Source organism: Lycium ferocissimum, chromosome 2, assembly GCF_029784015.1.
Source record: "Lycium ferocissimum isolate CSIRO_LF1 chromosome 2, AGI_CSIRO_Lferr_CH_V1, whole genome shotgun sequence".
Lineage (NCBI taxonomy): Eukaryota > Viridiplantae > Streptophyta > Magnoliopsida > Solanales > Solanaceae > Lycium > Lycium ferocissimum.
Genome location: NC_081343.1, coordinates 65,087,510 through 65,150,515, shown reverse-complemented (window position 1 = coordinate 65,150,515; position 63,006 = coordinate 65,087,510). Strand labels below are relative to the sequence as shown.

Sequence of the window (63,006 nt, the reverse complement as noted above, 5' to 3'; positions counted from 1 at the left end):
ATATGTATTTTACAACTTTATACCTATAGTTACATTTCCTTATACATATACTTATATACCTGCTAAATGAAATACTTTCTTTCAATTGTTTCCCATTCTTGTTCATCTACCGAGGTTTGAACGAGATTACAAGATCCAAACAAGCGAGACGAATGGAGGGCCAACAACGTCAAGCTTCGAGTCAACACGAATCAACTTCCCCTCCCGAACTAAGAATTTTTCTTTGAGTGCGGGTGAACCTAAAACCGCGAGATCAACAAATCGGAGTCCATCAATCACGGCCCCAAAAGCATCGACTCGACATTTATTCTCTTAAAAGCCAAACGGCTTTATTTCCAACTCTATCTTTAATTTTGTTTTACTTTTATCACAATAACTTTATGACTTTATATACCTGTTTTTGTAGGTTGACGAAATGGAAGGCGAATTAAATCAGGGTCACATGTCATTAGTTCGGCCTGTCACGATATCATCAACATCATAAGACAAACGGCTATTCTATCACTCTACTCCATACTTTATCATATACTTTACCAACTTTAACCACTTTACTCTGAACTTTACAGGAATCAACATTAAGTCTCCGAAGACAACCGGAGGCATCATTCGGCTATTCAGCCTCTTCCGCATTAGCCAAACGGCTACACCATCACTTTACTTTACCAATTACTTTATCATTTACTTTACCAACTTTAACGATTTTATCCTGAACTTTGCAGGGATCATCATTAAGGCTCCGAAGACAACCGGGGGCATAATTCGGCTACACAGCCTCACATGCATAAGCCAGACGGCTACACTATGACTTTACTCTCTACTTTATCATTCACTTTACCAACTTTAACGACTTTATCCTGAACTTGCAGGATCGTCATTAAGGCTCGAAGACAATCGGCATAATTGCCACACGACCTCACATGCATAAGCCGACGGCCACACTATGACTTTACTCTCTACTTTATCATTCACTTTACCAACTTTAACGACTTTACCCCGAACTTTGCGGGAATCGGCAGTATTAAGTCTCCGAAGACAACCGGAGGGATCATCATTAAGTCTCCGAAGACAACCGGCATCATTCGGCTGTACCTCACATGCATACGCCGCACACACACTATGACTTTACTCTACTTTATCATTCACTTTACCAACTTTAACAACTTTACCTTGAACTTTACAGAACTATCATCAAGTGTCTTCGAAGACAACGGAGACGTCATCCACTTTACAACTTTACCCCGGACTTTACGGAAATCTTCATCAAGTCCCCGAAGACAACCGGAGACATCACATGGCTACACGGCCTATCCGCATAAGCCGACCCTGGCCACACTTTTACTTTACTCTCTTTACTACTTTACTTTACCATTCACTTTACCTACTTTAACGACTTTACTTTAAATTCCGCAGATATCATTTATCATCGAGTCCCGGAAGACAGCCGGAGGCCTTATTAACATTAAAGTCTTCAAATACAACTGGAGATATTCAAAAGATAAACATCGTGCATTCATTCAAGTCCCTGAAGACAACCAGAGACAACATTTGGCCACACCGCTTCATTATAAGCCACACTCTCTTCATCCTCATTCTCACACTCATATTTACTATCATGTTACACTCTTTATAATTTTATACTTTCCACTTTATTACTAATTTTGACATGAATTTCAGTCTTTGACAGAAAGTACAACCTACAGAGACATAGCACAACGTGGAACTTTATCTTACGCAGTGAAGTTATACCCTATTTTAACCGGGGTCAAAATAGTTTACAACATCCGCGTAATTCCGGGGTTATTTAAAGTTGGGAGTCGCCACCTAATTATTTATGGTGAATTAGGGCACCTAAGGTAATTAAAGTTATTATCTAAAGTTGATTTGTTTTTAAAGTCTGCGAAACTTAAGATTCTAGGTAAGGGTTCAATTAGTCTAAAGGGAAGGTATTAGGCATCCTTTAAGACCCATTAACAATGGTTAACCGACCGGACTTATGATTAGTTAGGCTTAAGTGCAAATATAGTATTTTAAATACTTAAGAAAATATCTTGAAAGTATTGCTAAAGTTATAAATAGAAGTAGAATGTTGTTTAAAGTAAAACTTGTAGAAAAGTAGTGATTGCATGAAAAGAATTTAGTTAAAAGAAACGGGATTGTTTAATGTTTATATGTATTTGAAATATGAATTACGCCAACTAGCAAATTAAACGTATTTGTAAAGTTATTGTGAGTTAATGTTTTAACAAAAGATGTATTTCAAGTGTTTTAAGATAGTAAGAAATCTTGATTCTTTTATCTTAAAACATATAGTCATGCTAATTAAAAAAGTCATGGTAGAGTAAATGTTATAAGCGTTATAAATCATTTTTGATGTAAAAAGGAAAATAAAGCTTGTAGAGTTAATTGATGGTTCGACTACCCATTACTAAACTAAACCCCTTAATTTTCTAAGGTTTCTAAATTAACAAATAAAGTGTCAATCATACAATAAGAGTTAATTGCATAAAAGAAGATAAATAAAATAAAAATGGAGGCGTAAAGTGATTTCAATGGGCTCAGCCCCATTTAAAAATGCCGCTGTCCGCCTATCGTTGCCGTTGGCCGACTCAAGAGAAGTTATGTTGGGCTTTTAGCCCAACGCCAAATGCGGGAGGAGACGACGAGTCGCTTGAACTCGTATGCGATGTTCATGCATAAGAACAAAAGAAAAGAAAGGATTAGTATATAATCGATGAATAAAATTAAACACGTAAAATATACACTCAAAACAGTGCAGTAGATTGTGTATATACTATACATATTTTGGTATATCTCAGGTGTACACATTCATAAGGATGTATAGGCTTAAAGTATACCTGTCGTATACATTCATATACATAACTAGGCATGTTTGCTCGTACAATAACATATAGGATTTAAAACAAAACTCAGTATAAATGTACCAGGGACACGTTGAGAGAAACCATAAACAGGACATGTTTTTTACAAGCCTAATGGTACATAAATTCGAAACAACTACGTGGCCGAATTAATTCGTGCTGATAAACTTTAACAGATTTCAGACCAAACGAGAATTTGAAGACACTACGAAAAACAACATCTTATAAATAGGCTGAAGCTTCCAACTCAAAGCCAATTCATACCAAACAAGAGGAAACAGATGTCTGAGACTTAGTTCAAACCTTATGCCGGTCCTTAGAAATTAGCTCTCATCTATATCCCGTTTAAACTTACCAAACTCAAAGACTATCATGAGACACCTAATGTAACTAAATCAAATAGGCATCTTGACATAGGTGTATTAATAATCACACTGGTTTTAAGTATTAGGAACAAAAGAATACATAGCAGACCAAGTCACTTAACGGACTCGAAAACCACTCGTCAACCTTAATCCCACATTAGTAGAAACAAACAGAATGTACTTATTAGGAAATAATGAGCTTATACTAAGAACACATAAGACAACTAAGTCAACACAGTGACTAACTAAAATACTACCATTTACTAAACATGATCAGCATAAAAACTATCACATAATGGCATTAGGTTCAGAAGGTAAACAAACAGACATGATAGAATGCTATAATAAGGATAGATTAACCAACACATAGCATTCGAGAAGATAAAAGAGGAAACAAAGGAAAGAAACTGAAATGTCGCAACCAGACGTAAAGAGACCAAACAGAGACATTAACATGTGCCACATGGTGGCCATTTTAAACACGGTAGTGGTGATCATGTTCATCTTGTCACTTTTCAAAGTGTAATTTAGTTGAATCGTGCAAATTCTTTTCGTGCATCAAAACAGATGTCATCTTTGTTCCCCTTTTAAGCATATATTCAAGACATGCTAACATGCTTCAGAATCTTATGTATTGATCACACATTTATCATGTCATACTTGAAAGAGGGTATAGCGCAGATCCCAGTTACTTCCGACAGGGAACATTTTGGGAATTCAAAGCACATGATTACGACCAATTTATATTAGCCAACTAACATAAATTATAGCGGAACCCTGCTAGCAATTATACCAAAACAGTCTACCACCTTAAACACATACATCAATCCCATCGCAATTGATCATGAACCAATCCAACAACTCTTACCACAAAACAAGATATGACACAATGGTTGAAACTAAATCAGGTTCATCGTTGCTTCGAATAAGCGAACAGGCATGTGATAATGTATAGTATATTTATTACTTCCAAACAGTCGCAGGAAATGCGAGATGTGTTAGTAGGTACTGTTAGCCACAGATAGGGGATTAGGCAGACAGGACTGAACATGGACAAACTGAGGAACAAAGTATTTTGGTTGTCGAATTCCTATGTGCAACATCTAAACATCAAAACGAACCCTGAATGCAGTCATATTATACTACTAACACATAACTGAAGCCCAAATCAAAACAGAAAGACAAAATCGACATGTCACATAACCATTTCCATCGTGTCTAACCCAAGCGGATTACATACGTATCGGGTAGATTATTTGAACGAGTAGAGTAAAAAAAAGACAACGCCGATCTGTTTGAATCCTATGCACGATATACCCAAGATATACACACCAAGGTGTGTATATCAGATGTATATCGAATGTATAATCATTGTATATCCCACGTATGCTAGACTTTAAACAGATTCTCGGCTCTGGAAATTCAACCTAAGCATCCAAACTACAGTATACATCCTTTGGATTCATTTCACAATTGATATCCTATCCTAACAGCTCCCAAACATCAAACAAATAACGCGACGACAAAGAAAACTACATAATCATTAAGACATATAGCAGAATAAACTAAAATCTTAACCAAAACAGAAACTAAAGACTATGAGTAATAAATGTATCGAAGTTTACCTGTTTTGTGCGCAATGAACTGAGATGCCGAGATCGAATCTATTCTCGAACTCGAACGAAAACTGAACCCGATTAAAGTAATTAAAGTTTTAAAACAGAAAAAGAAATTAAAATAGAGTAATTGTTGACTGTTTGTTGGTGATTAAGACTTGTATTTTTGCAGGGGATTCGTGGTTCTGGATGCCTCAAACCTTGAAAGATCCTCCAACCTTCTAAAAAAAAATCCCCCCCCTAAAACGATTCAAGACCAGCCTTTTTTATAGGGTTTTCGATTCGGGTTTAAGAAAGGAGCGTGAGGGGACAAAGATGAGTGGAGAGGACAGAGGCGTGGGGAACAGGGGTAAGTGGAGAGGAGCGTGAGGAGCGGGGTAAGTGGATGAGGGAGGTGATGACGATGAAGAAAGAGGAGAGAGAGAGAGAAAGAAAAGGGGGCGGCTGAGTGAAAGAAAAGGAGAAAGAGAGGTAGGGTTTAGGGAATAAAGAGGATGGGCTGGACCGGGTCGGGTAAAAATGGGATTGGGCTGGTCTGATTTAAAGAAATGTGGGCTGGTCCAATTAATTAAAGTGTGGGCTGATAGAGTTGAAAAATATTGTGTTTGTATTTTGGGCCATTAATTTGGCTAAAAATTGTGGATTCTTCCTCCGCTATTTAATTATTCTTGGGCTTCTAATTTGATAAATAGTACAATATATGATATGTGAAGACAATTAACAATTAATATGTAAAAGATAAGGATTTAGCAAAGTGTTGTCTTGTGATTAATTTGACGGTCCGAATCCAAAAATGAAACGATGACAAACATTTAAAATTTGTGATAAAGTAATGCTCATAATGTTGAAAATAACAGTAGGGATATTAATAGTTGTAGCAATAAAAAATAAAATAGTGAAAATAAAGTATTTAGCTCGTTAGTAAATTTAGACGCCCGAGTGAATAAAATTAAATAAAGGAGGGACAAAATTGGGTGTCAACAATGGGGCTGGATCATTACTTGGTTGACAGATGTTTGGTGATGGCGGCTCAGTCAGGGATGGATATTGCACGGGTACAGGCACATGCCCAGGGTATGGAGGATAGACACAGAGGGCGTCAGCCCGACAGAGATTACGACAGGGGCCAGCCCAAGAGGGCTAGATCGGCTGGTTATTCGGGGAGTCCGGGAGGGCGGCCTCGGCGGCATGGTAGATGTGCTCGGCCGGCCCTAGAGTACACCTCCACGGTTCACGGATAGAGACCGGATAGTACGAGTGTATTCAGAGGCGGTCGAGCTCCGGGGTTTCGAGGTTCACAGTGCGTGGGAGTTCGAGTCGGCCGAGGCCATCTATGCCTCGGTGCCCTCGGTGCGGCGAGCGCCATCCGGGGGGGCCGTTATGTTACGGTGTTTGTTTGCTTGCGCTCGTCAAGGTCATATCACGAGGGGTGTCTGTGGGGTAGCCCGGTGGTGCCACCCTACCGGGTCGATTCTTGCCGGTTCGTCTTCTTCTGTAGCCATGCGCCCTACGGGGCAAGGTATGCCGACACCAGCTGGCCGCGATAGGGGTCGTAGCGGAGTCCCCGGTTCTAGCGGTCCTTCGAACCGCATCTATGCTTTGGCGAGTAGACGAGGATCGGGAGGCGTCGCCGGATGCGGTTACATGTGTATATGAATCCTCATTGGAATTTATATTTTATATATATGTGTATTTGGCCGTATAAGTGTTATTTAATAGAGGTAAACAGAAATTCAAGGCGACAGCCAACTATTTATAAGTCACGGTGAATACGGTGTGTTCCTCATCATTGCGGACCTAGAAGTCTGGGATGGAAAGCAGTCGGACCCATAGGTGAAAAGTGAATATTTAGGATTGAAAAAGGGCTAAAATAGTAATTGTGCTATGGGAGCACTCGGAAATCATAAGACTTCAATTTACTCCGGATTATGTGATGGAGGTCGTGCGGTGAGAGTAGACGCGATCATACTAGTATTAAGGTATCGTATATCTCACGAGTTCCAAGGTTAAGCGTGCTTTGGGGTGAGAGAGAAATTTCGAGATGGGTGACCCGCTCGGAAGTTTACTAAAATCCTATAAAGTCACCTGCCAGAGAGCCAAATGGGAAGCTAGAGTAGTCTAAGGGAAACTAGAATATATAGAGTGGGCGGAAGCCTTAAGAGGTCGCGTAGGTCAAGGCGGACTAACGGTGAAGAGAAAAGAAGGTACGCTGCATACCTTGTAGAATTAGGGTGAGTTTGAATAGCGTCAGGGAATATTTTGTAAGCAAGCTAGTAGTAATTATGTTTATATAGGTATGCATATGATATCCGTATACGGCTATGTCGAGCAGATATGTAGTCGGCAAGTAGCCAACGTAGCAGATATGGATAGGCATAAATCGAACAGTGGTACTTAGTTCAAGTGAAGTGAAAAGAAAAATGAACGGGCACAATGTTACAGTAAGTTGTTTTCGCTACAGGTTAAGCTTGGGAAGTACTAACACAACGATATTTGGAAAAGAAAGAAAGTGTCGCCTAATTGAGATTGGAAAATGCGGACACATGGCAAAATATAATCAGGCAATAATATAAGTACACCCCTAAAGGGGGGAAGCGGGCACGAGAAATGCAAGCGCTTTACGCAGACATTGTGAAAGGACACTGTCTGGTGGAATTAGAGGCTAAGATGTGGGCAATGGGGTTGTTCGCTAATGATACTACGATCTAAGTTGAGTAGAGGGAGACTATAAGATGGTTTAAGCAAGCCGGTCAGAGCTAGCTAGTTACGAAAGGAGGGTGGATTATATATATCGAACTCTTCGTAATTATATCGCTAATGATAGTTAAAGCGAGGGGACGCTATTAGCAGCTCAAAGAAGACAGACACCGTATGACGACAATCGGCGTCGACACACTTAGAATTCAGTTGGCGAGTGGGTGTGCTTGAAGATATCACCCATGAAAGGTGTGATGAGATTTGACAAGAAGGAGAAGTTTAACCCGAAGATGTATTGGACCTTATTACATCGTTCGTAAGGCAAGAAGGTTGCGTACTAAAGACGTGGCTAAGTTGAAGAACCAAGTGAAGAAGGTAAGGTTTAATCTTCATTTTTATATGTTATGCATGGTTTGTGTATGTTGTGAAGTGTGGAAATGAATGAAATTCATGAAAGTGTGGAGTTGATGTTGTGGCCGTATGTATTGTGTTGGAGCCGTGTATATGTATGTGTGTGGGAGTGATGAATTGATTCTATTTAGCATGTTGGTTGTTGTAGTGTGTTGAAAGGGATGGAAATCATGAAACTTGTGTGGGGTGTGGTGGCCGAATATGGGTCATCTTGTATGCCAAGAATGAATTAATTTTATTTAGCGTTTTGATTGTTGTTGTCGTGTGGATTCTATGCTGATAACGGAAGTTTAATGATTCAAATTGAAGTTGAAAGTGTCGTGGGCTATTTTAGTGGCCAATGTGATCCTTATGTAGTTTTTGTACTTATGAAAATAATATTGTTAACGTGTGGATTGTTGGTGTAATTCATGAATTTAGAAGAAGGAAAGGTGTTGTTGTTGTTGCTTTCGGGTTTGGTTTGGTTTCGGGTGAAATGGTATTTTGTTTAGGTTATTTGAAATATTGTGCGGGTTGTTTAAAGTGTTCTTGAAACTTGTTTGAAACGGGTTCGGATTAGTAATTGAACGTATGAGCATTGATGTTGATTTAAATGTGAGTAGTTGGATTGAATATAATGAAATGTCAAGTACGTAGAAAGAGTTACAAATGTTAGAATGCATTTTGAATGGATTATTGATGTTGTTAATATGGTTGTTGGTGTTGTTTTTGATGATTTTGGCCGAGTTGAATTCTCGGGGTTGTTGAGTTTATAGGGAAAATGCTGCCCGAATTTCCGTAGACAAAGTGCTAGTTTGGGATTGGAATCCCTAAGTATCTAGAGCTAATGTTTGGTATATAATGTTGTCGTTATAGATCGTGGGCAGCCCGAGACTTAAGTTTGGACTAGTTTAGGAAGCGGACGAGGTATGTAAAGCTTACCCTTCCTTTCTTTGGCATGTCCCAGTGTAAGTAAGCTATGACACGATCCTCAGGTAACTCTATTCTTACGATCCAAGCATGTTTACGATTCGTATTCATCTCTTAATATTGGTATCCTTAATGTGGTAGTAATATGGTCTTTATGTCCTTGATATGATTGGATTTGAAATCTTGTATAAACGGTTTTGTTCCTAAAGGGGCTTGTGTTTAAAAATGTCCGTAACTTTCATAGACAGAACCGGATTGCTTTGATTTGCTCGTAAATGATCCTATAACGTATAATGACTTTATCTTTCATGGGTGGGCCCGGATTGGTTGATGTACATCCGTGGTCCCCGAGATTTTCCTTTGTATAGTCCTAATGACTTGGTTTTGAAAGAACTTAACATGAATTCCGTTTATTCTCCCGAGCGTCGACTACTTACTTATTCATCGAGTCTTAAGGATGATTTATGTGCATGTGGTTTCTCACTGCTCCGCTCGTGCAAAGCTCAATATGTCTTTCATCGAGCTCCCGGCCAGACACGCATTCGTGCACACTCTCTCGCATTGTTCACCGAGTCCGTAGAGGGCGGGACACGCTATATATATATATATATATATATATATGTTATGATGATGTGATGATATGGGGATGGTGGCCGTGGATGGCATATGATGATTTCATTCACCGAGTCCCTCACCGTAGAGGGCCGGACACGCTATATGTACATGTATATGATGACTTTTACCACCGAGTCCCCCCACTAGAGGGCCGTGGACACGTTATGTATATGCATATGTATATGATGATTATTTACTCATGTTTATGACATGACATGCATGATTTGTGTTTCAAAGGTAAGCCTTGTGGTTTCCAAGTCTTGTACTCATGTTCCATACTCCTCACTTCAGTACGATTCTGGTTACTGTATTCCATGCTTTACATGCTCAGTACATATTCCGTACTGACCCCCTTTCTTCGGGGACTGCGTTTTATGCCCGCAGGTACAAATACACGTTTTGGTGATCCGCCGGCTTAGGATTCTCATCCAGCTATCTTGGAGTGATCCCTTGTTCCGGAGCCCATATTTTGGTACAGACTCTTTTCTTGTATATGTGTATGTTTATTCGGGGGGGGGGTACGAGCGGGGGCTCGTAAAATCATATGATTCCATGTTACTCTTGAGTGTCCGTAGACATATGTGTGTGGGTTGTGGGTAGTCACCGTACAACAGTTGTGTTTGTAGTTTGAATGTTCCCGAGTATATATGTACGATATGTATATATGTATACGACGCCGTGCTTTTCTGTATGTTTAATATCCTGTTATGTTTGCTATGGTATGATTATAGTGGACAGATGTGTACGAGTGCCCAGCTCGGGCGCTAGTCGCGGCTTGCGGGGTTGGGTCGTGACACATGTATAAGGTCATACTATCTTTGATGAACATATTTTAAGCTAACATCATTAATGACCCATGAACAAAGGAACAATCAATGCAGGGTATAGGAACATCAAAACTGAAGTATTTCTAGTACTTCTAAGAGTAGAGTAATATGGAAGCTCGTTTACTCGCTGATTGGTTCATATCATAAGATCATGCCAAAATGAAAGAAGGGACAGCCTTAACACATCTTAATGTCTCCTTAATCACTTGACGTTCTCCTTCCACGTTCGTAAAGTTTACATTCAAGAGGATCATACTAAGCTTAGGTCTAGAAGACACTACTTAAGTTCCATCCAGCGTAATTAACGGATTAATGATATTTGGGCAGCATTTCCTCTGTTTTATCGACTTTCGCCATATCATAAAATAGCTCCCAATCAATAATAACATTATCATCAATTTCGTAATTAAGAGACTTCATTACATGCCCAAAACTCCTTTGCATAATCAACACAACACAACAAATTCAGTATAACTCTATATACACTTGTGTACCACACTTTCTCATTATCATTACTACTATTCATAGAAAGATTATACCCAAAGTACTCCAACAATTACAACTCAAGTTAACCTACTACTCCTAATATCATCAAATCCACATTTGAACTTCCTTTCCTAAAACAAGTTGATTACAACCAAACATTCTCAATAATACAAAGATAGACATGAAAACTAACCTTTTATTACTTGAAAACAAGCCTTGGATCAAGTTACCAACTTGAATGAAACCCTAACTTCAACACCCAAGGAATTCTTGGATCTTACAACCCTAGTGAGTCACCCGCCACTTGAATATCTTGATTCTTGCTATTTGATCTTTGATTTCTATTGGGTTTGAGTGGAATATGCTTGGAAGAAGGTTCTAGAGCTTTTAAGAGTTTGGGGAAAGTCGGAAATGAAAAAACAAAAAGAACAAGGGTCGTCCATAAAAAAAAAAAACTGACCCGACCCGATTATACGGCCATTTATACGGTCCGTACAATTTATACGGTCCGTATAAATGGACCGTATAATCCCACCAGGGGTTTACCCTTCTCTGGAATGGTTCTATGGACCATTATACGGGCCGTATAAATTATACAGTCCATATAAATGGTCGTACAATCCATATTTTCCCGCAATTTATTTTCGCCGATTCATTCAATCTCCAACCCTTACAGAACCTTATTGGAACTTGCATAATACTTCATTAACCATCTAAGGGGCCCTATAGCTTCCCCTCAAGACACCACTAAACAAATTATAGCTCACTTGTTGTGAAACCTTCCCAAACATGATTTACATTCCACTTCCTTCGACGAACTTAGTTTCACTGATTCATATGACTTCAAAATCTTATGGTACGCGCTTAAAGTCATCAAATACTCTCTTAATCTCATAAGGGCTTCATGTTCACCTAAAGCTCACATTGGTCTACTCAAAATACAACAGTCCGAACCTCCGAGATGTAACAACGGTCAGATATACAGACCGTATAATTTTTATGGATCGTATATCTAGCTGACTTCCACCGTAAATTGATTCCAGAAGGGGTGAGGTACTGGTTGGATTTTTCGGTCCAATTATACGGACCGTATAATTTTTACGGTCCGTAAAAGTGGATCATAAATCCGGGTCGGCACCAGATTTTTTTTAAGTTATATACCCGACCCTTATTCATTTTTGCTCATTTCCAACATTTTCCAAGTCCATGAAAGTTCTAGAACCTTCTCCTAAACATATTCAACCAAACCCAAGTAAAATCAATGATTAAAAGGTGAAAATCAAGAGGTCTAAGTGTTGGGAGGCTCACAAGTGTTTGTATAGTCCAAGAATTCCTTTGGTGTTGAAGTGGAGGTTTCTCTCAAGTGAAATAAATTGATCCTAAGCTTCTCCTTATGTGATAAAAGGTTAGTTTTCGTATCTATTTTATGTTATTGAGAATGCTTGGTTGTTGAACAACTTGATTGAGGAAAGAAAGTGAAAGAGGAACTTCAAATATCGATTTGATGATATTTTGAGTATTAAATTAACTTGAGTTATCATTGTTAGAACGTTTTGAGTGTAATCTTGCTATGAAGGGTAATAATAATATTTGAGGGAGTGTTGTGTACAAGTGCATAAGGGTTGTAATTAAGTTGTTGTTTTAAATTGATTATGAGAATGAGTTTTGGAGTTATATTGAATATAATTTGAATAAAATCTCTTAAGCATGATATTGTCGAAGTTGTCATTGTTGTTTGGGAGTTGATTTGGAATGTGGTGGAAGTAGATGGAATATGGGAAGTGCCGCCCAATTTCCGCTAGCTTACTAATTATTCTAGTTTGAACTTATGAGTATTTCTAAGACTTGACGTTAGTGTGAATCCTCTTGAATGTAGATTGTGAGCTTGGAAGGAAAAGCGTTAAGTAGTTAAGGAAACGTAAAGGTATGTTAAGGCTAACCCTTCTTTATAAAGGCATGATTTCCTCATCGTGAATCAATCTATGCTATTCATAATGTTCTAATTCCTAGAAACGCTAGAAGCTCACGATTCTCAAAGTTCTCATGATCTTGTTCATCGTCGTTGACCCTCTAAGGAAAGATATAGTGATGATGATGACTACATAGCTTTTACCTATGCATTCATAAATATGTGTGTGTGTGTGTGTGTGTGTGTGTATGTATATATATATATATATATGGCTATGTTGTAACACCGAACTTATATGGCCGGGTATGATATCTATTGCGCGCACACCACTGCAGATAGGTATGGACAACACCGAGCCTTGTTATGGCCGGGTATGGATGACACCGAACCTATATGGTCAGGTATGGTATCATTATATGTATATGTATGAAATGTCTTCTTTAGAAAGCAGTTAAGTATGCATGGCAATCGTCTTAAGAGATATTATGAGCTATAAATTGTACTCTTTATCTTATATTATCTTCATGCTTTCATCATGTTACTATTCATGCCTTACGTACTCAGTACATTATCCATACTGACGTCCTTTTATTTGTGGACGCTGCGTTCATGCCTGCAGATAGACAGGGAGACAGACCCGATCCTTAGGCTGATTCATCAGAGATTGCCTAGAAGAGCTCCATTTGATCCGGAGTCAGTAGTTGGTACTATTCTTTTGTGTACATATAAGGGCATGACGAGGTCCTGTCCCGTCTTTATGATATTACATACTCTTCGTAGAGGCTCGTAGACAGATGTGTATAGCTAGATATCCCTCAGCTTTGTCGGCTCATATTTTGTATATCATTTTGATAGCCTTGCCGGCCTGTGTATACATGGGCTTAGTTAATGATGTTTATATAAAGGCGCCTACGTCCGATGAAATTTGTGTTATTTGGTGCATGGTAATTATGAGTTAGCCATGTGGCTCACTTAGATGTGGTTATGAGAATATGTTAAGAGGTGCTCGGTAAGGTAGCTCCGGGTGCCCATCATGACCCTCCGATTGGGTCGTGACAATTTTCCGTGAGAGATTTATATATATATATATATATATATATATATATATATATATATATATATATATATATATATAACTCTTATTATTACCCATTCACCTATTACGTTGAAGATAATGTACTCCTTTTAGATATAATTTTAGAACACGTAAAACACCCATAAATAAATTAATACTTTATAACAACAATTCCATCATCTTACCAGCCAAAAAAATTCCTTCATCTAAATATATTTCATAAGAATTTCTAAAATTTCACGTAAGATTGACTAATTCTGCATATTTTCTTGAATTTCTTATATAATAATTTTTCTCTATTAGCAATAATCTCAAGAAAATAAAAAACTCTTAAATTTTTGGAGAAAGTAAGAAAGACGAAACCAAATTATTATTTTGGATAACATATTATACTTCCCCTTTTAATAAAATGTCATGTTAAGTTTTAGGAACATAAGAAACAAAGACAGATCCATAATTTTAAATAAAGGGGTTCTAAATCAATACATTGGTCATTGATATGGTGTTTTTGAAGAATACGCCCTTCACCTATTGAATGTGTATGATAAATACCTTTGACTCAAAAGTCTGAGTAACTATCGCTAGAAAGAAGTAAAAAATAAGAATAATTTTTTTGAAGGAAATACTTTTGGCGCTATTTAATTTCGCTGTATTTAATCAAAAAATACATATCACTAACCACTGTATTAATTTAGATCTAACTTTTTTTTTTTTTTTAACAACAGTTTAATATACCTTTATGAACCATTTGTCAAAATGATTTACCGCTCACTCCTTTAAAGATATGAACCCCTTATTTAAAATTCTGTATCCGCTACTATTTCTTGTATCCCTCGGACTTAAGATGACATTTTATCAATAGGGGATATGCAAAACAATACTTTGGTTTCATTTTTCTTATCTTCGGTAAAAATTTAATAAAGTAGTTCTTTTTATTATTTTGAGATCATTTCTAAAATTTCTGCAATAGAGAAAAAATTATTATATGCAAAATTCAAGAAAGTATGCAAAATTAGTAAATCTTATGTGAAATTTTAGTAATTCTTATGAAATATATTTAAATGAAGGATTTTTTTGGTAGTAAGATGAAGGAATTGTTGTTATGTAACGTATTAATTTATTTACGTGTGTTCTTTGTGTTCTAAAATTATATCCTAAAAGAAGTGCATGATCTTCAATGGAATAGGTTAATGGTGTAATAATAAGATTATATATTTTTCTATTTTAATTCTGAAAAATAAAAAAATAAAAAAATAATTCAAAAATAGAAAATTCTCACTGGAAAATATTGCATGGGGGGGGGGGGGGGGGGGTTATCATTCCCATTAAATGTGAGAGGATTGTTTCCCAACCCTTAAACGTTATGTTAGGCTTTTAATGGATTAATTAGTTATTAATTATTTTTTTTTTTTTTTTTTTTTTTCTTGGTATAGTATTCTCCCAAAATGATTTGGGTACCACAAGGAAATTATTATTACTACTAGTACACTACTATCTAGCAGAAGTATATTCCCTATGGTTTGGTTCGCTTTGCTTAGTTTTCACTAGTATGACAGCAAATTCAACATTTGTACCTATGGTCATTAAATTTCATAGATAAATTTAACAAAAAATGGTTAAATGTCGTTGTGCAACACTCCTTTATTATAATCTACGGATTCTAATTTAATATTTTGAAAGCACGTCGAGATAATAGTTTCTCGACTTAGTATATTTAGTATTCGAAAAATATTCTTAAAAAATAAATAATTTTCTTGCTGTCATGTGTATATCCTGCAAAGAAACTTTTTAATTGTTTTTTTTCCTTATTCCTTGAAGAAAATGAATGTTTGCCGAAATTATGATTCTCTAATTAAGTTTTCCCTTTTAGATATAAAGTTTCTTTATTTGGTAAAGAGATAAATTTGAGGGAAACCGCGAGAGGTGATCTATGTAGAGAAAAGGAAAGTGGTCCATCAGCAATGAAGTTTGCTGGCACGTGTTCCTCTTCATACTAGAATTTTGATTATTCCACTAAAAATGGATATGAGAGAAAGTGATTTGGGTAGAGGAAACGAAGGAAGAAGGAAAGCGAGGGGTGGTGATTTTTTGACAAAGATTAATATGAGAAATATTTGCACTTCGAACAAGACAAAAGAGTAAATAAGTGCTAGTAAAGTTTAAATATGTAATTACAAATATAGGACAAATTTAAATAATGTATATATTTTTTCTTTTGACATATCATCATATTTAATTGGCGCTTTTTTAATCAGTACAGATAAATCTGAATTTTTCTATATTAGAAAAAAAAAAAGTAAGTCTTTACATTACCTTTTTTGGTTTGTAGGACTTAAATAAGAGTAAACTTTTTGTGTTATGTGCAAGCAAATTGGGCGGGGGGCGGGGGTAGAAGGGGGAATTATGTGTCAAATATTTCTAGTATTTTGAATATACTTAGATTTAAAAGCGATTAATTTCTTTAACTGTGTCAACTTTACTCTCTGATACGATTCTATTTATCCAACTAAATTTTTAATTATTATTTTATCCTACTATTTACAATATCAATTAGCTATCATCATATATAAAATAAAATAAGAAGGAAATAACCTTAAATCCAATTAAGTGTGAAATAATTCCCTCAAATAGGTTGTCGACGTGGGAATGGACATGATAGAGAGGAAATTGTGGACCCAATTAGATTGCCGAATTGGGCTTTGCATTAACTGCTGTAGAGAAAAGGCCACGTATAGCACACATGACGAAACTGGGTCGTTTGCACGATTAGCCTTCAAAGGCACTGGTCTTTAATTTTGTCCCTCAAATTAGTGGTCTTTAATTTTTCCCCTTCGCCTAATACTATGAGGTTTGAGGTTTGAACCCCGGCTCAGTCAAAACAAAAAAATCGCAAGGCATAGCTTCGTAGCCAAGCTAGGCCTATTCGGGCAAAGTTAGGCCTCAGACAAAACTCGCCTACGAATCAAACTTTCGCGAATTCCTTCTTTGTTTTCCGAAAGTCGGGGTTCGAAGCCTTAACCCGGCGATAGGTGAAAAGACAAAAATTAAAGATCACTAATTTAAGGGACAAAAATTAAAGACCAATGCCTTTGAAGGACAATCCGCACAAAAAAAAAAAAGACAAAATTTCCAACAAAACCAAACTTAGAATGGGCCCGTAAAACAAATTAATCTTGGAGTTATGTTTTGTATGAGGTTTAGGTTTCCAGAGACAAAGCCTTCCAATAATGGAATGTGACGAGGCTCTTCTATTTCCTAGACTGGAAATACTTGCTTTTTGCGGGCCTTTCTACCTTCTTTCCTCATGAAAATAGGTGATATAAACAAATAGGATCTTCAGTGCTACCGTTTAAATTTTTATCTCGTTAAAAAAAGATACAAAAACAATCTTTTTGCAGAATAAATTCTAGGGGTTCGTCATAATTTCTTATAAAAATAATGGAAAAGACTTGGTTAACAACAAATTATGGTGATAGCTAGAATTTTTGCCTAAAATCCTAACGATCATCATAACTTAACAACAACAACAACTTGTTGTGTAGAAATTTACCTGACATGTTTTTACTTAAAAATTTCTCCAAACCAACTCTAAATGATATCAAATTTGATGTACTCATTTTTTCAAGCTCAATCCAACAATTTTCAATTCGTCATATTCAACCCGAATTCTCGAATATCAATATACTCACTTTGTCAAACTCACCCTAACAATAATTTTCAACAATTTTCTTCAATTAAATCAATCCAACCGCAAATAAACAACAAGTTAGATTTATTGGAAGAAAAAAAGAACAAGGAGAAGGAGTAACAACTAAGAAAAAAGGAAAAGAATAAAATATTACGGAAGTCTAAAAGGCAAAAAACATATATGTACATGGTAAGAGGGTATATTTACAGAACATGACGATATTTTTCAGTTTACAAAATATATCAATAGACTTGTTATAAAATCTATACGAATTAGGTAAATTAAAAAGAAGCAAATAAAACACATTAAATAAGGTAAGGAAATCGTTTTACTTATTTTATCTACTTTTCTCTCTCCATTCAAAATCAGAGATATATTTCCCTCATTTTCTCCAACTTTTGCTTCCTTATTTCATCCACTTTTCTCTCTCCATTCAAAATTAAGAGATATTGTTACCTAATTTTCTCCAACTTTTACTCAAAAAGTTTATTATAATCGGTAATTTTTATGTACAAAGTTCATACACCAAAAAACATATATGTATAATTTTTCGTATGCAATATGTATAAGCGTATAGATTCTTATAATTTATATATATATATATATATGTATAAAAATTGTATCTATATTTTGATTATTATAAAATACATATAAATTGTATAAAATTTAATCAAAGTATATATAAATTTTGAGAAAAATATGTATAATAAACTTGTAATTGAAAAATATGTATAATAAACTTGTAATTGATACAAACCGATTCCATACAAAGTTCATACACCTTAAAATAAACATATATTAATTTTTGTATGCAATATGTATAAATGTATAAATTCGTTATAATTTCTACGTATAAAATATGTATAAAAGTTGTATGTATATTGTGATTATGATAAAGTACATATAAATTGTATAAAATCTGATCAAAGTATGTATAGATTGTGAGAAAGTATCTATGTATAATAAGTTTTCTGATTGATACAAACCAAATTCCATCCACATTTCATACACATATCACTTTTCAACATTTTTAAGATTAATTGATATTGAATTTGTTCGCATTTCATACACATTGTGCCGCATATATCTAAAAAATGACATATAGCAGACTCCATACACATTTCATACATATATTAGTTTTCAACATTTTTTAAAGCTACAGTTTATATAATTTATACAGATTTTCAAAACACACAATGATCATATATATATATATATATATATATATATATATATATATATATATATATCTCAAAACGATACAAATCAATTTTTATATACAATTAATACACAAGTTAGGAATCAAAAATACTTTGTAATATTGGTTTGAAAATTTATACTAGGAGAGAAGATGAATTTTAGGTATGAAAATGATGTCTATCATAGATGGAGAGAGAGAGAGAAATATTTTTAAAAAGAAGAAGAAGTTGAATGGTAACTACCCTAGAATTAAGTCCACATTTAAAATAAGATTTTCTTCCTTAAAAAAAAGCCTAAAATCTTTGGTATTCCATTAAGCCCAAATCTGATATACTTTGTAATTTTGTTGCTATATTTTGTAAATAAGAAAAAGTATCCTTATATTTTGTAATATAGAGTCTTAAATAGGTATTATTAGGTCATTTTCCCAAGTCTAAATTTGTTATAATTTTTTAGCGGGGCCAATAATTGAATGGACAGTCCTCCAGATGACACCCATCATAAATCATTGCATGAAAATAGTGGTCAGTAATTACTTCTCGTCCTGTGAAATGCTAAGATAATGTTTTTTTCAATTATAATTATTGAAAAATAGCTATTCTCTCCGTGCCAATTTATGTGACACTTTTCTCTTTTCGAGAGTTAATTTAACTAAACGTTGAAGGTAAATTGGATTAGATTAACTTAATATTTAAAGATTCAAATTTATGTATTTGAAAACTATATGAAAAGTACTATAAGTTGCGATTTTTCTCGTATCAATTTGGTGAAAAAATATATCTGAAAATGTTGGTCAAATTCATTCATTTTAAATCACGGGAAGCGGAAAGTACCACATAAATTGGGACAGAGGGAGGGAGTATTAGTGAATTTTACCGGGCAATTCGCAGGAATGCCCCTCATTCGGGTTGGTCTTTCATTTTTGCCGCTCAAATTGCTGGACTTTAATTCTTGCCCTTCACGTAGAAACCCTGAGGTTTTGGGTTCGAACCCCGGCTCAGGCATAAGAATAAAAAATAATTTCGCAAGGCCCTTGGGGAAAGTTATGTCGGATTCGGCATAAGAGCCTTAAGGCATAACTAAAGTTATGCCGGATCCAACATAAGTTGCCTTATGAGGCAAACTTTTAATTATGCCTTATAAGGCAAATTTTTAGTTATGCCTTAAGGCAACCTATGCCTTATCCGGCATAACTTTAGTTATGCCTTAAGACAACCTATGCCGTATAAGGCAGATTTTTCTCAAAGCCTTGCCTTGTGAAATTATTTTTATTTTTATCTTTGAGCGAGGGTTCGAACCTTAACCCTTAAGTATTTTTCAGGCCACCTTTTCAAGTGAAGGACAAAACTTAAAGACCACCGATTTGAGGGTCAAAATTTAAAGACCACACCAATAGAAGGACAATCCGCGCACCTTGTTAAGTAGCTGCTAATATTCTTTAAATTTTGCTGCTGTTAGGCCCACTTAATTCTTTAATATGGCATGCCTCTAATGTCAAGTATTGACCTAGCAAACCATTAAAACCCTACATGAAAAAATCCTCCTCGTCGAATAGCTCTGCATCATATTTCTTAAAAGAAACCTCATTCTGCTAAATTCACTTAAAACTTTTCTTTCCCTCATAATATTATAAATGTTTTGTTTTCATATTAAAATAGGCTAAAGTTTGAATAGTTTTGAAACAATGATTGAGTTTAAATTAACGATTTGAAAAGTGATTATTTGTTAATTTATTTCGAGATAACCAAAGGCAAACATAAATGGAACAAAAATTACTGTACTAAAAATGCTGGTAACATAAATGAGAAAAGGTCACAGAGGGCGTAGATATATAGAGTTTGCAATTGGCACTCTCCACCTTACTATATATATGTTCATCCTATATATGCGTAATCGCCAAAATCTATTTTTTATGCTCCGTACCATTTAGTAGATTTCTTGACACATATTTTTACTCGTGCCGTACACCCCAAAAAAAAAAATAGAGCAGGAAAAAATAGAATCATTATTAATTCTGGTAGCTATACTATAATTAAGGTGTTGAATTATACAAATCACAAAGATGACGTATAAATTTGTAAAGTGGGCAAACGTACGTGAAATGCGCCTAGTGGGAAGAGTCATCTTAGGTTAAAATGTCGACTAATGTCATTGCGGTTCTTATACTAATGAGTTCACATTATATCAAAGTTATTCCAGTTGTTTGCAATTGGCACTCTCCACCTTACTATGTATATGTTCATCCTATATATGCGTAATCGCCAAAATCTATTTTTTATGCTCCGTCCTATATAGTAGATTTCTTGATACATATTTTTACTCGTGCCGTACACCCCCAAAAAAAAAAAAAATAGAGCAGGAAAAAATAGAATCATTATTAATTCTGGTAGCTATACTATAATTAAGGTGTTGAATTATACAAATCACAAAGATGACGTATAAATTTGTAAAGTGGGCAAACGCACGTGAAATGCGCCTAGTGGGAAGAGTCATCTTAGGTTAAAATGTCGACTAATGTCATTGCGGTTCTTATACTAATGAGTTCACATTATATCAAAGTTATTCCAGTTGTTTGCAATTGGCACTCTCCACCTTACTATGTATATGTTCATCCTATATATGCGTAATCGCCAAAATCTATTTTTTATGCTCCGTCCTATTTAGTAAATTTCTTGACACATATTTTTACTCGTGCCGTACACCCCAAAAAAAAAAAAATAGAGCAGGAAAAAATAGAATCATTATTAATTGTGGTAGCTATACTATAATTAAGGTGTTGAATTATACAAATCACAAAGATGACCTATAAATTTGTAAAGTGGGCAAACGTACGTGAAATGCGCCTAGTGGGAAGAGTCATCTTAGGTTAAAATGTCGACTAATGTCATTGCGGTTCTTATACTCATGAGTTCACATTATATCAAAGTTATTCCAGTTGTTTGCAATTGGCACTCTCCACCTTACTATGTATATGTTCATCCTATATATGCGTAATCGCCAAAATCTATTTTTTATGCTCCGTCCTATTTAGTAAATTTCTTGACACATATTTTTACTCGTGCCGTACACCCCAACAAAAAAAAAAAAACAGAGCAGGAAAAAATAGAATAATTATTAATTCTGGTAGCTATACTATAATTAAGGTGTTGAATTATACAAATCACAAAGATGACGTATAAATTTGTAAAGTGGGCAAACGTACGTGAAATGCGCCTAGTGCTAAGAGTCCTCTTAGGTTAAAATGTCGACTAATGTCTTTGCGGTTCTTATACTAATGAGTTCACATTATATCAAAGTTATTCCAGTTAAAGTTCAGAAGGTAACTTGCAAAGTGACTGTATACTTTGGCGAATAGAAAAAGCTCTTAGTATGATAAACTACTAATATCGAGAAACAAAATATATATGATAGGGTATTTAAGAGTAAATCAAAAGTTAGGACTAATAAATTGAAGACAACTCAAAGATTAGTAGGACCAGTGCAGCTGTGATATGTGGACTAAAGGCTTTTGCCAGTGGCAAACCTATGTATACCTAGCAATTGATTGGACAATGGTTTTTTCTTAGGTTGGGGAAGACTCCAAACTAGCACATTTAATGGATGAGATTCAGACGGAATCCCATGACATATAAGGCCAGATCCGAGCAGTACATAAGAACTCACGATGATAGTTGTTTCTTTTTTCTTTTCCCCCCTTCTTTAATATTCATTATCATTTAATAAGCTAACCTAGCTACTTCTACCTAGGTGTTTATAATTTGGTTTGAGTCGGTTATCCTCTAAAAGATGATCAAATCAGCTTAGTCGGTTTTTCAAATGTTAGAATCAAATCACATCAATTAAGTCAGTTTTTCATTGCTTCGGTTTTTGTTTGTTTTGTCGGTTTTTCGGGTTTTTTGATTTTTTGTCGGTTTTATTTAAATATATGACAATATACGTCCAAGCACATATTGAATTGACTATTTTCTAGCATAACACTACCAAATCAATTACTCTTATTTGAGAGAAGAAGGAAATACAAACCTAATCAAGTTATATATGTACTTTCTCCAAAAAATTGTATGCATCATCTAAGAATTTAATTAGCCATTTCAAGGAACATAAAAAAAGTTCTTACAATGAATTTGTTTTTGTGCAATAAATTAAAGATCTAGTTGTGGTATACAAAGATATCTTGATGAATAATTAAAGGACTTAAAAACAAGTTATTTTGAACAAGAAATAGATTCTTAGAATTATCAAAATAGAAATAACAAATCAAACTAGAAAGTAAATACAAAATTTGGATTACTGTAAAGGCAAACACATAGATTATGAATCAAGAGTGCAAAAGATTAATATTGTAAATTTTCAAACTCTCTCTCTCTCTCTCTCTCTCTCTCTCTCTCTCTCTATATATATATATATATATATATATATATATATATATATATATATATATATATATATATACGTGTGTGTGTGTGTGTGTGTGTGTTTGATTTGGTTATTTTTTGCTTAAAATCAAAATCAAATCAAATTTTGTCGGTTTATAAAATAAAAAATCAAAATCAAATCAAACCAAAAAGTGTCGGTTTTTTTCTTCGGTTTGATTCGATTTGGTTTGATTTTTTGGTTTTCCGTGAACACCCCCACTTCTACCTTTGTGGGTGTACAAAGGTTGTTCACGACAGACCCTCGATTCAAAAGAACCGTTTTCGAAGTAGGGTTGCAGGAAAAATATGACAACAACATAACAAGATACAAAGCAATGAAGCAACAGATAGTGATATACATTGATGAATAAAAAACTACACAATTACTAAATAATACTACTAATAAGGAGAAGAAGGGGAGGAGAGGCTAGCCCTCTAACTCTTTTACATAAAGCGCAACAACACTCTACTAGATACTAGCGCAACAACACTCTGCTAGATACTAACCTTCTACCCTAATCTTCGACCTCCATATCATCCTATCTAGTGTCATGTCCTCAGTAAGCTGAAGTTGTATGTTTCATGTCCTGTCTAATTACCTCCCAGTTCTTCTTCGGCCTACCTTTACTTCTCATAACTCCTGCTACCGCCAACATTTCATACCTCCTTATTGACGCATTTCTGCATCTCCTCAATCACATGTCCGAACCATCTCAGCCTCGCTTCCCTCATTATACCTGCCACGAAGGGCGAATTTATGCATAAATTTTGGGTCACGTGAACACATGGTCACTCGACTAAATTCGATATATTATGTGTATAATTCTGAAAATATATCTAATATTAACTAAAGGAACACATGGTCGAAAAAAATAAGTGAGTGGAGCACCGGGGGTAGAGGCTATGTTTACATCCTCAAGGTCACGGGTTCAATCCCCAGCTCCTTTTTTCCTATTATTTTCTAAAGCTGCCTTTTGACCTTCCTTTTTATTTTATTAACCAAGTAAAAAACGTGTTTTTACTTTATATTGCATCATATGACTTTTCTTTCCTTTATTTCTAATTATACCAAGTCCCAAAAAAAAAAAAAAAAACAAAAAAAAACTCCATGGGATAATCTACAACGAGAAGTCGATGTCACTATAAAACTTTATATCTTATCTTAAAGCAATGGTGAACCCATCCTCATGAAATCCTAGATTCGCCTCTGCTTGCCACACGTGAAAAGTGTGGCTTACCTATATACAAACTTACAAATTAACAAAGGCCACGTGCTTCGGAGGTGTTGTTGCAGGATTTGAAAAGCAATGACATTTAGGCATGTAGAATTGTATTCTTTGGTTAATGAGAAGACAAAGTTTTTAGTAAACTGCTCTCATGGTTCATGAAAATTAAAGCACTGCCTTAGGGAAAATGGTATGCCTGTTTAGGGTCATTTCGGGTAAGCATTACCTTAAGTCTATGTGTGGCCAATGATTAAAGGTCACACACACTTCTAATAGTTTATGCCATATTTTTCAAGTGTGGTTAAAGTTCTAAGATATCTTAGTGTTAATTACAGACTGTCATTTTCTGCATGATACTCAGAGAAGACAATTCTACAGTATTAACATATAAGCAATTCTATTAAAAAAAAATAGTAGTTCTATGTTTTCTTATAATATCAAATTGGACTCAACAGTGAGATATACTCCTAGGTGGGAATGTCAATCTAATTTTGACATATAACGTTTGGTGGGAAATTGAGAAGTAACAACAAAGTGACTATATATTTAATCCTACTAATGAGAGCGATCGAGGACCACCCAACTTTCAGATACATTGCAAAATCAATGTACTCATCGGTACAGAAAACTATATATCTATGGCTGTGCCTTGTGGTTGTAAAGAATTTCGGGACATCATACGATACATATAGACTACTTTGCCTAAAGAATAATAGAATATAGAAAATAAAGGTTTAGTACGTCAACTTTACATATAGATTTCTTTGCCTAAAGAATAATAGAACATAGAAAATAATTAGTACGTCAACTTTCTGTAATACCATTAATATAAGGGTACATGTAGATATTTTGTTTTCATTTGACAAAATACAATTGAACTATACCCGAAAAGTCGAGTTCACACTCCAACTAGTCGGGCGACCTATTACTCCTTGACCGTCTAAAAAGTAAATTTTATCACCCCAAAAGCTGATGTGGCACAAAAAAATTATGATTAAAACATAGGCGAGTGAAATAGTAAAAATAATTTTTTAATTTTAATAAAAACTGATTTTTTTCAACTCCTTCTTCTCTATTTCAAACCCCCCCCCCCCCCCCCCCTTCTTCTGAGAACCCCACCTAATTCACGCCACCCCCCAAACCCTTCTTCTTCATTTCACTTCCGCGCACCAAGCAAGACAACCCGAAATTTAATACCCCCCCCCCCCCCCCCCCCAAAAACCAAAATCAAAGAAAGGTAACCAGGATGCGTAGGATTAATATATGTCCTTTATGTGTTCTTTTTTTTGTATATAACACTAGTAATCCTATGTCATAATTATAGTGTCACAATTTAAAATGAGAACAAACAAGTAAAACACTATAATATCATACTTAAAAAAAAAAAAAAAAGAACAAAATGTAAATAGAACACACACTAACCAAAAATAGCCAAACAAAGTTTGATAAGTACCAAATATTTGTTTGTCACAAAAACTTACATATGTTAAGCAGGATTGATTGGTGACAGTTATCGTAACTTTTAAGAGGTCCATGGTTCGAACCTGGACAAGTATCTTTTCGTATATAAGACAAAAAAAATTATTACACAATAAGTGAGGTTGTTGAGTGTCGAACTCACAACCTAAGATGAAAACTAAGAGCACTAACCAACTGAGCTACATTGTTTGTTCCACCAAGCAATGTCATTTTGACCAATTTATGCGCATTATCGTTTCTTACTTTCAATTATACGTACATATTTAGTAAAAATTTTCGACGAAGTAGTGTCACGTGACACACCTCGGCATAAAGTATATCCGCCCCTAATCCAAACCCCCCTTCTTCATTTCACCAGCACCACGCCACCCCGACACGCCAAAACCTTCTTCTTTATTTAACCAGCACCACGCCCTAGCCTCCCTCTTCTCCTCCACCCTCATGCCACCCCAACCCCAACCCCCTCTTCTCATCCACCTTCACGCCACCCCACCCCCAAACCCTTCATCTTCTTCATTTGACCACCTTCACGCCACCCCACCCCAACCCCCAAACCCTTCGTCTTCTTCGTTGTTTGGTGGCGGGTTTGGTGGTACGTTTGACGGTGAACAACGAAAGAAAGAGAAACAAATAAGTTGTGACTGATTTACAAAGTCTGGTCCAATTAGAAAAAATCTCAGTTAACTCAGCTGAGCTGGACTTTCTTCCCCATTTGCTCTAAATTATCAATTATCTAATTTAGAGCAAAAGTAGAACAGAAGGAACAATCTGCCATTTTTTATTTCGAGCGCAAATTGATTTGTACTTGCTTCCCATTTTGCTCTCAATATTCAATTTTGAATTTTTGAAAAAAGATTGGCAATAATATTTTGATTTTTGGTGGTAATGCATTCGAAACGGCGGTGGTGCATCTGATGAAATGGTGGTAGTGAAATAGGTGACAATGGTGGTGGTGGATATGGTGGTTTCGGTGGAATGGGGTGGTTGGATGATTTAGTGACGAAGAAGATATAACTATTGGAGGCTTTTAGCAAAAGAAAAATCAAATGTAATTAGCAAAAGAAAAATTAAAAGAATAAAGAAAAGGAAAATAATATAAAATTAAAATTTAGATGTGTATTTTGCCTTTTCTTTTTTTCAGTTCTTCCCCTTTGAGATCAACTAAAGATTTGGCGTATACGTTGTGTAAGAAAAAAAAAAAAAAACTTGCGTAATCAATCTGAAGAAAGGTTCTAATCTAATTAATTAGTACGTTACGTAGGTTTCCCAGATCAATATGCTTTTTGACAGCTTGTTTATTTCCTAGAAAAGAAAAAAAAAATTGCATTATTGCATTTAATAAGTTTTAGAGTAATACTATCCCTTTAATTTTAGGGCATAATAATGACAAAAAATAATCTTTCACCTGGCCTTACCTTTTCTTTTTCCTTTCCTATCTCAGGCAACCCTCCTCTCCCTAACAAAGAAAATAATAATTGAAACAAAACTGTTAAGCAATAGTAAACTCACTATTAAAGCAGAGGAAATTTCGGTAATATGAGAAGTCTATAACTCAATAATTATAGACTCAAAAATTTCAACGCACCTGAGATATATGAACCGTTTGAAAATTTTAGTGGTTAGGGTCACGACGCAGCCAGAATTTTCATTAGGAGGATTTAAATATAAAAAGTAAATACACAAAAATGTTAAGGGGATTTAACATTTTTTTATATAGGTAGAAAATAATTTTGACCTTGTCTATTTTGATGAACCTCTTGCGCTCCTAACTCCTCCGTGACTGGGGTGGGGGTGGGTTGTAATGCTTATATTTGGTTTCCGAATTCCTAACTATATATGAGTGGTCCTCTATAAACTAGTTTTACATAAAATTGTCCATAAAACCTCGAGCCATCAAGACTTACTTCTCTCATATATCAACCCTGCAAATTTATCCCTAAATTTGTTTTGTTTGTGTAGTTTATAAGAAGAAATAATTAACTGATTTGTGCAATGAATTGACAAAAAAAAAAAAGAGAGTTTCCCCTTATGATCAGCTGCCAAATTGAAGTAAGAAACACCATTCAATCATCTGCAAGAAACGACAGAGATCTAAGGGTAATGTTGTTTGTTTCCTTTCAACATATTTGCAAAATCAGCATTCTTGTTTTGTCCATTCATTTACCAATAGTGATTGAAAGAGGCAACACAATGGGAAGGTAGGGACCAATGACAAAACATTGAATCCAAAAAGAAAAGAGCAATCAAGTATTAGAGTTCAATCCCCACCAAACACCCACCCCCACTCTCAACCCAAAACCCTCTTCCCAGCTTTGTATATATGTGTGATGGAGAAGACTTTTCCCATATATCACATGCATGTGTAATGAATCTACATTATAGATCAGTAGCACTCATTGTTTTTATGATAGAAGTAGTGAACTTAATGTGTGTGTATAATTATATCAGTTTAACAAAATTGTATTTACTATTTAACCTTTAATTAATTAAAATATGTGTATTTTATCATATTATTTAAACAATATATTATATTTATACTATTTTAGAAGTATATTACCCTAAAATATAAAGTAACAATATAAATTTAACGTATCATATACGTAGTTAATGATGGAACAAAATATCTAGAAGCAAAATGGATCAGAAACACAACTTATAATTAAGTAACTGAAGGTTAAATGCGGCAAATTAAATATAACGAGAATCAAAACTAAAATTTACTAATTATTGAAGGATGAAATATGTTATCAACACTATATATAATTTAAGTACAACGGGCGCATGCATGGATCAATGGCCTTTAAGTTATAATCTTTTTCTTTTCTACCACCCAAATGGTGGCAGCTCTTTCACACCATAATTAGTATTGAAGCCTTTTCCACATATACTCCACTTGATCCATACGAGGAGTTCACATGTTTGCTTAAAGTGGAATCAGAATTAAGAAACCGCAGATGCTTTTCCTCTGGGCTCCATTTCACTTTTCTTTTTGGCTTAGTAGTTCGTTAATGGTTCGTTTTGAACAAGTGTTGGTGTTGCTTGGGACACTAGTGTTTGTTAAATTAAATTGAGATCTGCAGTTTTGAGTTAATAACGTGGTTGTTGCTTTGGCGCCAGTATTTGTCAAATTAAATTAAAATCTGCAGTATTTAGTTGATAGAATATCTGTTGATCTGGGAAATTAGGCATTTATTGGCAGCCCTAGGAACAATTATTAACAATTAAACAAAAAACTAAGAATCTACTCATATAGATAGACTTGATTTTAATAATAATTTCAAATTAATGGTTCGTAAGTTTAAAAAACTGGGCCATTATACACCACTCCGATCACCTGGCACAAGAACAGCACGTACCGGCCCATTTTCATTTTAGCCCGGTTAGTGAGGAACAAAGAAAATTGAACCGTTTGCTTTTCCGCCTCATATTACAAACATTACCCAATTTCATTTCAGCCCGATAAAACGAACAACACAAACTGGGAAGTTTTGCACCGCTTACCTTTCAACCGCACTGGTCTTTAATTTTTGTCTTTCATATTTGTGGTCTTTAATTTTTGTCCCTATTGCTCACTTAAAGAAAATATCCAGCCCTGCTTCGCTAGGCATAAGTTTTGTAACATTTATCTTCGAAAATTAAACTTTTTCCTCGCTCGGCACAAGTTCTATCGGAATTAAGTTATGCAGCTAAATTGTGTAGCACTTTTCAGATTATGTGGCGTGTTGAAAATTTTGCCGTGGCTGACATAACTTATGGGATATTATAATACATATGTCGAGTGAAATATAAATTTATGCCGTGCAAAAAGTGTTGATGGGCAAAAATAAAAGACCACCCTGAAATAGGGGCATTTGTGTGAGTGACCCACAAACTGACCCAATTTTTTTGGTATTGTAAATTTGTCAACTGAAAAACTTTGAAATCTGAAAGTTCAAGCAAAGTATTCTGATATTATCCAATCAGACAAACACTTCGAAAGGGCCTAAAAAGCTAAAATCAAATGCAGAAATAGTAAAACAAGTCCAAATATGACAAAACAAAGCTATTGAAATAGTAGGGATCTAGTAGCTCAGTTAGTTGGCTACCTGAACTTTCACTTTATTGGTGAGGGTTCGAATCCCCACATTGTAATCCCCTCTCTATTTCCCCTTCTCCTACCCCCTATGTAATAAAAATAATTTTTTTTTTTAAAAAAAAGCTATTGAAATAGAGAGAAGAATAACAGAATTAGCCTTGTTGGTGAGGGTTCGAATCTCCACATTGTAATCCCCTCCCTATTTCCCCTTCTCCTATCCCTTAAGTAATAATTTTTTTTTTTTAAAAAGCTATTGAAATAGAGAGAAGAATAACAGAATTAGTAACCGATTTCTTGTGTCATTTGTTAAGCCATGCTTGTAGACATTGAAACCATAAATATCTATGAATTTTTTTGTTTCATTATAGTGATCTTTAAATCATAAAAGTCAAAACTAAAGTCTAAATGTTGATTAAAGTCGATGAACTGAAATAAGGTTAAGATATTTATAAAGAAAAATAACTTTCACACATACGTTACAAAAGTCATTACCGTCTTTATGAAAATACTTTCCTTGAAAAGAATTTTATATCTAGAAAATAGTTTCGTCAAGTTTTTTTTTTTTTTTCCCCTAGAAAGATTAATTCGTCCTACTAGATACACCCAAAAAATAATAATCTATGATTTAGGTAATTTAGGAATAAATTTAAGTAGTCAATAAGCAATTTAACTTGAAGTGAAGGCCAATTGGATTTCGGAGGTGTGAATTAACAAGTTGAGAACTACATGTGCCTTTTGGTCAATGAAACAAACTTGGGGAAATAGAAGGAAAAATATCTTTCCTCGAAAGCACCAAATTTGAAACTACAATTGTTAATGCCTGGAGAAGCCCAGAAAATAACAACTAACTGACAAGGCCATCCGCTTCAGAGTAGTGGCTTCGCAATTTCCGTCGAAGCCATAATAATAATATCTTCACTTCAACTCTTCTCTCTGTTCAGTCAATGGCGTCTATATCGCCGTCTGGAATATGTCTCCACCGTGAGCTGCCTTGCTTGCTCTTATCTCTGCCCGCCCCCACATTTGCTGCTGCTTCCCCTAAATTTTACCTTCCTTTACGCCTTTCTAACTCTCGCCTTGCTTCAGCCAATACTTTGACGCCCAATTCTGTACCGGTTTGCTTCCTTATCCACTTTATTGAACTCTTATCTTAGCTTTTCTCTAAAAATGTGCTTCTATTTTACTCCCTATATCCTATATTACTTGTCCACTTTTTTTTTTTTTTAAATTAAAGTCAAATTATATTAGTTTTGACGGAGGTATATTTTTTCACCGTATTAAAATGAAACTATTTTTTCGTGTAGTTTTTGATTATCTAAATTATAATTTTAAAATATTGAATTGATCTAATCCAATAAAAGTAGTGAACGTGACTATAGAAAAGGAAACATGACAACTAATATGGACATATGGAGCTGTAATTTGACATGTCTTCACAGGAATATACTGATTAAACGATATTAAAATGTAAAATATATTTAGTTCTGCGAACACAAAAATCCACATACTCTGATATATTTTGCATTTCTCTTTCCCTCACTTTAAGCCTTAATGTTGTGACAAAAAGGAAATTACTGCATTTCAATCTCAATTTTCGAACATGGTATACTATGTGGATGTTTAGGTTAGTATTTTTAGGCGAAACCCAGTGAGTTAAAATGTGTGTTTGAGATTTTAGTCCTTTAAAGTTAATGGATTCTTAATTAATAGGGGTTGCACATATTAAATGGCATCTTTGATACAAATTCAGGGTTTAGACTTTAGATTAAGCTACTGAGTTCAGCCGAACCTAAAACTGAAGCACTAGCACCGCCTTTGGACTTAATACCATTTGCTAGTCACAATTTCTTGGTAAGTATCTTTATGCAGATTAAGTTGAAGGAAGCCTCAACCTATGAATCAAGGCAGGCCACATAAGGTTAAGGTTGCGTTGTGGCATGGTTCAAAGATGTGCAACACAAATGGATGTGGATGTTTGTAAATAAAGGAAAAAATGTAACATTATTGCTATTACCTTACCTGAAAAATAAAATGTTGGTATTTAGAAAATAAAATTAGATATTTAGAGTTAATTCCTTGGATGGTCATTCAAGTTTAGGGAATTTCTTACAAAAATCACTTTTGTTTCATTTAGGACAATAAGGTCACTCAAGTATCACTATTTTTCTCAAAAAGTACCTAAACACTTCAGAAACCTTCTTCTCTCCTAGTTGGCATGCCATGTCACTAAAGGCTCATTTTTTTTATTTTATAATAGACATATTTAACTCATCAAACTCATTTAACTAAATTCATATTTTATAACCAATCAAATATGACATGGTTAACGGCAAAAGAATCAAACCATATATTCTATTAAGCCACTTTTTTTAAACCTATTTTTTTAATCTCGATTCAAATATATTATCTTTCAATTTAAATTAAAATTGTGTGATTTAATCTTTCTATTCAAATTCAAGTTTTCTCAAATAGCATATTTTTTTCCATATTAAACAACATATTCTTTCCACATTAAAATAGAACTACACAGATAATACAAAGATTACATTCGTATCGGGTTAAATTTTAAAAAATCTAATTAAATCATATATTTAAAAAAATAAAGTTATTGTAAAATTTTCCTATTTATTTTTAGTTATTTGTTCTTAAATATGTAGTGTGTAATTTTTGGCATATCCATCTCCATACCATTGAGGTCTTTTTATTTCTCATGCAAAAGAAATAGAATTTTCATTACTATAATACTTTATTTTATAAAATTATATTATTACTCTTATTTTTTATTTTGAAATATTATACTATTAGTCTTATATGAAATATAATTTATTCTTAATTTATTTCATGTTATGATATTCGATTTTCCAACTTGTCATGTTAATATCTATCAATATATTAAACTAAAGCTCTAAAGTAACTCAAATTCATTTTTTTTTTTAATTTTTAAAACTTATCTACAGATTTAAATTTTTTATCTTTTAATCCTAATTCATTTAGATTGCATGATAGTTTGTTCTTTTGCCGCTTTTTAATCGGGTCATATTTGATTGGATATAAAATATGAAATTGATTAAATGAGTTTGGTGAGTTAACTATGTCTACAAGTAAATTTTTTTTTAAAAAAATGGGGCTTTAGTGACATGGCATGCCAACTAGGAGAGAAGGAGGCTTTTGAGGTGTTTAGGTACTTTTTGAGGAAAATAGTGATACTTGAATGACTTTATTGTCCTAAATAAAATAAAAGTGACTTTTGTAGGAAATTCCCTAAATTTCAATGACCATACAAGGAATTAACTCGATATTTAGGGACTACACAGACAGCCTTATAAATCACATTTTAATTTCAAAATGACCACATAATACATTTAAATGGTACAATGATTGTTTATTTGACTCTTGGGAGCAAACCTGGACTAAAATTTTTGGAACAGTGGGATTAATAGGTATTGGCTCCTCATGTGAATATCTTGCTCACAAGCTGTTGCTTGAACAAAAATTGGTGCTAAATGTTCTTTGATTTGTTTCTTTTTTAGAGCCCTTTTTCTCAACTGTGAACTGTACATGCATTTTTCAATTGCATCAAGAAGTGCATTTTCCCCATGAATGTCCACCAAATTATGAGTTTTCCTACTTGTGGCAGCCGAGAAATGGTGTGTATACAGTAGGTGATTTCATGACTAAAAAAGAGGAGTTACATGTGGTAAAGCCCACAACATCAGTAGATGAAGGTACTTTTGTAGTCAAGTTCATCTGTACTTTCTCTACATGAAGTTATTATCTGATTAATGATAACATCTGCAACAGCTTTGGAAGCTCTAGTGGAACACAGAATCACTGGTTTCCCTGTGATTGATGATAACTGGAAATTGGTAAGTTCTGATTTGCTATGTAGCTGCTAATTCCAGTGTAGTTCACGCTTTATTGATTGTAAGTATCCTTACCCAATGACTCATTTCCCAGCTTATGTAGCACTCACGAACATATCTTAAACAAACTATAACATATTGAAAGCTAATTTGTCATTAAATTTCAGTTAAATTAATATCATCATATCTAGCATTAGGAACCTTTAATATCTTTTAGTGGCTATCTTGTGCAAACTGAAGTTTGTTAAACACAGAAGATAAGTTCAGCATATCAAACCCATATAGATTACTTATGAGACTGGACATAACTTTTGTTTATTAGACAGCTAGGCTGGTTATTTACAGTGATGGGGGTACTTCACAAATGCTAAAGTAGAACATCCTGTAATCTTTTTGGAACTTTTAGAATAGCAGTCGGCAACTCGGCATGCATGTGATTGCACATAACCATTAGGATAGATTTTAATTTGCATCATATTCTAATCAACAACTCTTAGTTAATGATATGATAAGCATACTAGAAGAGTAATTCACGTGCTTTACTTCTCACACTTTTGATACATGCTTTTCTTGACATTTTACACTAAAATATTTTAAGCCATAATTTGTAGATCTGTTAAAGATGTTATAATCGTCTGAGTTTATGTGCAATCACAGTTCTCTATTCTGGTTTAAATTTGTAAAATATCATGTTTCAAGCCCCTCTTTCTTATAATATTAAGCAATGACAAAGCAGGTAATTTAAAGACGAATAATCTAATATTTCTTTTGGTAACAGAAATTTGTTTAATTCTTTTCTTCTGGCAACAGGTGTTTGTAGAACTTTTTTGTTTTGACAGCTACTTGCTACATTTTGATGGCACACTAATAAGAATTTCTTCTCTAGCTTATAAGTTTCCATCCACTTTTGGTAATTTAAAGATCTCATGGATGATCTTTTTGTTCGGTACCTCGTATGCATCAAGACTGTTAATTATGGGAAATTTTCTTTACACTGTTACGTTATTGATTGAATCAGTATTTAGTGTGAAATGTATGACCACCTCTACAGATTAGATTCAGTATATTCAGTTCAGGACGTTCTAAGCGTAATATTATTATGTCAAATCGAAACACTAAAAACTCAGAAGCTCTTTCATGGTGCAGGTTGGTCTTGTTTCTGACTATGATCTATTAGCGCTAGACTCTGTATCAGGTAAATTTTTCATGCTGATTCTACGATGACTTCATCTGGAGATCAAAATGAATTCTATTGGTCTTTGGCCAATATTTTTTACTAGTCTGTTTCCGTTGAAACCTTGAACATGTTTGGCTTGTAACTTGTGTTTTGTTGCTTTGGACTGCCATATGGAAAATTTGAGTACAATCCACTACACTCGCCCATAAACAATGTTTAGATCTTAAGTTTTGGGATTCTAAAATCTTCCTTAACTTGTCTGCCCCTTCATATTCCAGGCAACCTTTATGTTTATGCTTGAGTATACTGCATCTCTATCTCCCTTTTCATTTGTGAAAGATGTAACAATTACATGTCTCTCTAGTTAGCTCGCGCCTATCTTTGTGAAATTTCTGATACCTCGACTATTTTGGCCTAATATTTTTGATTTGGAATGTCCATAAAACAGAAAAATTCCGAAACATTTTCTTAGTAATTAACAGAAAGTGTGTTAAGTTATTATGAATGTTATTAGCCTTACTTTATGGTGATAAGTTGAAAATAAATTACGGCTTTCCTAATTCCTTATTGGGATTTTCACCGTTTTGAACTCTAACCAAAGTTCTGGTAAGGACAAATTCCTTATTGTGCTTCTCTGTTTTGGGACCTTTTTAATCTGTAGCCGAAGTCCTATTGAAAACCTCCCCCAGGCTTATGTTCTCTCTTTATATGCAATGAATACCATTATCTAGAACTGAAAGTTTATTTGGATTAAGAATATGTGGTTTCTTTTATCCCTTGTGAGTTGTGAGGGATAATGCATTCCCATCACAATCCTCCTCCCATCTCTTCCACTGTCCCTTCTTTCCGCATGTTCATCTTATATTCCATTTATCCTGTATTTCGTTTTTTCACTTCGATATCGTTCCTGCCTAGAAAGCAATCTTTCTAACGGCATGATTATGGTTTTTCACTTTGATATTGTTCGTGCTCTGTCATGGAACGAATTCATGTCAGAATTGCAGTGATTACACCCACTTGGAACCCTAAACTCAGGCAATGGTCGAATGAAAAAAGTTGCAATTGATTTTGGAAATCTACTTCCTCAAACTCTGGTTATCTGAAAGCGGAATTGCGTGAAACAATTCATTCATGCTGGCTAGAAAACTTTTATATGGGGAATTAATTTATTTATGCGAGAGGAATGTAATTGATGGTTATGAGAATCATGATGACTTGATGCCGTGACTATAGGGCATAAAAGAACAGGCAACTTAACAGTTACAACATAGTCCCCTAAATTATTGAGTCCCGTTGGATTGCTCAAGATTGAATTGTTTAGTCCATTAGTTCAGTAATAATGTAAATTAGATTATCAGATCAGAGATGCAAATTGAGCTGCTAATGAACTAGTGTTCTTGAGAACAATGGTAGAACGAAACTTTGCTTCTTTCCTTCCTCTTCTTTCTTTTTTTTGTTAGTCCTCCACCTTTTCTGTATTTCCCCTTTTCTATTTGATTTAAACTGATATAGTAAAATCCTGATAAGATGTTAATTGTTCAAATACTTTTCTCATGTACAGGAACTGCTGATGCAGGCATGTTCCCTGAAGTAGACAGCAACTGGAAAGTAAGGAAATATTAATGCCTTTGTTCTACTGTTTATCTCTTTTTTTTTTCAAAAAAAGTTACAGTGCTAACTAAGATACATATTTTTGTTTTCAACGTGAGATCCAAAAAGATCTTGATTTCTGCATAGAAGACTATTCAGTTTTTTTCTGTAGTCAAAGGTGGATATTCTCTTCAGAATTGATGATGAAAAACAAAAAGCCCAATGGAAACATGTGATCAAAGAATTGATTGGTGCCTCTTTCTTTTCCCCACTAAACCTCATTTTAATCATATTAGAGATTTCAGTGTAGCACAGACTTTAATGACATGCCTGGTGAAGTCTTATTGCAAAAGCTACTTAGAAGACCTTCAGTTAATCGACAGGGGAAAAGGGATTTAAAAGAAGGGTGGATAGAAGGGGAAGAAGGCAATATGGCTGTTTATGTGCGTTGGCAATTCGGTTGGGATTGGGACCCATAGCTACAAATATTTAATCTGTATGGAATTTTCTTTGAATAGAAGAGCAATGCTGCAATTGGTGAACCTATTATGTCATTTGACTGCCATGCAAGAAAAGAGAAGTACTGCACAGCAGTATTATCATGTTACTTTTTCCTGTTCATTGCCCCCTCCCCCTCCCCAAACAGCTAATTTTTGTCCTTGTTTTCTTTCTTTCACTTTTTTCTTCCCCCGGGGGGTGGGGGTGGGGGGTGATCGGGGGAGGAAACATAAGTCGGTGATTTCACTGCCTCACTTGAGTGCCTTCTTTATGTATTCTTATTTCAACCTCAAGAATTCTTGAGGACTTCAAATTCATCCTTGCACGCTGATCTTCCATATGGATGCTCCTGATTGTTAACCTATTTGTTATTACGTAACATCAACTTTGTGCCATTTAGGTGTTTGTGACATTGAATTCAGGGAAATTTTTTTGTTATTTGTAAGACACAATTAATGGCTCCAACTGAAGAAGCCTACTGAACTGCCTCTAGATTTATGGCTTTACGCTAGTATCTAGTAATGCATCTATGCTGTTCCTAATCTCATAATCATCTGTCTGTTTATTAGCTTCTATAGTTGTACTGAGTTCATCTTACTTACTAGAAGATATTTCTGACTAGATACTCCCTGTTTCCTGTTCTCCCAAAACTTGGGTCTCCCTTCCAAAAGATACCTTTTATCCGGACTACCGTCACTTCCATACAGTGGATATTTACAGGCCTTTTGGCATCCGTGGAATGGTATTAATGAATTGGGTGGTCGTAGCTTGTCATCTTTTTGCTGTGAGGAAGAACAGTGAAAATGCACTTGATTATATATCGTATTAACAGTATCACATAGCACCTCAAAGCTAATCAAGCTGTGGCACATTCTGAATAATAATTGCAGACATTCAATGAGGTTCAAAAGTTGCTTGGTAAGACCAAAGGGAAAGTGGTTGGTGATCTGATGACACCTGCTCCTTTAGTAGTTCGTGAATCTACCAATCTTGAGGATGCAGCGAGGTTCTCTTATTTACTTATTATTTTACTTAAACCTAAGTAATTGCTTGCACTGACCTTATATACTTTTCTTGCTTTCTCTATTGAATGAGACTGCCAAGACTTTCCTCACGTACTTCTTTCTTTCACTGTCAGACTTTTACTTAAAACAAAATATCGTCGGCTTCCTGTGGTAGATGGTAATGGCAAGCTGGTAAGTTTCTGAAGCACTGTTTGGTTGCAGCTTCTCTATCCTATCATTTTCTAATCGATCGACCATTGTGAAATGAAGGTGGGAATAATAACAAGGGGAAACGTTGTAAGGGCCGCCCTTCAAATAAAGCGGGCTACCGAAATGGAAGATTGACATGTACCAATAAGGTAACTGTAAAAATATGTACCGCAGTTTGTCCCTTCTTTAAAGGATCTGGTGGTCAAGGCACTCAAACTTATATAAGCTGCAGCTCTCAACCATACCGCATCAGACTAGGATATCTATGTAAATTACAAACTTGTAGGAGATTAGTGAGAGTTCATCAGCGTGAAAACCATTGCAGAGTTCATTCTGATATATGACACTGTTCAGAGGCTACGTGCAAAGGCAAAGTGTTTGAGTCAATACTCTTCAGAGTTTTGAAACACAGAAGAAAACCAGATATTTACTGCAAGTGGGAAACATTTTAGGTTGGACCTTAAACAGTAGGCAGCTTTGTTGACTATGGAACTTTGCTCGTTGATTGAATGGACTTCTAGGGATTTTGTTATCAATGATTTTTCTTGTCATGTTCTAATTGTTAGTTTATTTTTGTGTGGAACCCAGCTCTAGATGGGCTGCATTTCTGTCTTTGGTTGTTGAACTACAAATCGACTGACTAAATGCTGTAATTGTGCTGAGGTGGTTGGGTAACCCTATGTAGGAAAAAAACATAAAAGAACAGCCCCATGTAAGAATTTCAACAGGTCCTGTTGACAGAAATGGCACAATCTTAGTTTTTGCTGCTTGGGGCCCTAGTGGCTAGTGACTGGGACTGTCTTTTGGAAGCAGGGCGTTTCCACACGCTGATAGTGATAGTTTTGTTATTGAGTTTGGCAGGTCCCCAGTAAATTGATGTATGAGCTCACGAGTCTCAATGGGAAAGCATCCCTGTTCACATTTGATCAATTGCCTTTTCCCCCCTCCTTTTTCGAGTATTACTTTTGTAAGTAGGGAGAACTATTTGAGGAAGAGAACCCAAATCTCTCCATTTAAACCGGATAAATCCTTTTCCTCAATTTATTGGTGTCCAACAGCAGCAGTCGATGATGCTTTTTTATAAATTGCCTGGCAGGAAGTTTGGCACGGTGCTCGACGGAGCTGTGGGCACATTTCATTAATTTCTAACACTATTTTTGCATGTAATTAGTTATATCTGGTCAATATTACTATTTCCGAGATGATTATGGTCCAAATTCAGCTCTTGTCAAAAAGCCTGAAAGCATTGGGTTCGCACCTCATATTAATTGTTTTTGTCAAATATAGCATATGTATTACTCCGATTAAGTAATATGCGCGCTTTTATTTTTTAGATCTTTCTAAATATTTAACATTATTTCACTAAAATTGTTATATTATACATCATCTTTCAAATTTTAAAGAATTAAATTTACTTGATTAGTAATTAAATTTATATTTAATTGATCAAACTCCAATTTGATGTGTTCAGAATCGAATAAGTTTTTAAATTTTTTTTCTACTACTAATCATACAAAAGACAAGTCAAGTGTACATGTTGTGCCAGGTCAAAAGATGTTACATTAAGAAAACTATTCTATTGCTAGTGCATATGTGACAATTTTGATTTGACAATGAAGTTAATCTCTGTAAACAGAAGAAGGACAAACTATGGCAGGCAAGCGGGAATGGCTGGTGGGCCATAGTCTCGTCACTAGCATTAGTGAGAGTCCGCAACTTTTTTAACCCAAAAAGTGTCTAAAGTTACCAAAATACCTCGCTAAAAAAAAAGAACCAAACTATCTTTTGCGCACAAATTTAGTGCGCAAAGGCCTTCAATAAATTCCGCCCGGTTCTTTTTCCAAGCTACTCTTCTTCACCTCCTCCATTTTCACTTTTTCAACATACATTAGCTCCCCACCCCCCCCAAATCATGTCTCAAAACTCTGAAACGTCAAACTTTGCTATAGAACCCAATGTTTGTGAATGTGGTCGTTATTGTAAGCTAAAAACATCAAGGACCAGATAATAATCCGGGGCGTCGTTTTTGGCGTTGTAAAGTGCCCGAAGTAAGTGTTTTTACATTTTTTTAGGGTTTAAATTATTTTCACATTATCTACATATTATACGTTTAAAAATTGATTTTCTTGTAATGTTTATAGGATATGGACAGTTGCAAACATTTTCGTTGGGACGATAGCATTCCCGTGAATAAAACGGTGGCGGCGAAGATTAAAAAGCCTCCTGTTGATAGAGATACCGCAACTTCACGTATCTCAAGAGATACCTTGAAGTTTGACTTGCAATTTAACCTTATGAAAGCTAAAGAAAAAATTGACCTTTTGGAGGTGTTGCTAAAAGAATCCAAAGAAAAACAAAATTTTCTCAAGGCCAACCTTAGAGAAACTCGACACGAGAAAAATGCTTTGAAAGAAAAACTGAAATTTTGGAAGACTATTCGTGTTATGTTGTTGTTGTTTATTATTTCTATGTATTTTGTTTATTAAGTTTAATATTTCTATGTAATTTGTTTTTCTGTGTATTTTCTATTTATTTTGTTATTTTTATGTACTTTGTTTCTATTGTTTATTATTTTTATGTACTTTGTTTTAAGAAGATTATTTAAATTAATAATAGACTATAACAATCAACGCAAATTAAAAACATACTAAAACTATTCAAATTGGTGACTTCATCATAAACTCAAAATACAAATTGACCGCACGAGTCCGAAACTTAAATTACCCAAAATCTAATAGAGTGAACCAAAATAACCCCTAATCATCATCAGAATAGAAGTCCTCAATATCGTCCTCAGAACAATATTTTGGGTTTCTGGTTTCTTAAGACATATTTTTTTTCCGTAGATGTTAATTCTCTACTTGTTGATGATGCTTGTTCTTCGGCCAACTTTAGCATGTAAAATCTACAACGTCTTGCTAGCATTCCGTTGGTTTCTTTTCTAATCCTTTGTATGGCAAGCTCGCAAGTTTCTGGACCTTCTCAAGGCATGGTTATTGAGTACCTTGTTGGGATTGGAGTGTTGAGATTTTTCAAGTCACGAATAAGACGTTCTGATTCGGCAAGCCGACGTGCCCATTCTCGGCGTAACCTGCAATAATGTTCTCGTGGATCTGAATATTTCACGCTGCAAAAATCATCGTTACGCTCTATAAGAAGGTGGGGTTTCATATAGTCTAGTGGGAAATCATTGTTATTGAGAAAACTTGATTCACTGGAATAGTTGCTATCATTTGAACTATCATCACCACTGCTATTCGAATCCTTTGGAAGGAATAAAGATCAATCTACATTTCTACTACTCGACATTGAAAATGTTATAGTCTAATAACAAATGAAAGGTTACTTATATAGATGGAAACCCCCAAGCACCCTTGGGGGTGATCATTATGACCCTACCTACTTACTTTATTTTAAAAAATTATTAATCGTCATCGGACATCTTACAGTCCGAATCCCACTTGGATTTGAATCTTGCGTAACCATGTTGACCATATTCTACCCTTAGGCAACATATTTCCATCCGATTATTCTCTTCGTGAAAACGGTTAAGAGCAAAATTCAACTCTTGTGGAGTGTCACGAGGCATTGACATAGCACATTTTTTTGGGCGTTTAAGCCTTATTGACCTCAAGTTTTGTTCAAGCGCTGCAGCCTCCCTGACACGCCAATCCCACTCCTCTCTTATTGTGTTATTGTATTGTCAATTGAATCTGTTGTTCGGGTTATTTGAGTATTTAAAATCATCATCTAGTTCCCATGTCCTACCCATTGCTTCAAATATGTCTTGTGGGGTAAAACATGTAATAGAACCAATATCAGCAAATTGGGTATAGAATGACATGATAACTCGTTTTAATGTGAATGCTAGTTTTTCGTCAATCATGTCATAAACTACTCTTTATGACACTAACTTGTATTGCGCAACATTCAAATGTGCAATATAGTGTGTCCGCTTTTTGTGACACACTATGCTTGATGTGACAACACAATGCTCCATTATTTGACCGCTTTTTACGACACTAACTTGTATTGCGCAACATTTAAATGCGCAATATATCAGCCATAAATGACACACTATACTTGTCCGCTTTTTATGACACACTATGCTTGATTTGACAACACAATGCTTCATTATTTGTCCGTTTTTTATGACACACTATGCTTGATTTGACAACACAATGCTCCATTATTTGACCGCTTTTTATGATACTAACTTGTATTGCGCAACATTTAAATCGCAATATATCAGTCATAGATGACACACTATACTTGTCCGCTTTTTATGACACACTATGCTTGATTTGACAACACAATGCTCCATTATTTGTTCGCTTTTTATGACACACTATGCTTGATGTGACAACACAATGCTGCATTATTTGACCGTTTTTTATAACACTAACTTGTACTGCACAACATTTAAATGCGCAATATAACAGCCATAGATGACACCCTATACTTGTCCGCTTTTTATGACACACTATGCTTGATGTGACAACACAATGCTGCATTATTTGTCCTCTTTTTATGACACACTATGCTTGATTTGACAATATCATGCTGCATTATTTCAAAAATCTTATCCTATTGCGCAACATTTTCATGCGCAAAAGTATTGCGCGGTATTTTTATGGGCAATAGAGTTCCCACGTTTTTTAAATGTTCACTTTTGCGCTCATATTTTGCCTATTTAATATGAATGTTGGATGAGGTAAAAACTCATCCATTTCATAAGTTTAAGTCTTTTAAGTTCTTGAAAAAACTCAATCTTCAAAGAAAAAATGTCTTCTTCTTCTTTAACCGTTAGGGTTTCTCTCTTTTTTGGGATGGAGTTATACTTGATGACAATAATGAAACGTCACTTCGTTATAGTATCAAACCAAAAGCCCGTGTTAAGTTTCCATGACAACCTTAAACTATGAAACATTAGTCGCTTACCTACATAAAAAAATGAGTCCGATCCGAGAGTATGGATTATACATTCCAGAATCGGCAAATATCCAAAACTCTCAGTTTGGTGGAGTTGAAAATTATTCACAAAACTCGCCAGTGGTACCAAATGATGATTTTGGGCAATCCACTCAGTTCGGTGGAGATGATCTTTCTCCAAACCATGTCAATATAGATCAATATCGGTAGGTTCATCACCTTGATATTAAATAATCCATATATATTTGATGTTAGTATTTAAAATATGTTACTTTTCGTGTAGGAAGAGGCCTTTCTTAGATGGTGATGATTGTCCAAATTATTGTGAGACATTATCAAGCGATAGCGAACCGAATAATGCAGAACAAACCGATGATGATGATGAAGACGAACAAGTCGATGTTAAATCTCGTGGGTAGCAAGCAAATTCAATAGCATTGATGCAAAGTCCGCTGCCGGAAAACCCAACTCCCAAAAGCCCAATGCAGTGGCATTCTGACAATATTCCATATCTAGACAATCTTCAAGGTCGGGCTGATGCCTTTGTCTTCACCGGAGAAGATGATCAATGTAGAACCGGCCGATCTTATAAAAGATGATTGCTACCTTGAAAAAGGGATGGTGTTCGGATAAAAAAAAAGTATTGCAAAGAGCAAGAAAATTTATTGTTATAAGGAAATGAGGGAGTATAGGGTTGATGATTCAACCAGAAAAATATGGAGACTAGTTTGTAGACGACGGTAGTATCAAGGTCACAAATGGATGCTTCGTGGAATTGAAAACCCCGATGGCATGTGGGCTATCACAAAATTCCACAAACGTCACATTTGTGATATGGAATAATCGAGCGCAGATCATTTTAATTTAGATATAAATATGATTGCTCAAGTGCTACTTAAAGACGTTGCCGAAACCCCAAGGTAACCTATTCGACCTAGTTCATTATAATTCTTACATCAACTAAATTGTCATTGCTAAGTGTTGTTTGTTTAAACTTTTGCAGGATCCCCATCAAAGATTGCATTAGAAACGTTAAACAGGTATATTAAAAAACAATAAGCAAGAGAAAGGGATTTCTTGGGCGTAGGCGTGCGTTTGAGATGATTTATAGAAATTGGGAGGGCTCTTTCAAGACGTTGCCGATGTATATGGCAGCTCTACAAAAATTCAATGCAGGAACTGTTATAGAGTGGAGGCTTAAGGGCGGTACAATTTTCAACTATGTGTTTTGGGCATTCAAACCATCTATTGATGGTTTTGGTCACTGTCGGCTAGTCATATCCATAGATGGCACGCATGTATATGGTGCATATGACATCAAGCTACTGATTGCAGTAGGAATGGATGCCAATGGGTCGATATTCCTTCTTGCTTTCGCAATTGCCGCTAACGAGAGCAACCACGCATGGGGATGTTTTTGACACATTCGAGGCAGCATATTATTAAGGATCGTATGGGCATATGCGTGCTATCTGATAGACATCAAGGCATAATGCACTGCATGTCTAGTTTGGAGGGGTGGCAGTCTCCCTTTGCTTACCATTGCTATTGTTTAAGGCACATCAAGGCAAATTTTTAAACGAAGTTTGGAAACGGCACACTCAACAAATTGATGTGGGTGGCTGCGATAGAGCATCAACAAAAAAAATGGCTTGCGAGGATGGAGACGATCAAGGAAGTGAGTCCAGAAGCATATACTTAGTTGAAGAAAATCGAAATTGAAAAATGGACATTACACGCTGATGAAGGAAGGAGATGGGGGATGCTCACAACAAACAGCTCGGAGTCATTCAATGGTTTGCTAAAATTTGCTCGGGGACTACCCATTACTACAATGGTAAGAATGACTTTCATGCAAGTTGTGGAGCGGTTTGTGACAAGAACCAAGCAAGACAGAGCCATATTAGCAGAGGGTGGGAGATGGATGCCAAAACCTTTCAAAATGATGGAGCATCACAGGCAAGAAAGTCAGCTGCACAAGATGACCGAGTATGGCCTGAATGAACGTGTGTATGAAATCACAACAGGTTATTACCGTGGTAAGGGAGGAACATACATACCGTTTATGAGGGCACGAGAACGTACAGTTGTGGTAAGTGGCAAACATACCACATGCCGCGTTCTCATGCCGTCAAGTATTTCGAGGCAATGGGAAATACGGTAACAAGTTATGTGGCATCGAAATACAGCGCCAAAAGTTACGCTAAAGCATATGAAGGCCGCTTCTACCCACTTGGTGATCAAGCTTATTGGCTAGACGAGCCATTTTCAATGGTTGCTAACAAGGAGTATATCCGTAAAATTCGAGTTAACGCACGAACTCGGTATCCCAATCAAATGGATGTTTCGGATAGGACATACTCTCGAAGGTGCTCGACGTGTGAGCAGTTTGGCCATGATAAGCGTTTGTGTAGCCTACGAGGCCGTAGTGGTGCAACTACGTCTCGTAATACAAGAGCCTCCCGTACTTGATGTATTATTTTAAATATTTTGTTATTGTAAATAATGATGTATTATTTGGTTGTTGCAATGAATTATTTTGAACCTCTCGTATTGGATGAATTATTTTGAATCTCTCGAAAAAAAGTAATCCCTTGACTAAAAAAATAAAACACTTGAAACAAAACCTTATAAAATAAAAGACCTAAACCTAAAGATAACAAGATTCAAACAAACAAAACTTACTTCGGAGCACTTTACAACCCCTAAAATGACGATGCAAACGTTTAGATAAACTTGATGTAATGAGCCGACATTATTGTCCGCAAAAAAAGATATCAAGTTCTATATAAAAAATTAATATCTCGGAGTTTTGAAACATGACTAATCTTGCGTCAAAGTATGAAAAAAACGTGAATTTGAGAGCTTTAAAATTGTGTGGAAAAAAAACCTAGCTATTGCGCACTAAATTAGTGCGCAAAAGGTAGTTCTTCTTCTTTTTTTTTCTTTTTTTTTTGCGGGATATTTTGGTAACTTTAGACACTTTTTGGGTTAAAAAATTTGCGGACTCGCATTAGTGAAGATTACGTTACAGGAGAACAATTGTATTCTACTAAGTTGTATATTATTTTAACGATTCAGATAAAATTTCTTTTGGTGATTCATATATCTGCAATTATAATATGCACAGTAGAGTGTTCAATGAAAATAAAAAAATCGAATAAAAATTCAGAGTCAAACCAATTTAAAGAATCAAAATGTACTTGGTCTAATTTAGTTTGGTATTAAACTAGACAAGATCAAGCCTAATCAACATACGAATATTTTTATAGATTATTTAAATTTTATATACTTTTCTCTTTAAAACTAAGTCTAGACAGAGTTAATTTTTGCTTGAGATGGAGTAATATATTATGTAACTACTGCAGAAGACCTATTTTTGTGTAGTTAAATGTTTTATATTAATGTCTATGGTCTCTCTTATGCTGTTTTGTTTAGATACTTCAATCTATTGTACGCCTATAAGTTTTTGGTAAATTAGTGAAAAGGAATAATTGTCATGTTTTATGGAATAAAATCACATGAGCATTTCAGTAGATGATTAAGCTAGTCCATTTATTCAATCCTTGCTAAATATATAGGGAAAAGTACACAAATGGTCACTGTAGACAAAATAATTACCCGAAAATGCCCCTTTACTTTCATGCGCCAAAACTATTTACCGAGGTGCTCTCAAAACTGTGATACCAACATAGTATCACCATAGGCGAATCCAGGATTTCAAGAGGATGGGTTCACCATTAGCTATGGGATTTTTTGATTTCTTTTGCCTTTGGTTCGTTGCAACTTAGCGCCTATGGGGTTTTTTGATTTCTTTTGCCTTTTGGGATTTGGGTAATTAGAAATAAAGGAAAAAAATTCATTAGATGTAATATAAAAAAGAAACACATTTTTTACTTTTGGGTAATTAGAATTATAGAAGAAAAAGGATTTAGAAGAATATAAAAAAGAAAGTTAAAAGGCTGCTTTAGAAAATAAAAGCATAGAATGTGCAGGAGCTCGATTCGATCCCGAGACCTTAAGGAAATAAACAAAGCTCCTAACCAGTGCTCCACTCAACCTAGTTTGACCATGTGTTCCTTCAGGTAATATTAGATATATTTTTAAAATTATATACATAATATATCGAGTTTAGTCGAGTGACCATGTGTTCACGTGACCCAAAATTAATACATAAATTCGCCTCTGGGTATCACCCCATCTCTCATATACCATGGTTTTATCACATATGGCTTCATTCCTTTCTTTAAAAACACTCATCAGCCCTCTCCGAAACCCATATGAAATATATAATGTACTGATAGGGTAGACGCGAAATTAGCTTATAAGGGGACATGGCTAGGTAAATATTTTTTTGTTTTATGGATATATTGTGTTGATTTCCCAAACATATACTCCGTAGTATTAACTTAAAGTTATTCATAAATCTATATAAATATAATAAAGCTAGGCATAAACAAGATGATATGACACCTCTCTATGGTCTAGAATGCTATTTATCTTTTTTTTTTTTTTTTTCAGATTTTTGGATTTTTTTCTCATTTCTACCATTTATCTGCTACACTAAAAAGAAACTTAAATGTCACTTAAAATTTGTTATGCGTTATGACTTATGGTCCTTGCAATTCCTGTAGCGGTTACATTTTCTTTCAAAGTAAGATGTCTTTTATAAACCCTCCGTATTAGGTGTCCCTACGTATTAAGAATAGTATTTGCTTTGTACAGTACTCTGTCCTCTTTTTGTTTCCTATTTCCATTGATTCTAGTTGGAAATATTATGCTTTTGATCTTTGTTTAAGGCTCCCTGTTAGTTTGTGTTTTTTCTTTCTATTTTTTTTTTTCATGCTCACTCATATTTATTGACTTTAGTTGTGTTGTTTTTTTTGCAGGTTAGTGAAAATTGTTGCATCGGTCATTATCTTTTGTAAGGAATAACTTGCTTCTCCTTTCTCCATTTTTGTTCTTCTTTTTCCTTTCTCATTTCTTTCTTGATTATTTCAGGTAGGAAAGTTTCTATCTGTAAGAAATAAAAATCATTAAAATTATTAAAATAGAGTTGTTCAAGAAATTATATGAGACTCATGGAAATAGGATCTTCCTCCCATGCGTATTAGTAGACGTTTGGCCACAGATTCTAAGTATTTTTCACTTTATTTGGGATTATAGTGTTGGAGTTGAAGATGGAGGTGTGTTTGATTATACTTTTTGCAAAGAGTACTTGGAATAATGTTCATGCTTTAATATATTTAATTACAACTTCAAAAGTAAAAAGTAAATAGGAAAACAGGTTATAAGTTGTTTTCCAAATTTGAAATATAACTTCAAGTTGGATTTGAAATTTTCAAATATTGATTTTTGAAAAATTATTCCGGAGAAAGTGAATAATTTTTATGACCAAATGGGTCCTTGCTGAATATGAAAGTTTTGTATATGATAATAAGGTGTCGGGAGTTAGATTATTTGCAGTTTCTTTTACATGTGTATGAAATTTAATTAAATTTCCTGAATTTTTTTTTTGGTAACTTATTTTGTGAATAATATTTTATATTTTCTATCAGTTCTCCGATTGATTTTTAAATAATAATGAATTTCTTTTTTTCATGAATGAATGAAATATATGTGGATTGATACTAATACATGTATTGAGTTTTATTGATTCAACAATCCAAAAAGTTAATTATTTATCTCCCTATCTCCACTTAATCTATGAAAAGATTATTTTAAATTTATTATTATACCGCGCAAAGTGCAGGCAAGCTCACTAGTAGATTGAATAAACTGAATTTGTATTTACCGTGCCCAAAGAACAATACAGTCAGTTTGATTTCTTCTTACTAATGAACCATGACCACAAAGTTATTTATACCGAACATTGAACTTCAACCCCTGCTACTACAAGTAACTGCAAAATGCAAAATCAAAACATAGGAGTAGTTAAAAAAGATGATATCTACGTTTTAATGAACATAATTATCCAAATTACCCGATATTTATACTCGTAGAAGAAAAAATTATATATGAGGAAATAATTGAAGCGGGCATAATTTGACTCCATAGGAGTACTTCATTTTTTGTTCACAGTTAGCAAACACAAAATCACATAATATTATCCACTTGCACCAAACTCGAGCCATCGTAGGGCCTTTGTTGTTCCCTCATCCTCACCCTCCCCAACCCCAAGTGGCCGCGGCCACTTCCCACTTGGATCCGCTGGTCTATTTTCTTACCAGTTCAGTACTAGCAGTGCGACCAGATAGTACAATGATCTATCAGACATGTCTTTCTCCCATCCACTGTTCATGATATCAACCACTACAAAAAAAGAAATTAACAAATAAAGAATTGACTAACAATTTAACCCCTCCCAAATACCCTTTTCTGTCGCCGCCACACACGCTCACCTCACTCCTCAATCATCATTCATCATTTTCTTCTCCAAATAAACAATTGGTTAAGTCTTTAACATGACCAATATGCATAATCCATCATTCACACTACCATTTGTTTCCCCCACCACCACTAAGGCCCCCAACCAAGCAACTTACAAATTGAATTGCGATTAGACAAAATAATAACACAACACAAATACCCTTTACATGTTACAACAACATCAAAACTGTTGAGCTGATAATTTTATCTTAAAAATAAAAGAAAAGAGGTGATAGTTTTTAAGAATATAACAATCCTAGGCTACCAGCTAGGAGTCGACACAACCTGGAGCGGCGCTTGTATTCTTACCAAAGCACCTCCTCTTCCCCCAACAAAAATCCAAAAATAAAAAGACAAAAAAATTACACTAGCATACATACTACTAATACTACTATTATCAATAATATCGATTGTAACTAAATATTACCAATCACCAGTAATCCAATTCTGGATCTTCAGGCTCGGGCTTCAAGTTTAAATCGGGCTTTTCTTGAAACCAACAAGGCTTCAATTCTGACGGGCTTGAAGTCTCACAGTGCACCTTTTCTTGTGGACTTTCGCGGTCGTGGCCGTGGCCGTGGTCGTGATGATGTGTTGCAAGTGAGTTCTGTACAGCATCCACTTGTGCACCAACTTCTATAGCTTTTTTACGAATTGAAGCAGCAGACAAATCATTAAGCCCACCATCACAACCAACCAAAAACTCAGGAAAATTCAAACGGGCCGAAGGCCCTCTTAGATAATAAACCGCCGTATCATAAGCCCGAGCAGCTGCTACAGGTGTTGAATAAGAGCCCAACCAAATTCTTGAACGCTTGTTTGGCTCTCTAATTTCTGCAACCCACTTTCCCCACTTCCTCATACGTATCCCTTTGTAACGCCTTTCGTTTTTTCTCTTAACACCACAGCAACCCCCTGAACTTGCAGCAACTCCACTTTGACCCCCAGCACCTACCTCCATCTTCCTGTTGTCGTCCTTATCTTTCTTTCTCTCTTAACTGTATACAATTATGTAAAATTACAGGGGCTTAATTACAAAAATTTTGCTTCCCTGTAATCTAGAGCTAAACTGGGAGGAATAACAGAGAGAGAAAGAATACCCATGAAAAGGCAAAAGCTGGAAGTGAAGAAAAAAAGTTATTGTGGTGTAGCGGTTCTGGCTACTCTACCCTGATTTTCTTAAAAGGATTTTTTTTTTTTAATTCTAATAAAAGACTCCTTATAAAAAAAATAAAAATGAAAAATAAATATCTTAAAAGCACCGACACAATCAATCTTCTTTTCTCTCTCTCTCTCTCTTAACAATAATAATACCAGTAACTTGCTGGATGAGTATAAATATTAAGTTTTCTATAGGCCCCTTTTCTTTATTCAAAAGCTTAGCTTGCTCGTACCTCATAAAATATGGTGGTTGTTGTTCCATCCGCCATGTTAAAAGCTCCCTAAAATCCTCATAATCCCATCTATAGCTATAGATGTAGGTGCAAATATATACCTTTTTTTTCCACTTTTTCTCTCTTGGGTTTTCTCTCTGTTTTTGGAATCAAAATTGCAAAATTGGCTGTTTTTATGATGGAGTTGGCGTATTATGTGAGCTAAGGGAAATTTAGGGGGAATTCAATAATGGAAAAAGCAGTTGTCATTTGGCTCAGGGGTGACGACAGAGAAATGGATTTTCTAAAGTATATAAAAGATGATTACAATAATTCAATGAGATTATTAATTTTATATTAATTATGGTTAGGAATTACCCCATCCATTCAAATTTATATGATATGGTTTGACTGGGCATGAAATTTAAGAATTTTTTTTTTTTTGAAATTTGTTGTTTAAAATAAGCATTGAATGTTTGTGTGGTCGTAAATTATTTTTAAATATAAAAATGTATCATTCTTTTTAGATAGATTAAAAAGAAAATATATCGCATGGACAAAGGGAGTAATATTTTTGTTGTTTGTGAATAGTCGGAGTAGGAATTTATGTTTTTGGGTAATTTAGGGAATTTTAAAAACTGTGGTGGGAGAGTTAGGTCGGTGGTCGGTGGATGGAATAGATAATGTTGTGATTTGGACTTCCAAAAATACCCCTCTCCAAGCAAATAACGATATTTGGTGAAATGACAGTGTTGCCCTTATCCACATCGTTTTGGCGCCTTATTTGTGTGGTCGGAGATTCCTATGCTTCAAAGTTCAATCATGTGTGTACTGCGTACTACCGCCCTGTCTCCCATTTGGTTCAAGGGGAAAGAAATTGCTACTAGTTGTACTTTGTCTTCAATTTTCTATTCATATGGTCTAAAATATGTCCCCATATACACTTGGTTATTTTTTTTTTATTGATTGTATTAGTATAATTAATTACGATATAATAAAATCTCACATAAAAGAATGACAGAATATTTCTCCACATAATTGATGCAGTATTTAATTGGTTGCTTAGTTATGAAAATAATCTTCATATAATTTATGCAACATTTGATTAACGGTTTTAAATAATTAGAAGACGTGTATATGCAACATAAGATATATACTATTTTTCGTATAATGATCACTTCATTATTAATCACAACATAATAATTCTTGTAACATTATCACCACGTAATATTTTTTTCATTATTATTCTTTGCATAAATAATATAATTTTGCATTATATATAATCCTTGCATAGCTAATTTATTGATCAAACGGTCTCCTAAAAATAGAATAGAAACTTTAGAATGATAATATGCAGGTTACTGGTGCAAGTATGCACTGTATGTCTTCCACAAAATATATATATATAGTTAAAAAAAATTAAAGAAAGGAAAACTTAGTTGTCTGCAGTAAATTTTTTCCCTTCCGTTTGCATTAATTGAAACAAACGAATAGTTACTCTATTAACTTAACATTCTTAATTCCTCTTTTTGGTATGGTATCATTAAGTTAAGTTATAGAACAGTCTATTAATGGTTACCCTTCTTTGAGAGCAAGGAAGACGTCGGCATGGCATCTTCTCTAATCCCTATTCCCCTTTCAACCTCGACTTAAAATAAAAGAGTTTAAATTATATTCCATCAGAAATTTTTATGTTATCAACTTATATTTACTTATCAATTTGTCTTAGTTTTTGAGATAATAGATTTTACGTCTTAAGAAAGCTTACTTGTAAATATCGATTAAAAATCTAATATTTAATTAACGATATATATAACTTAAATTCAAAATAAAATATGTCTGTGTACATAATATAAACTAAAAATTTACACTTATTTTCACAAACCAATAGTGAATGATATAGCGATAGTTGCACGTGCTAAAGTCTTGAATCCAACTCTAATATAGTGAGAACGAAGTCCGCGGTAACTCCTTGGGATAATCCAACCTCCGATCCATTCACTCTCTTTGTTAATGTGGTGTCCGGCAATCTCGCAAGACATATTCCTAATTTGAAATTTATGAATTTTTACTGTGATCTCAAGTTAACATACAATAACAACTGCGTTTCTGATAAAATATTTATGAATATTTAGTTAAATTTTTTATATATATATATATAGGGTTTGTACAAAAGTTACTAGGTTCTTGCGAACCCACACGATATGTGCTAGCTAGATCTGCCACTATTGCACGTAACTCGACTAATTCCATTAGATATTTGTTATCTCTCGTCGTGTCACGACCCAAACTGATGGGCCATGACTAGTGCCTGAGCTGGACACTCGTACACGAACCTGTTAGCTATAATCAGATTGATACTAGGACAGTGCGGAAAATTTGCAAAAACGTGCTGTAAACTCATAATGCCATATATCACAATGAACTTGTCTCCTGAGGAGTCACAGTTAACCAAACATAACAAAATATGCAAGCCGACAAGGCTGTCACTATACGCGGGAATATCCAAACGAACTACACCCGTATAGCTGACCAAACCATATATACAACCCACATATGTCTACAGACCTCTAAGAATATAGAAGAATCTATGTCAAGAGAATCTGTACCCAAAATATCTCAAGCTCCGGAACAATGGAGCTCTCAAGCACCGGCGTAAGTCCTAAGCCCCGCATCACCAAATCGAGCGTCGTACCGGGGCATGAAACGCGACCCCAGGGGGTCGGTACGGAAAATGTCGAGTATGTAAAGCATGAAGTAAGACAAGAATGGAGAGCGACCGAGTAAAAGATGACAGGAGACACATATGATAATCAAGGAATACCAAAGCATCCGTACCTTATGAAATGAATCATGCATATATATATAATATACCGTACCCGGCCCATTATGTGACTCGGTGAAATAATCATATATATACTGTACTCGACCATGTAGGTTCGGTTCGATATCACCGTACTCGATCATGTAGGTTCGGTTCGATATCACCATACTCGACCATGTAGGTTCGGTTCGATATCACCGTACTCGACCATGTAGGTTCGGTTCCACACGTGGGACCATGTAGGTTCGGTTCCACACGTGGCTATATATATATATATATATATAACTGCATAAGTAAAAGCAACGTTTTCATCATTATTATCCTTATTGAATACATCTATCCTTAGCATCATAAGATTTTGGGAATCATGAACTTCTAACATTTCTTTTGGAAGCAAGGATGTTATGGAAAACATGCATGTATGGGTTCATGGGAAGAGAATCATGCCTTTAGCAAGAAAGGGAATAGCCTTAACATATCTGTTCGACTTCCTACTAGTTACGCTTATCCGCCCGAGATCGTAAATCTTACTCTTGTTGAAGTAGCGATATCTCCGATATCCGCTTTGAATCCACGTCCAAATCCACCGCAAAACAAGACTACCATCACAATCCCGCGCTATCCGGACCTAAACTAATATTCCGTCACTTGAAAATTGCTCACTTTTTGGTATCCTCACTCTCCATCGATTTCGGAATTTTCTCGGGGGATAAAATCTCGATGAAAAAGGAGTTTTTACCCCTTATATAAGGGTCAAATTCGGGTCGGGTCACCGTAGCAATTTATCGAAGTTGATCTTTGTAGAAGATTGTAGCATGCGTTCTCGCTTTGTCGTACCGAACTTGTAACTTTCATAATTCTCTACTCCGATGTCCTATCGATGAGCGGTTTGTTACATTGGAAATTAGACTCGACGAACTTCATTTTAGGCTTTTGTTTCACTTCAAGACACTTCATATCTGAAGAGATATTTGTCCCCTAAGTTGGACCAAAATTTTCACACAAAACTTCACCCACCCTTTCTCCAAAGTCGTACTACTCCATTTCTTCCACTCATTTCCTTATAAAACCTTCCAGTATACCTTATATACATCCTTCACTCATTAAATATACTTAGTAATGCTTGCTCCTTACATTCCAAAGTGGTTTTACTTAACCGTAACTCAACGTACTTATGTTTCAAATTTGATAAGTGCTTGTTCGAAGATACGGGGTGTAACACGTCGTGAGAACATTTATTAAGTAACTCTACCTAGGGGTAGAGCCAGTAAGGGGCTACGGGGTTCATCCAAACCCCCTTCGGTGAAAAATTACACCATATATATATATACAAGGGTAGAATTATTATTTTAATGTAAATATAGTAGATGTTGCACCCCTTAATTTTTTCGTGTGTTCACTTCTTTATATTTTTTACCCTTGTAGTAAAAACTCCGACTCCCAGCACTGACTCTACCTGTCAAGACTTGGACAAATAAAAAAAATTACTACAGTAATATATTTTCTTATACCTCTACTAGGATTTGATCTGGTTTACTCTGTTCTGCTGTTTGTTTTGAAGTGAATGTCTCATTCACTAGCTCCAACAGCCCTACCTTTTGTTAAATTGTTTCTCCTTTCCAGAGTTTTATGCAAATACATTTAAAAAATACTGTGTAATCACGAGCAAAGTTAATACCACTCAGAGTATATAAAAATTCGAACATTTGATAAAGTGACTCTCTCATCTAGCATCTCTCAATTTATATCATAATACTACTTATGATCCACCTAACAAGGGATTAAGGTTAAAAAGCATGCTCATCGCTCACATGCAACATGGACTGAAACAAGAAAAGAGATGGCGTGAAAAAAGAAGTCAAATTCGCCAATAAATTGTCCAGAAAGAAACAATCGGATTAAAAGGCAATAAAGTAAGTAGTGCTACCAAATAAAGTAAGGGCAAAAGGACAGCTAAAGTTACGGGGGGCACTGCTCTCAGCAGAAACCTATCACCTAATGACAACTATAAAGATATGGGAAATGTATTATGTGCGGCTATTTGACTTTAATGTACTCTCATCAACTTTCTCCTGCCTATAAGTCAAAAGATGATTAGTATTGATAGTACTGAATAGGATTTGGACATGGCAAATGATTGAGGGGGTTAGTTGTATTTGGTCGTGTGGCTTTGAAACCAGTCACCGCAATGAGTGCGAAAACATTTTCTACAAGTCAAGTACTAGTAAGAATTATTGAATTAAGAGTATTTCATAAGCAGAGTTACGGATAGGACTTCATATAATATTCCTTGCATCAAATTTACTAATCTGATATTTACCAATGCCCAGTAGTTATAATCGAGTTGTGATTCACTAGTTATTTAAGATGCTCCTCAAATTTTTAAAAAGATTAAAGGTTGTTAGTACTCCTAAGTCCTAACCCCCACTTATGTCACCATTTAATATTTTTTGATCCACTACTAGCCAAACGACGTGGGCACTAGGCCTGACATGACAGATGAGAAAAACTATAAATATTTATCGAGGAGCATGGGGGTAAATATTTTAACTTCTGTGAATGTAAAACAATAAAAAATAGAGAATAAACTGTTAGTGGGACTAGAAAACTTTTTTATAATGCTTGCATGTATCAGATTTTGGAAAAAATGAAAAATATGTTGAGACAACCCAAAAGGAAAATAAAGACCAGCATGTTGAAACGAAATGTATATAAAATACTCGATCAGTCACTGCCAAAGGATAAAATATTACAGCAGCCCCAAGTTCACTAGGTTACAGAGTCAAACAACCGTTAGGGAAACAATGGAAATGCTGATATACTATCATATACATACAGTACGAATATTGAAGGGGTGGGAAAAAAACCCAAAAAAGAAGTCTGTGAGGATGGTTTTCTGGAAGGGAACGGCTGGAAAGTGCTTTATGGAGCCTGTTTAGTTAGTTAGTCACAAATTACATAGCTAGAATAGAATATGGAACCCGTTTGGAAAGCCACCCTGTAATTTAATTTGGATATAGTTTATAATTACACAATTTTGAATTGTTTGTTATCAAGTAATTACTTGACCAGCATGAAACTGAGTGTAATTGAGAGAGAACAATTATACTCTCCGATTCTCGAGAATTGCAAGTAGTATATGGTGTAATTACCATTAAAGTGGAAATGGCCTGTCCTCAGTTGATGCGACATTTGAGAAGGGAAAACAATTTCGAAGCACAAAATTCAAAGGGCGCAAACCTATGAAATTAAATATGCAAATGACTAATGCTGCTTAGTTGATGAGACAATAGAAAAGGGGAGAACCCACAGCAAAAGGAAAAAAAGAACTAGCACATTTTACGTTAGACAAAGGAAACAAACTGTAGCAATCTCCAAACTAAAGGAAAAATTGAAGAACATTACATGTGAACAAGTGATAATTTAACCTATTGTCCATACACAACCAAGCAAATGACACATTGTTATTTGTTAATGGCATTGCTCCACCGGATCTTTACTGTGGTCCACAAGTATTTACCTCGACTTCTTACTTCGCATTCCCATCCGCGATTTTGCATATCTAAATTTTTCATTAAGAAAAACAATAATGCAAAAAGCACAACAAATCAAAGAGAATAAAGGGTTGGGGTTCAGAGAAAGCAAAAAATTGACAGGATTTGAGAAAGGATACTCCAGTCGCATGCCCTCTCCAGAGGAAGAGTAAAGAATTTTCCCTTGAAGATGACTCAGTGCCTCAGTTGAGCTGGCAGTGTCCTGGAATTATGGCTCGTACATATTAATATCAAAATTGACCTCTGTTTATTCGAGTATTAAGGTGAACTTGATATGCAGCAGATTATTCAGACCTTGATGTGGTAGTAGACCAACAGAAGACAAACAAATATAGGTAATAGTCGCTGCTTCCAATAGCTCAATGAAAGAGGGGGCAATGAATCAAAAGAGAAGAAAGAAAATGTTGTTTGTATATGGATAAAGATGCACTTACAAGAAATAAAAGACATCTTACCATTATCAAAAAAAAAAAAAAAGGAAAGATAAGGAATGCAGAAGACGTGTGGGAATGGGTTGAGCAACTGCCACTGCAGAAGACGAGAGTTAACTTTACCTGAAAGTCGACAAACGCAACAGGAGCTCCATATGTACTCTGCATCTTCAACTTTAAAAATCCCCGACATCTGAAAATGTCAAAGAAAGCACAATAACCACATAGTATACCAAATATTTTAGTGGTTAGAACTAAAAAGGAAGCTTATCAAAACCTTGAAAATACTTGAATTAGCTCTTGCTCGGTACAACTTTGGCCCAGATTAGCAACGAAGAGTGTTGGACATGGATCAGCTGCCTGTGATATTAAGGTCATGAATGATTTATCACGGCAACAAAAAAGAAAGTTTGGAGTCAAAGACTGGGAGACAAATTAAAATGTCAAGTTTTAAGAAGAGAATTTTAGAATAAAGCTCTTCAGGACTCAAAATGGAAGCACTGCCACTAGTTCTCAGAAGTATCACAAGATCTGGTTAGAAGTATAATCCTTGAATGCGACATGAGATTACCAAGCAGCCAATTTAGTGCATTTGAAGCACCAAGTTGAGACTTCAGAAAGAAATAAAGTTTTACCCTAAACATCCTAGTTATCAGCCAAGAAGCAATCTCTTATATGGCCTCACAAAGGAGAATATTTCTTTAAAATGATTTAGACCTTTGATGCACTTCCAAACGTTAGCTTCCTCAAAGAGATGGACCATGCTTTGCATTCACCAGAGGGATTCCACGAGATAAATCATGCAGAGATGGACAACATATAATTTATAAAGCTGCAATGTTTTGTATGTACAGCAGAGAATTTGGAGAGCTGTAGAAAATGATTCAATCTTAATGTTATGATGTACTTTATGACATTAAGAATCATTTAAAAGCATTAGTAAAACCTAAATATCAAAGGCCCATACAGATTAATTAAAGGTACAACACCCCCAGTTTACACATGTTGATTATTTTATCTATCACAGGATTCAACAAGGACTTCAAAGACATGGTTGATATGTAACTTAACAGAGCCATAAGAAAATCTAGATTTCAAAGGAATATGCCTAAAAATCGGTAAAATATTTTCCAGATAAATGCTGAAATTATATATCAAACTAACAGAACAACCAACCAAATTAGCATCAACCCAGCCGCATTCGAAAGAAAAAATGATGGATCATGTATCAGACACCTTACCATTTTAGAAGCAGCTTGATTCCCAAATCTACCATCAAACTTTCCCTGACTAAATCACCAAACAAAAATAAACATACAATTTAGAATAGAAATCATACACAAGATCAAAAACTAAGATTCAATACCCTAACTTCACGTAACAGGGAATAGAGAAACTATTTCTATTTGGCGCTCGACCTTTCAGCTAGAAGTACAAGTACTTGGAGCATTCTTAGTCAGAAGGAATCAATTGGAGTAACAAAAGTGTGCTTAAGTAGTGCAGATGACCTTTGTGTAGGTGGATAACCAATCGTGTTGTGAGCAGAATTACCCATTCCAGGCATGTGAATGCTGCCAAAACCTGCTAGTGCCCAAGCGTGCAAAACATGTGCAAAGTGAGCATTTAGATAAAGTGCTTTGCAGTGACTGACGAGCAGTTACATCCTTAAATGACATCAAATTAGTTAAATGTGACCGGCAAAAAAGCATCACACAAGCAAATTGGTTCATACGTAAATGTCATTATGGCCAACAAACTTTCAGATTTACATGCATGTACCCTACTAATCCAAAGGAAGAGAGTGTAATATGCTATAGAGGCAGATATTATACCAGAACCACTGTCTTTAGAAATAGCAGCAGAACCTTTAATCCTCTTCTCTGATACAGGCCTTCCATCATCTGTGGTTTAAATCACACATATTTGTGGCCTGAGGAGAATTAATTCCAGTAATCTAACAACCAAAAGAAATTCATTAGAAACAGACCTGGCCGTAACCTCTTTGACCTTGAATTTGATTTAGCAAGCTCAATGTACAATTTTGAGTCCTTCTCAAAGTCAAAAACCATTCCCTGGACACACATTTGGAAACAAAGCAATTAGACTCCTTAGACTGTGTATGGCTTTCCAACATCATTATCTATTTTGTTTATTAACAAACTCCAGGACCAAATACTCAATCAGAAAAATGGAATAGAGCTATGCACTAACTCTCATTCTTTTCAGTTGTTTTCCATGTTTCAGGCAAGGTCAAGCTACACATCTAACACTAGAGAACTAGCTCTCTAAAACATAGAGCACTACTTGTCAAGTGCAAAATAAGATGACATTAGATGCCATCAACTCTCAGACTAAACTATATTCATGTTTTAGATCAGGGGCGAAGTTTCCATCTTAAACATTCTTCAAGCCATTTTCCTTTCAAGTTTGGATTGTCCTCAGCCAGGACAGTATCGCTAAGCCTCCAATCTAAGAAACAAAAGACAACTATAGTCATCTTTCTTCTCTTAAGCGTGTGTTCATCTTTTGTATAAGGTAATATGCGCTCATGATTAGAATGCTCACCCTTCTTTGGTATGATGTCCAAACATACGTCTAGTACTCCAAAATGTGGAAGGTTTACTCACATTAGTATAAACCCAAATTTAAAAGGATCTTTGTTCGTTTTTCCTAAAAGAGAAAAAGTAACTAGTGGCCCTACGTGGTTATACAAGTATCCAGAACATGGACATTGGACTAGGAAGGAAGCAAATCATTTGTTCAATAACTCACTGAATTAAAAATATCTGAAAATGGCCTTACATTCAGTTCATACATCGCCATAAGTGCTGAATGCTGATCTGCAAAGACGGCAAATGCAAATGGCTGACAGAAACCAAACAATGTGTCAGACGTCCTTAGCAGAACAGTTGTCTCAGACTAAAATAACATGAGAAGAGCAAAGACAATAGTAGAAAAGAACCGAAAGAAGTTAAACTGTAGATCCCAAATAATCTTTTATAATCAGAAGATGTACAAACATTAAAGCTTGCAAAGCCATAGCCAATATATAGCAATATCACTTCTAATTGTAAAGTAAGCAGATAACCTATTAGGAGAAGGGATTTTATCCTATTAGAAAGCTAGCATCTTTGCTGCTCTAAGGTTCATATAAACACCTAATCTAATCTTAACCTCCACCTATACAAACTGAATGTCATACCCGATATTCTTCAATACATCTACAAGTATACCAAATTTGGAACTTTAGCTGTACTTTCAAGAATTCTAGGTTTCTATGGGCAATGTGAACACACCTTGATTTTGCAATCACTGAAGGCTCATCTATGTTCCTAAAACTATGCGAATGGAACTCCACAACCTGCTATATTCTTGTTAATTCTAACAAAAACACCAAATTTTGAAAGTCTATCCTTGTTACGTTCAACATTTGTTTTCATTTGTGAAGTGCAAACAGCTGGGCCACACAATAATCAGAATAACATCTCAAAAAGCAGAATTTCCACCAGAAGGTCCCCTGGGATCGAAAGCTCTTCCATTGATTTGTTTATCTCTTTCTCTCATAAGTCAACAGTATTGTGCTTGGAATCTCACCAATACTATATAATCATACTCTACAAAAATAATCAAATTGTTGATTCCAACAAACTCACTATCAAACAGTTCTACGTACGTAAACCAAATTAGCTTAATCCCTGAATAAGATTACCTAAAAAAATCCCTCAATCTGCTATGATCCTTAATTATCAACAGGTCACTGCAACGATGAGAACTCTGCCACATGAATACTTTGTTTGGATGTTTGTTACATATCATTTCATTAAATATCATATTGTATTGTGTTGTGTTGTATTGCACTGTATTGTTTTAATGAATACAACATTTGGATAAAAAATAAAAAAGAGGTAATGACGCCGATACACCAAATCGGTCTTTACATAAAACGAGACTATCAAAACAAATAGTTGGGGTCAGCTATATAAATCGTATGTCCCTTCCACTAAATAGTTGTGACTGATTATAGAGTATAAATCCTCCATATCCAATTCGCTCTAATTGATCCCAATTAAATGTGTATAGCATTTAAAAAGTATTGTATTCGCATTGCTTGCACCAGTAGAATGTAGATACCTGTAAATTACTAGAAGTTTGGCTACGGAGATGAGAAGATTCATAGCCTGCGAATTCTCGAAAAAGGTTGTAAATTTCACGAGGCTTTACATCTTCAGGTAGCCCTGCAATGAAGAGTGTTCTAACATCGTTGTCCGAGTGCTGAGTATAATATACAGGGACAGGTGGCTGCTGATGGTATTGTGGAATAGGAAGTGGCTGGACCACCACAGGCGGCGGCGGCGCGTGAAGTGTGGTGCCAGGTGGAGGAGGAGGGACTACTGGTGGTGGTGGTGTTTGATAATAGGGGTATTGATGATAGTATTGGCCTATTTCGTCCATGGAGAATTAACACTACACGGATTAATCTGTGCGTTGGATTTTGCCCTATATTTTGTGCTCCGTGTTGCTGTACTGTTGCTGTGTTTTAGTCCGGCGATAAATTTCCACTTTTGATCCCTTGAGTTTATACTATTTCTGCTTTTAGCTCTAATTTGTAACGTTAGCAATTTTTCATCCTGTGGTGAGTGGTCTAAGCTCCCATTTGGCCATTAGTCCTTTTTTGGAAAATTTACCTTTCATAATTAAATCTAAAGAGTTATTTATGATAATAACTACCTTTTAATTTAATTATTTTTTATAGCTATAATGAATTTTCAATTTACCCATTATATCTATACCAAATACATAGAATTATACTATTGTATCAATCTTTTTCCTCAACCCCCTCTCTCTTCTCCCTCAACTCTCTCTCTCCTCTCCCTCAACTCTCTCTCTTTTTCCCCTCTTTTCTCCCTCGGCCAGCCGTTGGCCAACTCCGTCACCGCAATCAACCACTCCATCTCCCTCTTCCTTCTGGTTCTTCACCATCACAAAAGAGAGAGACAGATGGAGACAACAAAAATAGAATGAGAAAAAGCGAGCAATAGTTCGCCACCGGTCATCTTCGCCATTGGAGCTCTATCGGAGCCCAATCAAACAACCACCTCTCTCTCTCTCTCTTTCCTTCTCTTATCTCCACACATCACCACCCTCCGCCGTCTCCGCAAATCACCACTCACTACCAAACCACTACTCCCTTCACCGCAAATCACCCTTAATCACCTCCACCAACCCACCGTCAGATTCAGATCTAAAAT

The 63,006-nt window shown here is 35.2% G+C and overlaps 3 protein-coding genes and 1 long non-coding RNA gene across 6 annotated transcripts; 2 read left to right on the top strand and 2 right to left on the bottom strand.

Moving 5' to 3' along the window:
* Positions 1–30,681: 30,681 nt before the first annotated feature.
* Positions 30,682–38,980, top strand: LOC132046833 (CBS domain-containing protein CBSX1, chloroplastic-like). Its single transcript, XM_059437591.1, has 8 exons — positions 30,682–30,987; positions 33,510–33,597; positions 33,674–33,738; positions 34,882–34,934; positions 36,472–36,520; positions 37,891–38,006; positions 38,139–38,196; positions 38,275–38,980. The coding sequence occupies exons 1-8, from the start codon at positions 30,817–30,819 to the stop codon at positions 38,347–38,349; spliced, it is 675 nt and encodes a 224-aa protein (XP_059293574.1). The 5' UTR covers positions 30,682–30,816; the 3' UTR covers positions 38,350–38,980.
* Positions 38,981–48,947: 9,967 nt separating this feature from the next.
* LOC132046832 (ethylene-responsive transcription factor ERF011-like) lies at positions 48,948–51,250 on the bottom strand. The gene is made up of 2 exons (XM_059437590.1): positions 50,003–51,250; positions 48,948–49,458 (listed from the first exon to the last, which is right to left on the bottom strand). Exon 1 carries the CDS (start codon positions 50,534–50,536, stop codon positions 50,006–50,008), a length of 531 nt encoding a protein of 176 aa, XP_059293573.1. The 5' UTR covers positions 50,537–51,250; the 3' UTR covers positions 48,948–49,458; positions 50,003–50,005.
* A 5,831-nt stretch (positions 51,251–57,081) lies between these two features.
* On the bottom strand, positions 57,082–62,306 carry LOC132046830 (uncharacterized). Of its 3 annotated transcripts, none has more exons than XM_059437587.1 (10): positions 61,889–62,303; positions 60,560–60,622; positions 59,745–59,829; positions 59,590–59,658; positions 59,266–59,341; positions 58,999–59,047; positions 58,035–58,117; positions 57,881–57,950; positions 57,446–57,528; positions 57,082–57,334 (listed from the first exon to the last, which is right to left on the bottom strand). In XM_059437587.1, the coding sequence occupies exons 1-10, from the start codon at positions 62,207–62,209 to the stop codon at positions 57,289–57,291; spliced, it is 945 nt and encodes a 314-aa protein (XP_059293570.1). In that variant the 5' UTR covers positions 62,210–62,303; the 3' UTR covers positions 57,082–57,288. The 3 variants fall into 3 exon arrangements, with proteins under 3 accessions (XP_059293570.1, XP_059293571.1, XP_059293572.1); XM_059437588.1 differs by having other exon boundaries at positions 59,266–59,338; positions 61,889–62,302; XM_059437589.1 differs by lacking the exon at positions 60,560–60,622 and having other exon boundaries at positions 61,889–62,306.
* Positions 57,505–57,813, top strand: LOC132046831 (uncharacterized). Its single transcript, XR_009412781.1, has 2 exons — positions 57,505–57,626; positions 57,662–57,813. It is a non-coding gene; the product is annotated as an uncharacterized LOC132046831 (long non-coding RNA).
* Positions 62,307–63,006: the final 700 nt, after the last annotated feature.

Coding starts and splice junctions, on each gene's coding strand:
- LOC132046830 (XM_059437587.1), bottom strand. CDS start 62,209: ATGGACGAAATAGGCCAATACTATCATCAATACCCCTATTATCAAACA. Junction 59,830..60,559: donor TGGCGATGTATGAACTGAAT/GTAAGGCCATTT, acceptor ATGTGTGTCCAG/GGAATGGTTTTTGACTTTGA. Junction 59,659..59,744: donor GTCAAAGAGGTTACGGCCAG/GTCTGTTTCTAA, acceptor TTTAAACCACAG/ATGATGGAAGGCCTGTATCA.
- LOC132046833 (XM_059437591.1), top strand. CDS start 30,817: ATGGCGTCTATATCGCCGTCTGGAATATGTCTCCACCGTGAGCTGCCT. Junction 33,739..34,881: donor TTGATGATAACTGGAAATTG/GTAAGTTCTGAT, acceptor TTCATGGTGCAG/GTTGGTCTTGTTTCTGACTA. Junction 34,935..36,471: donor CTAGACTCTGTATCAGGTAA/ATTTTTCATGCT, acceptor TTTCTCATGTAC/AGGAACTGCTGATGCAGGCA.
- LOC132046832 (XM_059437590.1), bottom strand. CDS start 50,536: ATGGAGGTAGGTGCTGGGGGTCAAAGTGGAGTTGCTGCAAGTTCAGGG.